Genomic DNA, 72,089 nt, shown 5'->3' on the forward strand with positions numbered 1-72,089 from the left:
TGTACTTTCCTTGTCCCTTTCGGGAACTTGCCAGGCCATGTGGTTTGTAAGCAAGGACTGATGGTGGATCCAGAAAAAATCACTGTCATGCTAAATTTGCAAGCACCGCCAAGTGTAAAGCAGCTACGCGCTACATTAGGACACACAGGCTACCACTAGAATTTTATAAAAAACTACGCCCAGATCACGGCTCTAATGGAATAGTTACTAAAGAAGGATGCTACGTATTGTTGGAACAAGGAATGTAACAAAAACCTGAAAACGCTTAAAGAAAAGATGGCATCTGCCCCTATCTTGGTCTTTCCAAAGTGGGACGTTGAATTTCATGTACATGTCAATGTGTCGTGTATCGCGTTGGGTGTGGTACTCACTCAAGAAGATGCAGAAGGAATTGATCACCCGATTGCGTTCGCAAGTCGCAGGTTGTCCAAAGCAGAAAAGAATTACTCTACTACTAAGCGAGAAGGATTGGCGATGGTATACACACTCCAAAAGTTTTGTCACTACCTGCTCGGCAAACATTTTGAGATGTATACTGATCACTCTGCACTCAAATACCTAGTGAATAAGCCTATGTTGGGGGGCGCATCTGTCAATGGTTGCTACTGTTTCAAGAATATGACTTTGAGGTTGTTGTAAAGCCGAGACGTCTGAATGCAGGTCTCGATCACCTGTCCCAAATTGAGACTGGCAAAGAACCAACAAATCTAGAGAAGGGACTCCCAGACACCTAGGTATATGCCATGCGCGTTGCAGATGGCCACTTTGAAGATATTATCCACTTTTTAAATATGGGCACTGCACCGCAGGGGTATTATGTCCAGCAAAAGAAGGAATTAGTGATACGCACAACAGATTTTATCATAGTTGCAAGCCACCTCTACAAGATGGGAAATGATGAAATATTGCATCGATATGTACTGGAATTCGAGAGTGGATAGATCCTGGCCGAAACACATGGAGGGGTTGCTGGCAAACATTATGCGGGCCACACCATAGCCTAGAAGATTCTTCGTGCCAGATTATGGTGGCCTACTCTACATCAAGATTAAAAAGCATACTGTCGGGCCTGTGATGTATGTCAATATGTGCAAACTGTCGCGAAGGGATGAAATGCCACTTCAGCAACAGATAACGCTACAGCCATTTGAGAAATGGGTGATCAACTTCGTCGGGCCTATTGAACCGCGAGGAAAGACGGGCATGCATTATATCATCATTGCAACTGAATATTTGACCCAATAGGCCGAGGCACAGCCAGTTAAGGATTGCATGGTTGCGACAGCAACAAAATTTTTGTTCGAGAACATCCTAAGCAATTTTGGCTGCCCCAAAATTCTCATGAGTGATAGGGGAATGCATTTTTTGAATGAAACGGTCAGCTCACTCACAGAGAAATTTTAGATATATCACCAACAAAGTACAACCTACCATCCGTAAGCAAATGGGGTCGTCAAGGTCTTCAAAAAAAATTTGGAGACCACATTAACTAAGGTCTGTAATGCATGACGTGATGACTGGGACTTGCGCATCCCTGCTATGCTATGGGCATACCAAACGATGTGCAAGAAGCTGATAGGCCAGACACCGTTTCACTTAGTCTATGGAAAGGAGGCTGTTATGCCTATGGAATATATTGTGCCTAGTCTGCAAATCACGACGATCACAGGTATGGTAGACCGTGGGGCCCTGGATGAGAGGCTCGCACAACCAGAATAATTGGAGGAGGAATGATTTTTGGCTGGATTCCATCAGTAGGTACATAAACAATGCGAGAAAGTGTGGCACAATTGCCATATCAAGGTGTGCACCTTCAAGGAGAATGATCTAGTATTGCTTTATGACATTAAGTTCGAAAAATTCCTAGGAAAACTCTGCATGCATTGGTTGGGACCTTATGTCATCAAATAAGTCACCAATGGGGGCATGGTTCAGCTGGCTAAACTCAATGGAGACCCCTTCACGAGAGAGTGAATGTCAATCGACTCAATCTCTACATGGGCAACCCGACTTCCTGACTAGCCGTTCAGAAGATAGTCTCACCACTCCACCTAGTTGCAAGAGAGGGGGGGACAATAAAGTAGCCTGGGGGACAGATGTGCGAGTACTACAGTGCGCATACATTTGACCACACACAAGGGTCGCGGTCACACGATAAGGCTCACGCAGACGCATTGATAAAAGGAATGATGGCCATTGATATCATTATTCATGAGATGTCTGCCTCACGGAAAAAGGGAGCAGGCGGTAGGCAATTAAGAGAAACAGTACGAACTAGATATGGAACGAGCTGCCAGAGGTTTTACACAAAAAGTTTACACGAACTGGAACAGACGGCAATCAGTGCATTCAAAATTTTCATGACTTATAAATCACCGAGGGGAATCCACTGGGTGGCCTACACTTTGGAAACACAGATGGAGCTGTTCATTATCACTGCATAAGGCATGTGCCCACAGGTAGTAATCTGGCCAATAGAGCAGCAGGACTTTCTAAGGAGTATGGGGGTGATAGCTGTGGGCATCTTGCAAGCTGCAGCATCACCAGTAAGGGATGTACTGAAAAAGACGGAATACAAAGTTCAATTGGTCCGGATGTCATCGCCTCGCCCAGGGGCAGGATGGTGCACTACAACAGAACAATGAAAGGATAGATAGACGGTGACCATGGGTAGATATGTAGTTAATAAATCGTCTCTGATGTCCCTCAAAGATTTGGATCTTATGAACAGCAGCTAGGATCTTGCAAAATTGCAACACAAGCTGCGGCATACAGTGCGAAGAAAAGATACAAAGGTTGGAAGTGGCTGCTGTGGTACCAGGAGGTCCCATATGCGGCTCCCCCGCTCATGTTAAAATACTATGAGGGGATGTTCTGTGTTAACCGAGCAGAGTAGAATGAACATCATCGGTTGTGAGACGTGATAGAAACACCGAAGTAGGAGCTAGACGAAGCATTGCAGGAAAAATGAAGGAGCAGTAGGACAATGAGCACCACTCACAGGGAGGCGAACTGCGAAGCCAAGGTAGAGCGTCTAGCTACGCCAGCAAGTGACTCAGGACGAGTCACGATGATTGTGTTTGGGGACTATTGGGTAGCGGAGGTCCCGCGAAATGGGTTTTGGGGCAGAAAGCCCAAAAAGTAGGATTAAATTATTGTAAAAACTCTGAAGTATGCGGAGCGCGAATTATAGTAGGATTGAGTCAAAGGGTAGTACGCAAAAAATAATGTAAAGAAATATAAATAGATTCGGCCCCATAAGGATCGCAGGCCAAGGAAGGGCATAAATAGAGTGCAACTCTATGAGGGAAAGGCAGTTCTTTTGGGGAATATGAAATGTAATGGGTTCTTGAAAAATATATTTGGAAAGCGTTTGTAAGTCCGAGTCGAGGGATTGGGGTAATAGGTAGAGGCTCTGCAACTGTGTGGGTAGAGGCTTGGAAAGTCTGCAGCTATGTGCACAGACCCCTGCAGCTGAGTTCGCAGGGCGGATCTGGATGTATTAAGGACAAAGTGGAAATAAAGATAAGTTTCTTCTGGAATTCTGTGTCTCTTCTGAACTATCATACTATCTGTTTAATCTTATCTATTTATGGTTGGAATGAGTATAAATATGGGTTTATTTTAATATGTGAATCAGTTTTGTTGGTTAAATGTTTGCTTAAAGACCTTGGTAATTGATAACCGCATCATCTAATAGAATAGTGCACTAATAAGAAAGATATACTCAAGTTGGATCTGTGCGAATACCGAATAGTGCAAAGCTGTAAACCAGTGTGCAAAACCTCCAGACCACACCAAGACATCCCTAGGTGCGGAAACCTGGTTCTAGCACCCTCCCCTACTACCTTGGGTGAGACCTCAGTCCGCACTCCGTGGGCTATTGCTGAAAGGGCCGGTAGCTACGGGATTTGCTTAGTTGAATAACTCTTCCAAACCTAGGTCAGGCCCATATCAGCCAACAGCAGGTGAATTTACCAATGGTACCTCATTGGCGCATTGGTGGCGTGGTTGAATAGGAAGGGGGAAGACTGGGTTCAAAACTCGCCTAACCCAAATTTGGTGTGAATTTTTTTTAATAGGTGGTATGGTTATGTTTTATTGTTTAATATAATACATGCACAATTTATATAGTTTCGACGTTTTTTTATAATTGGGGTCGCCTGTTGGGGGTCAACCCACCTGGGTCGAGGTGGTCAAACCCCATCGGCCTCTTTCCATGAATCGCCATTACATTGAAGGGTCAGATGGGCCCGCCGTATATGGCCCACCCACCACATTTATAATTAAACATATATATGTTTATGTCGTTGGGACTGTTGGGGGGTGGCAGCCAACTACCCCAAAATTATATTTTTTTTTTATATTTTAAATATAACGTTTAAAATTTCGAATCCGGTTTTTAAGGTCCATTAGGAAAATTAAAGAGGTGACAAATTCTCCCTTTCCAACCATGCTTTCCATGTGCCTCCCTTCACCAAATTGTTGCCTCATTAGTGACTACCACTTGGCCTAGTTTGACCAAAACTTTGACCGACTATGTCTTGAGCATATGAACTCAGATTTGAGTGTCATTTGCACCATTGGAATCAGGCTGACAAGCACTATGATCTGGTTCTAGTTTTAATTCCATATGATTACTTTGATTTTTGAGCTTTTTCAAGGCCACTTCTATTTCTGGAGCCACCTAAATCACTCTCCATAGTAGGTGGTAAGTTGACCACCACTTTCACTACGAAGCACCAGATATGAGTCATCCATGTGTGATAGAATGCATTCAATTACCTAAGCATAAGGTATAACTATAAAATTACATGCAATCTTGTGTATCCTTGACCGTTTGATATTACGATATACTTCCTTGTCTTCCAAATCTTCTGGGAACTTATTTTGCATGAATTTGTCTTTAATATATTTCCATGTGACCTTGATATATTTGTCTATGAAGCATTGTGTGTCTGTAATAATAGGAATGGTAGGATTTGCAATCTCCACTACTTCTTTATTGCTTGCTTCTAAAGCTTCTTTTGAGGCCACTCCAGATGTAGCAAGAGGCATCGTTCCAATAGATAAAGAAAGAGTAATGAGACTAGTAGTTGGAGCACCTGTAAGTGGAAGCACACTCATGGTGACAAATATTAGCTTTATGAAATCCCCTATCCATCACAAGCAATAACTTAGCATATCATATTCAAAAAGCCATCAAATGTAGCTGAGACTATAATCCTATCAATGACGGGACATGGTTACTTATACAGGCTTGAAATCTCCATCAAAATAAGAAAGGTGCATTGTCGGAGCACGAAGGGAAGTTCAAGGATCATTCAAAGCTTCAAGGTGTGCTCATGCGCTCAAGCAAGAGAGTGAGATCACCAAGAGCGTGGGGTACACTGTCAAAGCATGAAGGAAGTTTATTCGTGGTTTTGGGGTGCACTCATGCACTCAAGGAGGCTAAGAGGGCACAAGGGCGCACACTGAAGGGGTGAAGGGGTCAGGCTTCAAGCCTTCCTAGTGTACTCATATGCTTAAGAGGAACATGGAGGGTGCAGGGCGCACTGTCGAAGCACAAAGGAGAAAACATTTGTGGATTCAGGGTGTGAACATGTGCTCAAGGAGGGCATAGTTCTTCGTGCCAAAGGAGTGTGCTAAAAGGGGAAACTTGTCTTTTTGGGCACAGGTTTTTGACACAATCAGTCCCTCACTTCCAGAAGCGTTCTCTATCTTGGAATTACTCAAGAACAAGTTTAACATCAAGATAAAATGATTGAAATGCTCAGAGGAAGGATCTACAAGATCTTATATATTATATCACAGTCGTGACTAGAACATGAAGAGTTGAAGAATTTGAAGAATCACAACCTGCGAGAGAAAATTGATACTTGTAGTGTAAAGAATGAACTAAAATGCCAGAAAATAAACTGAAAAGAAGTGAAACTCCAGCAACGAAAGAAAGATCGACAACAAAAATATTAAAGGCAAGAAATAGAATCGACATGCATAACTTACCTAGAATGAAGATCAAGAAAGAGATCCTAGATCCAAAGAAGTGCACTCAACCTAGATGAGAGTGATTATGTGCAAGAATGATTCACAAGAATGATTATAAAGATATTAAATACAAATCCATTCCATGCATTCTCGCCACTTTTCGACGTGTGGATGAGTTAGTTAAGTAAAGTGAAGTGGGATCCTATTTTCTAGGAGCATGCCCACATGCAACAAGAAAAGTGCATGCATGAGTTGAAGAGGGTGCAATTCTTCGCGTCGAAGGAGTGGCGGACTCATTGAGCCTAATGAAGTGCACTCCACTTGGGTACATTTTTTCAGCTTGAAGGAGTGCACTAAAATAGAGTGCAAGCCTTTGCCATCTTGGAATGTGCTTTTGTCCAAGGAAAGCACTGTTCTCTCACTTTTGTGTATGTGTTGCATGGCAAACAAAGCTAGATAGTAATTCAATAAAGGCTATGTCTTCACCTATCTTTGGATAAGCCTAACTTGAGCTCTCTTAAGAAAAAGGTGACGGCACTTAGAAAAAATTGACTCAGGAGGATGCAACACTTAGATAAAACACAAGGATAGTCAAAAAACAACCTAACGACACTAGATAGCTTGGAACGATAGTTCACGTAGGCTCCAAAATTGAGTTAGGTAAAAATTTTGGAGGGTCATTGTCACAAAAATAATGAAACTTCATAATTATATTTGAATAATTAGACATGTGTCATGTTATAAAATAGTGGTCATGGGAAGAAGTCAAAAATCGACAAGTTTTGGGAAACTTACCATAGCTTTCAGTTGGTACATCAAATTTTGATCACACTTGTATAATTTTTTAAAAGGCGTATTAGAGTATTACAAACCAATTTTTATATCCAAAAGGACTCAAATCCCATATATATATTAAGAAAATCTTCACCCATTCATATATTCTCCAAGTTAATGTATTAAAGGTACATAACATGTGAATGACCTAGCTATTTCTTAGAAGATGTTTTCTTTGTGACTAAAAGTTGTGATAAAGAAGAGTACTATTATTATTTTCAAAAATGATTCCAAAGAAAGCTACTACACCAATTAAACCTACTAAAGGCCCATCCTTGACTCATAAAGAAAGTGAAGACTTATAATTTAGGTTATCTCAATTAGAGAAGAAATTTAATATGGATTATAGTATGTTGAAAAATGTGGATATATCCGACTGTCAAGAAAAACTTAAAATATATATATGGAAAAGAACAGCAAATGAAAATATTAAAGGAATAGAAAAAAGATAAATGAAAATAAGGAAGAAATAGAAAACAAGGTGAATGAAAATAAGGAAGAAATGAAAAATGTCAAGAAATATATACAAAAATCCATTAGGGAAGAAATAAAAGAATTGCAAAACATTATATTAAAATATCTCTCTAAAGGGATATGGAGACCCAATGAAATTAGTAACATAAGGAGAAGCATGGTGTTGAGAATGATATCACAATTGGATAGAACAAATACAATTTATACAAATAGCATAGAGATACAGTAAAACTTGACTTCTGTTAATAAATGGAAAGTGTTGAAACTATAAAAATGAATAATGGAATAGACTAGCTCAAATGGTGGTAGATTATATGAAAGAATAGGTGACGGTTATATGCATTCAATAAAGCATATTACAATGAGTTTGAAAGGCCCCTTTTAACATAAGAAATAATGAGGAAACCATAAATAGTCAAAAACCTAACCCTAGGAGATGAAAGGCCAAAAGGCTTGTGTGCCCCATGTTTGGAAATACATTGAGAAATTAACCTACAGTTCATAAATCTCTTCTAGGAATTTTCATCAAACACTTTGTCAACACTCAAGTAACTATTCCAATAAAAATTACTTAGAAAATTGCATTTAACTCAACAAACAGAGCTCTCATTTTTATGAACAACAACACAGAAGACAAATTTGAATTTGACATCAACAATTTACAAAAAATTAACAAACTCATCAACGGAACTCAGAAATTTTTGGAAAATTTGTCAATATAAAAACCTCAGAGGGAAAACCAGTGAGAGAGAGAGATCATTTTTATCATTGCTTCAGAGAAATTTATAGCAATAAACTTCAACAATAATAAATAAGTAATGGGGTTTCATTGATGGGAAAAATTTCCCCTTCTCAAAGAGAAATGTCTTCTATTCAATGGAAATTTGGTCTCTTTGAATGGGGTGTAAGGGGGGAATGAACTTTCTTCAATATGGTAAATACTCTCATCATTCTAATCCTAACGATTTCCAAAATCTTCCTTAAACTGAAAGTAATGTTTGCTATGGAATTGGTTCTTTTGACTTCAAATAAAGAATTTGAAAGAGATATTTCTTATAATAAATCGAAGGATCAAAAGAATTCCCTTTTATCAATTTATCTGAATACCTAACATTTTGTCCTCTTTCTAAATTTGGAAATGGCCAACGACAACCCTAGGAGGCATTAGATAACACTAAAAAGTCAAAACTAGGGTTTAATAAAAAACCTAATAAAAAAGTCTCCAAGGGGTTCAAGAACTAATGAATGCACCATTAATAGTAATAGCTTCCCTTCACTCTATTCTAATACCACCATCGGTGTCTTTAAGCTCATAAGAAGGCAGCTAGTTAGTTATTTCAACTTTAGCTTCTTAGTTTGTTAGTTACACATTATATGCATGCCATTAGTTTTTGGTAAAGGCTTACCAAGATGAGTAATGAGAATAATGTTATTCTTGAGACAAGATGAAATATGCATACATATACACTCATTAATCCTGAAATATCAAGCTTGAGGGAAAAAGAATCGCAAATAAACCTAGGTACAAAATTGTTCCCTTTTATCAATTTATCTAAATATTACTCTTTCCTCTCTCACAAAAAAACCATGTGCACACTCACTCATCGCTCACTAGAGAAATGGAATGAATAGTTGCTTGCATCCAAAAAGTGAACGTTTTGTTATAACCGATAGTAATTGCATATATAATGAATGAATGCATAATTACATATATAATATATGCATATGGATCAATAGCGATTATGGATACAACATATTCATAGTCACCTTTTTCACAAGCATTATTCACATTGTCAGCCCAATTTCACGCATGTATGCTTATCTGTTGGAAATTATGCCCATATTTACTTGAAATTTGTGTCATACTTCCCCCTTGAATTTTGTGCCTTTGTTGTCTTGATTTTTGTGCCCACTTTTCCCATAAATTTGTGTCAATTGTTATAGAAACATGTGACATTAAATGTTGTATAATTCCCTCAAATTTTGTTCCCCAACATGCCTTGAATTTCATGCCTCCAAATGCCTTGAAAACTACGCTAATATTGTTTTACAAATAAAGCAATAAATTTTGGAATCTACCCTCAAAAATCGTGTTGTAGCTTGTTGCTGACTGTTGGAGAAATCTCCTCAAAATCCATGCCTTCTTGGCCTAGAAGTTTCTACCCCTTTTATTATAATTTGAGTTGTTCTTCCTCTTTATAAATTTGTTCCCTTCTTGGGATTCAATCCCTCCTCCTTCTAAACTTCTTTTGTGTATCTAACACAAATGAGTGAATGAGATCTCCTTTAGATTTGTGTCATTTAAAAGTCCAAATGGGTATGTCTCTTGTCTTTCCAACTAGCCTCCAAGGTCAACATATGAAATTTGATCTTAGCTCCCCATGATCCAATGGTTATGTTTTAATCTTTCATTAACTTCACTTGAAGTGCACTTTATCTCATAAATTTGTATCTCATAAAGTTAATTTATTTCCCAAGCCACTTTAGGATATTCTCCCACATGCTAGCCCCAAGCCAATGTGGAGGATACTTATCCTAGATAATTTTAACACTCCTTAGCGAGGAAATTTTTCTTCACAACCCCCATCTTGTCCCTAAAACTACAAATTATCCCCTCATAAGAGAATTTGTAAGAATGTTTGCAACTTTCTCATCAATAGAAATGTATCTCAACTTCATTGCGCCTCTCTGGACATGATCTTGAATAAAATGGTATCTAATATCAATATGTTTGGATTGATTATGAAATACTATATTATCCAAGAGTTCGATGCAACTCTAATTATCACAGTAAATCTTGGTGGCCTCTAACCGCTGACCAAATAGACCCACCAATAGCTTGTGAAACCAAATGGCCTGGCAACTTTCCTGACTAGTTGCCATGTATTCTACCTCTGCAAAACTCAATGCCACTCACCTCTATGTTTTAATGAGCCAAGACACAATTTTCAAGCCCAAACTAAAATGGCATCCAAAAGTGCTATTTTTTTATGTTGCGTTACTTTCCTAATCAGAATTTGTATAGCCAATTAGGTGGACTCCATCCCCTCACAAATAATCTAGTCCATAGTCCATTGTCCCCTACAAATCTCTTAGTGCATACTTTTATTTAGTCCAATGCACTCTCCTAGGCTCCACCATATACTGATTAAGAGTGTTATCAACAAAAAACAAGTATGGCCTAGTGTTTACCAGATACATCAACAATTTAATGAGATGATGATATAAAGTGGGGTCCAACAACTCTCCCTTAGAAGTGCTAATCTTCTGGAAGTTGGTGATTATTGGTGTAGCCACAGGCTTGCAACCCTCTATCCACAATCTCCTTAGAACATTAGTTTCATACTTTCCCAATCCCAAAAAGATATGCCCATCCTCCTGCCACACCTCCATCCCAAGAAAAATAGTGCATCAATACAAGGTCCTTCATCTCGTATTCTAAAGCAAGAGCCTACTTGTAAGTAGATATTAGTCTCTCCTCTCTTGTCATCAGCAATTCATCAATGTACAATACAATAATGAAGGGTTCACCTCCAATACAAATGTAATACATGTTTTGATCTACCTCACTCTTCTCAAAACTAATCTGTTTCAAATTAGTATCTATCTATGAATACCAAGCTCGTATAACTTGCCTCAATCCATACAGTTCCTTCTTTAAACAGCACACATGAGACTCTCTCCCATGAATCTAAAACCCTTGTGGTTGGTTAAGATACACCTCCTCCTGAAGAATTCCATTCAAAAATGTGGCCTTCACATCCATCTAGTGGATCTTCCACCCCATCTCTGTTGAAATGGAGATCATTGCTCTAATAAAAGTGTATCAAACAATAGGTGTGAATGTCTCATCATAATAAAATCCCTCCACTTGTTAAAAAACTCTTGCCACAAATCATGCTTTGTACTTATTTATGTTTCCATTCAAAGCATACTTGATCTTATACAACCACTTGAAAGCCACGATTGACTTCCCCTCCAATCTTAGTACCACCTCCCAAACATCGTACTTCATGGTCAAAGCATACTCTTCTACCATGGCATCTCTCTAGACCTATTGATATACTACCTCCTCATATCAAGAAGGCTCTACCTCTCAGATGTTTCTCACTATAGCCAAATAACTGCAAAACCTCTTTGGTCGTTTAGTCTCCCTGATAGTGTTGAAAAATGCATCAAGAAATTCTTAATTTGATTTTTCCTTGATTAAATTGAGAAAAATCAAATTTCCACATCAGCAGACAAGTTGAATGTAGTTAACTTGTGTGACATGGCTTGTGTCACCTAGTTTACTCAGTAAATTCAAGTTGGAGGAGTTATAATTCAACTAAGTATGTGTGATTGCTAATTAGTAGCAATCAAAGTCAATTATCTCAAGTTGTTCTAAGTTAGACTATTTCCAATTGTTAGACGAACTAGTGGAAGGTCATTTGTGCAGTGGGACTTTAGTCAAACTCAGTGATCATCCAATTAACTGAGATATCAACCCAAAATAGCTACTGCATATAGAGAATTCAAGTTCCCCAACTATGGTGGATATTACAAGGCAATGTAACATCAGTTGTAGACTAGTCTTAAGTGTACAGGTGTTTCATGCAATCATATGATCAACCTTGGGAATTGCGCATTCCATTTTGGAGAAATTCCTAAATAATGGGGGCCTAATTTATCAAGGAATTGTGCAAGGAAATAGGGGCTCAATAAAAGGCAGAAACATGATAGAAATTGACTAAGTCTAGGTCAGATCTTCTCAGTGAGCAGAGAGATAGGTTATTCACTTGTAGGTTGTGCTCAGTTGAGTAAAGCAATTGTAATACATCTCTATTCGTCTAATTAATGCAAGTGAGCATTGGGGTTTTTAGCATATTTATTTCCCCGGGAAAAATATTGTGTGGATGTGTGTTGTTTCTTATTGCGTGTCTAAGATTTTGTTCTAAATTGTGAATTAACTTCCGCATAGTAGTAGAGTAGGTTTATGTCTTGTGATTCTGATTAAAAATTCATGAGTAGTTCCAAATATACACCATAATTTCTAAATGGTATCAGAGAAGCATTCACAGTAGAAAAAGAATTTCGAAGTTGTTTATGAGGAGGATTGAATTTTCAGTTCAATGTAGCAAAATCTCTTTAGAGCTGAGAAGATGATCTTCAACGGGTTGAGGCTAGAATGTGCCTTGGAAGGCACCTCTAATTTCATCACATGGAAGGATCTATTAGGTCCCTATAATACTAATGATTCCCCCATTACTATTGTCATTGTAGCCCCTTATTGTTATTTTTGTGCCCCAGTTGTCCCCACATTGTTATTATTGTGCCCCATAGAAGCCCACTATGGTTATTGTTGTGCCCTTATATTATTATTGTTATGTCAGATTTGATTATATTGTGACCCCTTAGACTCCAATATATAGAAAGGAGGTTTTCTCATCTGAATCATCGAAGAATTGTTCATTTGTGTAATGTAAAGGAGGTTTCCCCCTTGAAGAGGCTAATTTTGAGGTCGTTTACCTCTCTTTTCTTCTATTTTTTGAACTAGTTGCGTAACATTTGGTATCAGAGGTTTGGATTCTAGGATTTCACTGCTCCAAACAAATCAACATAGCATTTTGGCTATAACTTATTTTCTAGGAAGTTTCAGAAGCTAAAAAAAAAATCATTTGAGCTGAAATCATTCTAAACCTTAGGTCCAAATTTCAGATCTTATCTGGCTATATTTTCAGAGATATGATCTGAGGAATTTCGGGTTTTTGCATGGTCCCAAATTACATCCCAAATAGGTGAGGTTGTGAAAATAGTCATAACTTTCTCTCTAATCATCAGATTGAAATTTAGTAAGAAGCTATAGAAAGAGGACGAACTATAATTTTTTGTGTATCAGTTTCAGGTCCGAAGGTGGAAACAGTGACACGTGGTACTTCGTACAAGTTCACTCTACTAAAAAAGTGTATAATAGGGTCATCTTGGGAGATTGGACATAACTCTTTCTTGGAGAATCCAATTTCAATGAGATTGGTGGCATTGGAAAGAGGACGCAGAGGGATACCATAGTTCGCAATTTTAATCCTTTGAGATCTAAAATTTCAGAGATGCATCATATTTAATATCAAGCTCCTACAAAAATAAAAAACAAGGTGCGTAGTATTTTTAAAAATTTGCATAATATCAAGGGAATAGTGAAGAAAATTATCATTAGTTGATGCCCCGAAGAAATAAAATGACAACTCCTAGTAAGCAACCCGAAAGCTCTACTATGACACATGAAGAAGAGAAAGAAATGAAACATGATATATCAAAATTACGAGACCAAGTGCAACAAATTTCTCTCTTGAAGAAAGTAACAGAAGCTAAGCTTGATTGTTTGAAAGACAACATTGAAGATTGGAATAAAGACATGGTTGGAAGGAAGGTTTGACAAAGTTACTACAAGAAGGGCTTCCTAATGATGAAAAGGTAGTAGAGAAAACTCATAATGAGAACAAAAGAAATGTTAATCATGATTGGAAGAGGGACAACATTGAATATTTGAAGAAAGACGTGGAAGGTTTGAAAGAAAGCTTGACAAATTTGCTACAAGAAAGGCTTCCTAATGGCGAAAAGGTAGTAGAGGAAACTCATGATGAGAAAAAAAGAAATGTTAATAATGATTTCATAGACTCTAACTCTGGAATAAAGACCCATCATGTTCCAAAGATCGATATTAGGAAGTTTGATGGCAAGTATCTCGTAACATGGATACTACAGATGGAAAAATATTTCGATCTCCATAATGTGCAAACGCACACAAAAGGTACGCATTGCAACTTCATAGCACATTATGAGGTTACAAAGAGAAACACCTCTTTAGCCAATTGATAAACCTCAAACAAAAGGGTTCAATTGTGGAGCACATTGAGGACTTCCAAAAATTGAATATAAGGTTAAATGATATTCCAGAGGAGCATAGGATTGATGTGTTCATAGGGACTTTAAAGGATAACATACAACATGAGATTTTCCTTTGGGAACCTAATTCATTGAGAATGCATTCAGGTTTGCAAGAAAAATTGAAAGCAAAATTATGTCAACAAGGAAGCCTACCACTCACAACTATAAATATGGAAGCGTTGCTACCCCTAGCCTTCCACAACCTACAAGGTTGACACCACAAAAATTGGAAGAAAAAAGAGAAAAGGGGCTTTGTTACAGTTGTGATATCAAATACACTAAAGGCCATAAGTGTGCTAAGAATAAATTATCTTACATAGACTGTGAAGAGGAGGAGTAAAAGGAACAATAAACGTCAAAAGAAGAGGATATACATCGATAATAAACCCTAGAGAAAGAATAAATGAATCCAACCATATCTTATAATCCATTGGCAGGAATTACTACTCCTAAAACTCTCAAGATAGAAGGACATATCAAGAAGAAAAAGGTAATAGTGTTGATTGATTCTGGTAGTACCCATAATTTTATTCATTGTAAGATAGCCAAGGAATTGAATTGCTTCCTATATCCAGCAACAGAGTGTCAAGTGATGGTTGCAAATGGAGGAATCGTAAATTTGTCTGGAAAGTGCCATAATATCAAGCTATCCATGGGAGAATATGTATTGAATAGTCCTATGCTTTCTATTCCAATGGGTGGTGTTGATGTTGTACTAGGATTCCAATGGCTACAATCTTTGGGTATGATAGTTTTTAATTTTCAAGAACTTTTCATGAAATTTTGTTGGGAAGGAAAGTAAGTTGAATTAAGGGGTATCGCATGGAACCAAGAAAGATAACCGGCTCTAATGGCATGAAAAATCTTCTAAAGAAATATCAACGGGGTGTAATTGCACAATTATGTTCACTAGAAGTTCCCACATTGAAATCATCTATTTCTCCAGATCTTCAAAAAGTATTGGATGATCATTCCAAGGTGTTTGAGACTCCCAAAGGCCTCCCACCTATTCATGATCATGATCATGCTATTCATTTGATTCTAGGAAGTGTTCCTCCAAACATCAGACCTTATAGATATCCTAAAAGAGTGAAATTGAACATATGGTTGTAGAAATGCTAGAGGCTAGTATAATCCAACCTAGTCAAAGTTCCTTCTCTACTCCAGTAGTATTGGTGCACAAGAAGGATGGATCATGGCGCATGTGTCCAGATTATAGGGAGCTCAACAAACTCACTATTAAATATAAATTTCCCATTCCTATCATTGATGAATTATTGGATGAATTATATGAAGCAATTTACTTCACCAAGTTGGATCTTCGTTTAGGATATCATCAAATCAGAATGAAGACTGAAGACATTTTGAAAACAGCATTTACAACTCATAAGGTTCATTATGAATTTTTGGTCATGCCTTTTGGCCTTACCAATGTACCTTCTACATTTCAAGGTTTGATGAATTCCATTTTCAAACCCTTCCTTAGAAATTTTGTGTTAGTATTTTTTGATGGTATAATAATCTATAGCAAGTCTTGGGAGGATCATGGTCAACATGTTGACAATGTGCTCAAACTATTGAGGAGAAACAATTATATGCAAAAACCTCCAAATGTTTCTTTGGAGTATAGGAGGTGGAATATCTAGGTCATATTGTATCTCTTGAAGGTGTTAAGGTAGACCCTAGCAAAATTAAAACCATTAAGGAATGGAAAATCCCCGCAACCATAAAGCATCTATGAGGATTTCTCAAGTTGACAAGGTATTATCACAAGTTTGTTAAGAATTATGGGAAAATAGTAGCACCTCTAACAACATTACTAAAGAAAGATGCATTTTCTTGGACTCCAAAAGCAATGAAGGCCTTTCAATATCTTAAAGAGGCAATGTGCCAAGCACCAGTATAAGCTATGTCAGACTTCACAAAAAACTTTATTGGGGAATGTGATGCCTCAAGAAATGGAATTGGCATTGTTTTAATGCAAAAAGGAAGACACATTGCTTTTGAAAGTCGTCCAATCAAAGGAAAGTATTTACACAAAGCTATTTATGAGAAGGAAATCCTAGCAATACTACATGCACTTAATAAATGGCAACCTTACCTAATGGGAAGACAATTCAAGGTAAAAACATATCATGATAGTCTTAAATACTTTTTAGAAAAAATATTATCTTCAAAAGAACATAAAAATGGGTCACAAAGACGTTGGGTTATGACTTTGAAATCATCTACAAAAAAGGGAAGCAAAATGTTGTTGCATATGCACCTTAAAGAAAGGATGAGGATGTGAAAGCGTTTCTTTGTGCCATCTCTATCATCCAACCAGATTGGATAAACAAAGCAAGGGATGAATGGAAGCATGATGAAGAAGTGTGGGCACTCATTCAAAAGTTGCAGCAAGATCCCAATACATCTTATACATTTCGCTGGAAATATGATTCGTTATGGTACAAAGATCGCTTATACCTCTATAAGAATTCCCAAGTCAAACAAAAGATTCTTCTAGAATTGCACACCTCTCCCTTAGGAGGGCACTCAGGATTTTTAAAAACTTACCATAGGGTTAAGAAGGAATTTTTTTGGGATGGCCTTAAATCTGATATTCAAAGGTTTGTGGCGGAATGTTTGGTTTTCCAACAAAATAAATTTGAGACAATTAAGACCTTGGGTCTGTTACAACCTTTATCCATTCCAAGTCAATGTTGGGAGGAGGTTTCAATGGATTTTATCACAGGTTTACCCAAGTCCGAAGGAAAGAGTGTCATCATGGTGGTAGTTGATAGACTTACCAAGTATGCACACTTTTGTGCATTATCTCATCCATTTAAATCTAGTACATTTGCTACTTCATTTATGGAAACAACTCAAAAGCTACATAAAAAACCAAAGATTATTGTAAGTGATAGAGATCCCATTTTCACTGGAAATTTTTGGACATAATTATTTTCTTGTCTCAGTACTTAGTTACATCATAGTTCACCTTATCATCCTCAATCTAATGGCCAAACTGAGATAGTGAACAAATGTTCAGAAGGATATCTTCGTTGCTTAGTATCTGATAGACAAACACAATGGGTCAAGTGGTTGCCTCTGGCTGAATGGTGGTATAACATTTTCTTCCATACTGTAGAAAAAATGACCACATTTATGGCACTTTATGGATATCATCCACCGTCCATCACAACATCTTTAAGAGAAAATTCTAATTTTCAATCAGTGGAAGATCATATCGAGCTTCAACAACAGGTTCTCCAACTCTTAAAGGATAACCTCACTTTGGCGCAGAATAGAATGAAACAATAGGCATATCAACATCACAGCAAAAGAAGTTTTGATGTAGGTGACTAGGTATTTTTACGACTACAACCATACAAACAAATGTCCCTCAAGCAAGCTAAGAAGGATATTTAAAGAAAGTTATAGGTGACAAGCTCCTAGTTCAAACAATATTGCCAAAACTTGACGAGGAAGGAAAAATCATATTGGAACCTGAAGCAGTCACAGAAACAAGAACTCGGTAGCTATGAAATTGATCAATTTCAAAGTATCTCATAAAGTGGAAGAACTTACCCGTTGAAGATTCCACATGGGAGGATGATAATTTTATACAAAAAGATCAAGAACTATTCAAGCATTGAAGACAACACTTTTTTGAAGGAGAGGGGCATGTTAGATCCCTATAATACTAATGATTCCCCCATTACTATTTTCATTGTAGCCCCATATTGTTATTTTTGTGACCCAGTTGTCCCCACATTGTTATTATTGTGCCCCATAGAAGCCCACTATGGTTATTTTTGTGCCCTTATATTATTATTGTTATGTCGACTTTTCTTATATTGTGACCCCTTAGACTCCTATATATAGAAAGGAAGTTTTGTCATTTGAATCATCAAAGAATTGTTCATTTGTGTAATGTAGAGGAGGTTGACCCCTCGAAGAGGCAGATTGTGAAGTCGTTTACCTATATTTTTTTCTATTTCGTGAACTGGTTGTATAACAGGATCGCATGAGCCAGTAATGGATGACAATGGATTTGGTAGAATACATCAAGAAAAATGTTGAAAAATGACAAGCATTTGATGCCCAAAACCTTTCTCAGTGGAAGAAATATGTAGCCAATGTGAGGAGAATAATCTTGGAGGGATTATGGGATCACATTGTCTCAAATCTCCACTGGAAAGAAACTTCATTCGCAATGTGGAAAGCACTGAGAGATTTTTTCGATAATAGTAGTGACCACAGGAAGCTGGTGCTCAAGGATAAACTTTAAAATACCAAGATGTAGAAGAACGACATTATTTCGTAGTATTTGAGCAAGTTCACACAGTTTTGTGATGAACTTATTAGGGTTGATGTTAATGTTGTAGAAGATGACTTGGTAAACCTAGCCCTCTTAGGCCTTCCCAAGAGCTGGCATAGCTATCAAGATTCAGTGAACAAGAGGGAGAAACTACTGAACTGGGAATGTTTATGGTCTAATTTGGTACATGAGGAAATAAGGCGGAACACCAAAGATGGGACTTCATCCAAGGGCAAGGATGAAGAAAAGTTTACATTGGTTTGAAAGGGAAAGAATGGAAAAGGGAATAAATATCAAACCAAACAAGAATCCAACCAAGGGGGCAAGAAGAAATATTTGTCTAAAATTAAATAGTTCAATTGTCATGAATTCAGGTACTATTCCATAAAGTGTCCAAACAAAAAGGCAAGCAAGAAGGCCTCAGGAGGAGGAGAAGGTGAAGCCTTGGCTTCACAGTTTGAGCTTGACTTTACCCTTATCACATGCATGTGGAGCATAGTGATGGGCAAGGTATGGTACTTGGACTCAAGTGCATCATTCCACATGATAGGGTGTAGAGAGTTTTTTAGTGACCTAGAGGAGAAATATTTGTTGATGCACATTGAGCTGGGGGATGACGGAAGATACAACATGACCAGGATTGGTACAATCACCTTTCAAATGGATTCAGGCTCCCCTCTTAGGCTCAAGGATGTCATGTTCGTTGTGGGCCTAAATAAAAATCTCATCTCTGTTGTAGTTTTGGAAGACCGTGGTTATGATGCGATCTTCAGCAAAGGAAAGGCATTCCTGAGACACATAGCCACGGGACAAGTGAAGCAGATCAGGGTTCATGTGAAGAACCTATATAAGCTAGATGTGGAATAATGTGTTGATTAAGCACAAAGTCAAAGAAGGTGCAGAGCCCCAATGTTGGTGAACTTTAGCACAGAAGACTTGGCCATTGTCATTATGGAACCTTGAATATTATTCAGCAAATAACCACATGCCTCCCCAAAAGAGAGTAGCAAGGTGTATGCAAAGAATGTTCTTTGGGGAAGTTATTGGCTTGATGGGCCTTGACCCAGGTTCAGCATTAAGCATCCAAGCAAATCCCTACACTACTGGCCCTTTTGGCATTAATCTGCAGAACGCGGACTAAAGTCTCACCCGAAGCAGTATGGGGGGATATAGGAACCAAGTTTCTACACCCTGAGAAGGTTGTGATGTCAGTTTTTTAGACCTTCACTCTGCCTTCACACAGATCGATAAGCCCTATAGGGCTTATAAATGTACTTCTCTTATTCGTCCTTGGAGCCTCTGTGAAAGTCTTTGGTTGTCCTTCGCGGACCCTAAATAAATATATCAGGTGTTTACGCGCTTCTATAATTATTTTTACTTTTGTGTCTACTCAGATTAGCTTAAGTATTAGTTAACTTTAACATGCATTATGATTATCTTCGCGTAAACATATATTCTTACTTGTGTTCATATGACAAAGTGAAATACATAGATTCACGCATCAATATAGCATTAATTCACAACCCTAGTATTCAACATAGCATAATCACAACATCCATAACAGAAGTAAAATAACGCACACATAGATGGAAAGTACACAGTAATTTCATAATACTTCTCTTTACTGATTATTCAAATTCCCAATACAGACTCTATCTGCCCTATGCAAACAGCTACAGGGGTTCACGCACTCAGCTGCGGACTTCTACCCTAGACCTATGCGCACTCATCTGCAGAGCCTCTTCCTACACTAAGATTCTCGCTCTTAGTTCTTTATCGACTCATCCATTACTTCTACTTCACGTCATTTTTTGTTCTATTACTAACCTAGACTCCTCTTAAGACCTCCTTTTTATACAATCCCATGATTCGCAGACTAAGGGAGGATCTCCAAAACCAACACAACCCATCTAAACTAAGGGTGGAAATCCCTTTTTGACTTTAGATATCTTCACGCTCCGTGACCACAAAATGCGGAGACTTTACATCTCTTTATAAAAACTTCATCCTTCTGCCCCAAAACTTGGGTTTTTAACCCCAAAATTGACCCTGAGGGGACCCGTTCCCAACAAGCCCCCAACACAAACATGGTGAATCACCCTCGAGTCACTCAGCTGGCACAAACATCTTGTCACGAAGACCTCCCAGCTCGACTTGGACAACTTCTACCTTGGCGGTGCACTGTGTTTCCACCTGCTTCATCTCCTCGACCAATTGCTCTGTTGTTGAACCTACGCTCTCTAACTTAATCTTTTGTTGAGTATCCTATAGACTAGCCAGCTTTCCTTCAATAGTGGTCGTGATCAGGTAGGCCTCGTCCAACTAAGGCTTCGAGCGAGCCTTCAGCACAGCTTCCTTGTGCTGAGTTGCATCTACCTACTCTTTCAATTCCTTGGTCTCTTAGGTGATGCACGCACTGGCGGCGACATTTCTGCTTGTCCTTCTTTGGTTTCAGCCCCTCTTGGGTAGGCGTAGGCCTTGACCGGGGTATCCTGGGGGATTTAGACACTTTCGTAGGGGCAAATTCCGAGGCAGCTCCCTCTGTTGCCATAGCCACCTCTGGAACAGCTCCCTCGGTTTTCACTGCTTCAGTGCTCATAGCTTCTGTGGCTGTCGATAGGATGCTATGCAACAACTCCTGTGTCGCCTATGGCAATGTCTCAAATATGGAACTTGCTAGCAAAACTTCAAAGGTTTCACGGTTCATGTGCACCTAACAGCTCAACAACTCAATTCTCAAAATGCCAAGTGTTTTTCACTAGCAAGCTGCCTATAATTTATAGGCACTTTTAAATTCAAATCCGACCATTCCCCCAAAAATTGGTTCATTAATGCTATATTGGCAGTATATTTTCAAAGATCTAGTCCATAAATTTTGACTTAAATGTGCCCCCCCTCCCTTTGGCCATTTCATTATCAAATCATGAACAGTGACTTTAACGGTCAATTTTCAGCTATCCTACGTGGTTTTTCCTTTGGCAAGGTAGCTCCCTGCGCACTTCTGCAGATTCTGTGACATATCTTTATTCTTCACAATTCCCTGATCGTGCAGCTCTCCGACCCGGGCAGTATAGTTTATAGTCCAATGCTTCCTTTCAACTACCTAAAGCACTAAGATTATTCTTCCCTCATATAGTCACCTAGCTGGATCACCGGTGTATGTCTTCAACCAGCTACCATTCACCTTCCCTGGGAAGGGTTCTCCATTCAATTTAACCAGTTGAACTGCTCCACCATTGGTAATCTCCTTGATGACATATGGCCCTAGCTAGTGCATCTGAAATTTCCCTGGAAACTTTTCAAATTAACTATCATGTAACAAGACCAGATCATTTACCTTGAAGATGCGTAGTTTGATGTGCCAATCGTGTCATGCCTTTTCATGTTCCTTTTGAACTTGTTGATGAAATCCAACTAGAAATCAGTGCTCCTCAAGCTCCGCTAGCTATGCAAGCCTCTTTTCCAGTGCTCCATGGTCCACAATTCCTGTGAGTGCCACTATGTGTAGACTAGGTACAATGTATTCCATTAGCATCATAGATTCTACACCATACACAAGTCTGAAAGGCATTTTCCCAGTCAACTTCTTGCAAGTCATTCTGTAGGCCCATAGCACTATGGGTACATGCACATCCCAGTCATTTCTCTAAGAATTGCAAACCTTCATCAGTGCGCTCTCTAGTATCTTATTGAATTCTTCCACCGCCCCATTAGCCTGCAGATGATAAGGCATACTTTTCTGATGATACAACCTGAAATTCTTCTGTCAATGCGCTAATTGTTTCATTAATAAAGTGCATACCACAATCACTCATCAAGATCTTTGGACAGCCAAATCTTGTCAACACATATTCAAAAATAAACTTTGTTGTTGTCACACCTATACAGTCCTTCATAGGTTGGGCCTCCGCCCACCTAGTCAAGTACTCAATCATGGTGATGATGTATCGCTCACCCATATTCTTTCCTTGAGGCTCAATTGGACCCACAAAGTCAATCGCCCATTTCTCGAATGGTTTTAACATCACCTGCGGCATCAAAGGCAGTTCATCCCTCTGTGTCGGCCTACCAGTCCTTTGACATGTGTCACATTCCGTACAATATTCTTTTGAATCCTTATGTAGGGTTGACCACCACAACCCAGCACGTGGAACCTTATGCATTGTTTTTTTCCCTGCATAATGTCCTCTTGCATCTCCTCCATGAGCCTCAATGAGGATACTGCTTCGTTCAAAGTCAAGCACATAACGTCACAATATTTTCTCTAACCCCATTTTGTACAAGTGCACTGCAATGATAGAAAAGTTTGTCGCGCGCACTACCAATTCCTTCTTCTGTTGACTTGTATAATGTTTCGGAGTTGATCCTGTCATCAAGAAGTGGATAATATATTCAAAGTGGATGTCCACAACATGCATTTCAAAGAGCTACGCGTCCGTTAGCCCTTCCTCCAAATTAGTAGGTTCCTCTCCCGTTTCAATGCGCGACAGATGATTAGGTCCCACGTTCAGTCATTCTAGCTTCACAATAACTTCAAAGTCGTACTCCTGGAACAACAGTAGGTGGTGAGCACTAGTATTTCAGCAATAATGCTACAACTCCTGGGCTTCCTACTTTACTTTTATCAACCTGGTAATTCGTAACAAACTTGGAAGCGACGGTGTTGTATGCACAAGTACTGGTTCTTACTGCAGGCTATCACTTGGTCAGTTGGCGCAAGATCACTAGGAGCTCAAGCCAACTTCTATGGATTCCAGAAGAAGCTCTATATGTGATAAAAGATGGGAAAGCTTACTCTACAAAGGCTACTCTACTTGCAGAAAGGAAAATAAGACTGAAATGTAAAGTAAACCAAGCAAACCCTGATTAACCAACTAATCCTATTTTTGCAGAAAAAGAGATGAAAAACCATGAAATGAATGTTATTACTTAATCTAGGAAGCAAACAACATCTACTCAAGCTATTTCCAGAAGGAAATGAGAAAAAAAAACATCTTTTTGGATTTTTATGTATTTTTAGGTGAAATTGTCATGCATGTAATTTATTTGTTTGCAACTGTGGCAGTGATTAGGTGGTGATGGAGGATGAATTTGGAGTTTGCAGAGGTGTAGGAAGGTTTGGATCGGTCCTAGGAGGTCCCAGGTGGCCTTCTAGAGGCTTTTCCTGCAATCGGACTTCAAAAAGACACCTACAGGAAAATCTACAGGAGGTTGCACGGGATCTACATGAGGTCTACAGGAGGATGTCGAGAGTTGTTTTAGAGGGTTTTGAAGGTAGGGAAATGGGTGGAAAGAGTATTTGATGGCTAGGAGGATGTGTTAAGGTGTCTATGGTTCATCAATAAGGATTAGGGAAGAGAAATATGGTTGGATTTTTTCAAGGAAAGAGAGGAAAGTTTATGAGAAAATTGCAGAAAATTAAGGCAAATTTGTGAGGAACTTTGGATGACCTGTGGAACATAGATCAAAGAGAGATGGTGATGGCTGATTGGATGAATTATTGTGAGCAGAGATGTGCTTCCAGAGAATTGAAAATCAAACACTGAGATTAAGCAAGCAAAGAAACTAGCTACACCAAAAAATAGAACTTTGCATCAAGCTAAGCTAAATTCTGACCTAGGAAAGTAAATGCTGAACAATGATATATGGAAAGGAAGCATGGAAGGAAATTTATTTCAAAGACAGAAATGAGGATGGGGAAATAGATCTACAGAAAACATGAACCTTCTAACAAACTGCAACACTATAAATCCTATGGAAAAGACAAATCTGTGTCTTTTGTGGCAGCAAAAGGGTCTTGGCCTCAGTTCATGGTCCTAGAGGGAGGAAAGGAGGCCAAGGCTCTATTGATGGCCTTTTTGTATCTTTTTCCTATCACTGTTCAACCTACTACAGCAAACTAAAATGGAAACAACCTTTTAAATCACCAAAAACAACCTATCCTTAACTAAGAAATAAATCTATCTAACAGCAACTAATTCATAAACTGAAACAAAGCATATAAATACAAAACAAGAGGTGCTTGGTTGCTTAGATTGGGCCCTAACCCAAGAGCTTCAGCCCTCTGAGGTAACTCAGTGCTATCTCAAAAACAATCTCATCTTCATTATCAAAATAACAGTAAGATTACATGAAACTGTCCACAAAAGTAAGCTCGAAGTTGAGCAGAGAAAAACTGCAACAAAAGTTTGAAAATTTGACTAACATTCAACAACCTAATGAGGCCCTAGGCCTCTCTACTTATACAACTAAAGCTCCCAATAACTTCCTTAAAATTAGGAAGGCTTGGCTCCCAAAACTTGAGATAGACAGAAGTTATCATCCACTTTCTCGGCTACCTCTTTGGTGCATTGATGTGGCTGCTTGTGCTCCGAGCTTCCTGAAGGAGAATTCGAAGTAGGGAGTCATAAATGAGGGGGACCCCCTCCTATAAATCCTCTCCCTTGTTTTCTTCGAATATTTGCTGCCAAATGTCCATTATATCTTTGACTTTGTCTCCAAAATTGACCAAAAATCTGCATTAAGCACACATTAGACTCCATGGCATAATGACCAACCCAACTCACTCCATTAGCATAAATATAATCAAAAACATGCAATAAATTAATGAGAATGGTGGATTAAGCTAAGTTAGGAGGGAAAATGAGCACATATAAATACCCATTTATGGGGCTCATCATCACCCCCCTACTGAATGTGTTGCTCATCCTCTGAGCAACTAGTCCACCTACTCATATTTGATGGCCCTGATGGCCTCCCTGACATCCCATGCTTTTGATGTGAGATCCTATACTTTATCATGAAATCCGGCCTTTTTATCCTCTTCTTCCCACTTTTGTTCTTCTTCTTCCTCTTTTCTACCCTCTAGCAGTCCTAGCAGCAGTGGGGGACTTAGTTTGAGGCCAATCCAATTGACCTTCAAACTCTGCATAGAGTGCTTGTACAGTGGCACTCTCCTTAATTCTTCTTTCATCCTTGTTGGGGAGTGATACTCCCTTATCTGCAAGCTATGTGGCAGTGTATTCCACCTCCTCATACAAGCATGAATACAGTCATCTCCAAGTAATCTTTCCATGTCCTCAAAATGTGCAATGGCCTGAGCCTGATCATTGATATACTTAGGGGCACTTTGAGGATTATTTGCAAGCAGCTGGTGTGTACTGATGAGAGCCATGGGGTCTAATGGCTTAGCTCTAATCATTAGGGGTTCATTTTTCTCTTTTTCCATCAACTTTTTTATTTATGTTGCCCTTTTCTCCTCATGATTCATCCATGAGGCCATGGCCATTAGCTGCAGGTCCCCTAGCCTAGCATTGGGATCCCATAGGTTCATATCAGTGAGGGCCATGTTATGCAAATAGAACTCTGCTATCTTTGCCTTGTCTTCTGCTAAACTTTGGTCACATAGGTCCGTGAACTATCTGTAATCCTGAAAAGGCATTGTGCCTCTTTGTGCCAAAGTTTTGATTTGAAACTATAGCCACTCATCTTTGAGGTATACTCCATATGATTTTATTGGTGTTCTGTACTGTAGTGCCTCCATAGACCAGCTGGCCATGCATGCCAATTGTGTTTCCTTTTCTTGCAGCTATCTTCTTAGCAGCTCATTTTCTGTTTCCAAGTGAGTTCTTATGATTTCCTCTCTATTTCTTACAACACTTAGCTCCCTTCCCATCTCTTTAAGTTGGTTCTCCATGTGGCCAATATCCTCTACCCCCTTGGATTTGGTGATTTGCATCCATCTATGGCTCCTTATCCTTTCTTTCTCCAACTCAAAGAAAAGTGGGACTGAAAATTTCTGTGGAATGATTTCCCCCCTCAAGAAGATTATAGAAAGAGCCCAAACTAGGCTGGGGGTTAGGTTCTTGAGTCTTTGTTGTTTCTTCCTTCCCTTTTGGCTGTTCTTCCACCCTTTTCTCCAGTTTTTCAGTCTCATGTAGCTTAGTTAGGGTCTCCTGTAGAACAATCTGTACCTCTTGTAGAGCTATTTGTGAGTCATGTAGTTACACTCTTTCCTTCTAGGTGGAAGATTTGGGACTTCCTCTTTCATATGTGATGGGGGTTTTAGAGGAAGATTCTTCCCCTTTGACAGTGGGTGAATATTCAATGATAATAGGCACTGTTGAAGATGGCTGTGGTTTCCCTATTTTTATCCTTGTGCTTTTCTGAGCCCTAAAATACATTGATTTTTACCTCTTCCTCTTTTTCTTGGGTTTAACTAGGGTGCTTAGGGTAGCAAGAATAGTTGTTGCCTCCATTTCTTCCTCCTCTAGTTTAGTTTCCTCCTTCTCTATTTTGGTGTCTTCCTCCTCTGTTTGTTCCTTAGTTTCCTCCCCTTCTTCCCATTGTTGCTCTTCCCCCTCACTTTTAGAAGGACTATGGTCATACGTGAGGGCCTTTATATCATCTTCTCCTGTCATATTTCTGAAGATTTCCCATGCTATGGCGATTGTGAAGGTGTGGAGGGCTTCTTCCACTAATAGTTTAATTAACCCATGGTGAGCCAACTGATCTGGACCTCCTACCTTCAACTTAATGCTAGAGTCTATGAGGGACTGTAGGAGAAAATAGGGAATGCTGAGTTTCTGGGGTGTTGGAGTGTCCATGCCATATCTCGGCTCATGAAGGAGTCTGAAATGGTAGCCATAAACTATGTTATTCCTTCCTTCACAGGAAATATACTTGATAATTTGATAACTGACCTCATCCCAAGGGTAAGGTATGCTTGTTATTCTAATGCCATTTTTGTCTTCTACGGGATGTTCAATTGGTTGGAAGAAGGTTTTCTTGGCAACTTGTCCCATTGGCTTTTCGTCTTTGCTCCAAGGTAATCCAAGGGGAAGGTTGGTAACCCTACTGATAAATTTTGGGGTGATTTCCATGGAGATACCCCTCAAAATAAAAATGGCATGGGTCCTTGAGTGAGGGACTAAAGAAAGGGCAAACTCCTGAGCCACTTCTTCATCAAACCCTCGAAATTTTTTGAAAAATGGCATCCAATTTGCTTTGGTGAAAATGGCTACCACCTCAGATGTTCATGGAGCCTAACTGAATTTGTGGGTTCCTTCCTCATGAACCCCCCTGTCATTTTGATTATACCCCTTTGGAACACCCTAGGTAGAGATGGAGACAAAAAATTTGAAGAAACAGGAAACAGAGAAAAACTGTGTTTTTTTAAGAAAATAGGCAGAAATATTTTTATGGAATTCCTCTCCTTCTACAGGCTCAATTCCCCCTTAAAATTGTATAATTCATTGCACATATTAATAATCAAGGTGGGTCTATCCAGAACCTACCTCTTCAAGCTAGAATTTGAGCAAAAACCCCGTGTTTCCTCCTTAAAAACTACTTACTACCCCTCCTATAGAACTGGCTATAAGTGCTCCTGTAGAACCTGTTCCTGCTCCTATAGAATGCCGATAGCAGAAGGATGGTTGAAAACGATAGAGAATGATGGTTTCAAGGTTATGGAGGTGGTATAGAGCTTGCTGCAGCTAAGTGGATGAGGATGAAATGGAAGAAAAGGTGGTGAAGGAGTTTCGAGGAGTACTTATGTCTTCTTTGAGATATTTCCGGTAATGGGGTGAGCTGGCAAAAAGGTACATTGCCATATTTGGACCATTGGTCCCCACTGCCTTGTCATCATGACTCCTCATGACTCCTTCCCACAATCACTTCCCATCATTGCATCAGAGTTTGTATACCCTCCACTACTTGTCCTTTGGATTTTCTATGAGTTGACTAGTCATGCGTGTGGTGGCATCTCCGGATGAGCGCAGTCAACTGGACGAGGGTGGTCTCATTCAACCCTAACCATCTCATTCGCTTATGCATATTTTTGAATTACATAGATGCAACAGAGGAGAGAGTTGGACACTTACCTGCAAGTCGAATGTTCGTGTTGTGGTGCATCTTGGTTCCTTTGTTGCTGCATGCCCATATTTCAGTTGTTGCATGCCTATATCTCCTATACTGTATGCTTTCTACTCCCTGATGTGTGGCTTGTTTGCTTTGTGTAGGTACCCTCTGTCTGGACCTAGCTTCAGACATCCTCTTCAATCCTATGACTGCACCTATTTTGCTATTGTGGCTTGATTTTGAGGGGATTAGCTACCACAGGAAATCCTACAGGAGCTCCTATAGCTACTTCTCCCTTTAAAATTTTTAGTTGATTCTTGTGCTGGAAGCTATGAGGATGCTACCCGAGATGCTGATGGTGATGGAGAGGTATTTGGTAAGCTGCAGGTGAGATTTGGAGGTGTTGTTCCTTTTGTTTTTTTGTTTTTTTGGTTCTATAAACTGGTTTCTGTGTTTTTTAGCAGGAAGGAAAGAAATCAATGATGATGAGGTGGTGTAGGTGTGGGAAGGATAGCCAAGAGGGTGGATAGCTGTAAGAGGGCATACATGCTCTTCATGAAGCTTCCCAGTTCCTCAAACTGTTTTTAAAATCCATTTCGAGCTCTCTGTGATTTCTACAAGAGCCTCCTGTAGAACACACAAGGCCTCCTATAGGATACACGATGTTTGGAAAAAACACACAGTGAGGTGGAAGAAAGGTCAGAAATGATGGAGAAGAGTGTGGAGGAGGTGAAATAGGCTTTGTGGCATCTTCTCTTGCTTCATGTGGTCCACCTGTAACCTGCAATGCATTTTAAAGGTCAAATGTCTCTTCCTTTTTTTTCTTTTTTTTTTGAAAGACAATTAGGGCACCTCAAGGAGGTTTCCCCCTAATTGCCTGCCCTAGGCACCTCCAAAGGAGGTTTTCACCCAGGGATATTAGTCTCTTTTTTATCTTTCTTTTTTTTTGTTTTTGTCATCACTAGGCCGCCTCAAAGGAGGTTTTCAACCCAATGATGGGACTCAAGCACCTCATGGAGGTTTTCACTTGAGTCCTTATTATTTTTATTTTTTCTGCTTCTTTAGTGAGTGGGTGGAGTGGAGGTTAATACCTACTCCACTACCAACACTGTCTTATTCAGATCTTCAATGAACTGTCACTTGGAGAGGGGCTTCTTGTAAATTTTCAACCTATGTCCATTAACAAGCATGGGGATGGCTTCCTCATCAATGGTTCTGATCAAGACTGAACCATTGTCATTACATTTTTCCATAGAGTAGGGTCCTAGCCATCTTGTCCTCATCTTGCCTTTGAAGTCTTTATATCTTGAGTCATAGAGCAGTGCCCAATCTCCCTCTTGGAATTGCTTCTCCTTGATATTTTTATCATGCCATATTTTCCTTTGAAGTTGGACTACCTCTGTGTGGAGAAGGGCCTGCAATCTTTATTCATCAAATCCATTGAGATGGAGTAGCCTTTCCCTCTGTGCATGGCTGAGGTCTAGGTCCAACTGAGCTACCATCCTTAGTGTATTGTATTCAAATTCTATCGACAGCAAAGCTTTATTCCCATAGACTAGTTCATAGGGTGTGAACCTTGTGGTGGTATTCTATGTTGTGTTGTAGGCCCAGGTGGCATCAACTAGTCTATCCACCAAATCTTTTCTGTTGCTGCTCACTACCTTGGTCAAAATTCCTTCCAAAGCTTTGTTATTGACTTCCACCTGTCCATTGGCTTGTGGATGGTAAGGGGTGGAAGTCCTGTGCTTGATTTTATGATGTGTGAGCAGGTCTTCAATCAAATTGGAATTGCACTGACTACCTTGATCTATAACAATTCTCTTGGATACCTGAACTTATAGAATATGTTTTCTCTTAAAAACTTAGCTACTTTTTCTTTTGTTGTTGCCTTGATTTCTTTTTTCTCTGCCATTTTGTCAGATAATGGGTGCACACAATGATGTATTGCCTTTGTTTTGAAGGAGGGTTGATAGGACCCACAAAGTCCTTGCCCCACTTCTCAAATGGCTCAAAGGTCACTTGAGGTTGCATGGGCATCTCATCCTTTGGAGTAGGTTTCCCCATCCTTTGGCACCGATCACATTGGTTGGTATATCTCTTCACATCTTGATGAAGAGTGAGCCAATAGTAGCCTGCTTGCAAGATTTTGAAGGCAGTCCTCTTTGCTACAAAATGGCCTCCATAGGGCCCATCGTGACAGGTTAGGAGAATGTCAAAAAGCTCCTCCTCCCTGACACATCTTCTCAAGATCTAATATAGTCCAAGTTTGAAGATATTTCCCCCAATCCATGTGAAAGGGGCACTTTTCCTCACGATCTTGCTCTTCTCTTTTGAGGACAGGTGTGGTGGGAACTGTGATGAAACCAAGTAATTTGCTATATCAGCAAACCATGGAGAGAGTACTGAGATAGAAAATAGGTGCTCATCTGGCATTTGATTATCCACCATTCCTTCCTCACCTGCAAGTAAATTTACTCTAGACAAAAGGTCAGTAATAACATTTTCGTTACCAGGCTTATCGACAATGGTTAAATAAAATTGTTGCAGTAAAAGAAACCATCTAATAATGTGAGCATTTACATCTAGTTTATTCATTAAATACCTAATTGCAACATGATCAGTGTGTACAAAGGTTTGATTGCCTGTGATGTAATGTCTAAATTTATTTAAGGAATGCACTACAGCTAGGAGTTCCTTCTCAGTTACTGTGCAGTTTAACTCTGCCTTTGACAAGTTTTTACTTATAAAATATATGGAATAAGGTAACTTTTCATCAATTTGTCCCAAGGTTGATCCTATTGCTTTGTTCGAGGCATCTATGTGAATGTGGAAAGGTAGGACCCAATTTGGGCCTCTCAAAATTTGGACAGTCACAAGTTTTCTTTTCAAGGTATCTATGGCTTCTTGACAGTGTTCAGTCCATATGAACTCGACATATTTTCCCAAAAGACCAAACAACAGAGAGGCTAACTTACTGAAATCTTTAATGAATCTTTTGTATTATCTTGCTAAACCTAGGAAACTTTAGACATGTCTCACCTTTTGAGGAGGTGGGACCCTTTGGATGATGGAAAATTTGTTGGGGTCCACCTGTAATCCTTGTTGAGAGATTGCATGACCTAGCACGGTCCCTTAAGTCATCAAAAATTCACACTTTTCCGGACTGAGGGACAAGTTCATTTCAATACGCTTGTCCAAAACTTTTCCTAGGTTAGATAAAGCTTCCTGAAAGTTAGAACCATAAGGAGTAAAATCATCCATATATATTTCCACTGCATCGTGAACCAGTTTAGAAAATATACTCAATACTGCTCTCTGGAAAGTGGTTGGAGTGTTGCACAAACCAAAAGGAAGGACCCGGTATGCAAAGGTACCCCAAGGACAAGTGAAAGTGGTCTTATCTTGGTCTTCCAGGCTGATTTGAATCTGGTTGTACCTGCTAAACCCATCTAGGAAGGAGAAAAACATTTTCCCTGCCAGACCATCTAACACTTGATCTATGAAGGGCAAAGGAAAATGGTCCTTTTTAGTGGCTTTGTTTAGTTCCCGATAATCGACACAGATTCTCCACTTACCATTTTTCTTTGGCACTAGCACCAAAGGAGAGACCCATTCACTATCAGAGATGGGGTAGATGAATCTTGCATCCAGTAATTTCTACAATTCTTCCTTAACAATGTATTTAAGGGCTAGATTCATCCTCCTTTGAGGTTGCCTAACTGGTTTGCAATCTTCCTTAATGTATATTTGATGAGTACAAACTAAAGGGTGCACTCTCTTCATCTCCTTATAACTCCAAGCAAAGGCATCTAAATGTTTTCTCAATAAGTTGCACAATTCCTTCTCCTAGGAAGTGGATAGGGATGAGTTGATTTTCAAGGTTCTTTCTGGGCTGAACTCTATATTCTTAACACAGAGAGAGGTTGGGTTTCTTTCACTAGCTCTTCTAATGGCAAAATACTAGAGGGTGGATTCTAAATTAAATTTTCAATGATATCATCCTCATTTTGTGGTTTCCCCCCCATGACAGTTTCTACTACACACAGTGGTGCAGAATAGACTTCATCCTCATCCTCCTCCTCCAACTAGATAGGTAGATCATGTTCTAGCAAGGGTTGGGCAAGAGGGTATAGGATTAGTTTCTTGGACATATGCCCGTTCTTGATGGTCATGTTCCCAACCCGACAACTGATGTAAGCATCGGCAGTGGCCAACCAAGGTCTTCCTAAGATGAGAGGATACCCATTGAGCTTTTCCTTCATCTGGAGAACTAAGAAATCAGCAAGGTACTCCCAAGAATCAATGAAGACCATCACATCCTCCGCAATCCCTTTAGGGGTCACGGTGGAGCGGTCTACTAGCTGCAGTACTATCGTGGTCTTTCTCAAGGAGTCCTGGAGGTTGAGTTTGAGCATGGTGTCCTTTGTCATCACATTATGGTAGCTCCTAGATCAATCAAGGTGTGTGGGATCATAGTGCCATTGATGTGGACATCAACTACTGGGCTTCCAGGGTCTAGATATTTCAGACAGATTACCTACCCCAACATCAGGTCAGATAGTTGTCCTATGACATTGATGGTTGGGGCATCTCTCTTGCGCCTGCCTGGATGCCTGAAGCACTTCTCTTTGATCATCTTATTGTATATAGGCACATCCTTTATGGCTTGGAGAAGTGGTATCTTTACACATAACTGTTTCAATTCTCCTAGAAGTTCAATTTCTTCTGGGATGGGCTGTGTTGCCCCGAATAATCTCTCAAGAAAGGGTGGAATTGCTTTCGGTTCACTTTCCCCTTTATCTTCCTCAACCTCCTAAGGGGGAGGCTAGCTATCTAGGAGAACCTTCCCAGATCGTAGGTTAATCTCCTAAATCTCCACAGCATAAGTTAGGCATGATGATTCCCCACTATATACTTGCTAGGCCTATTTGTTGTTCGGGTTTGGGTTCAGTTGAGCAGGCATTTGGGGTTGCCTTGGTGGAGCAAGAGGAAATGGTTGTGGTTGAGCAGATGATGGAGGCAAAAGAACGGGAGGAGAGTTGTACTAGGGCCTCCACCCCTGATGAGATGCATTCCACTGAGGTTGTGGCTGAGCATAGGATTGAAATGCATGAGCATCTGGTTGGGCATGATATTGAGATGGGTAGGACCAAGGACAAGGTGTGGACCAAGAAGGATGAGCAAGAGGGCCCTAAGAAGGTATGGAAGTGGATTGGTTGGGGTTGTAGTATGCCTAAGATGTCCCTTGCATCCCCTGCTGGTATGGTCTAGGTCCATGCGGTCTCCTTTGGTTCATGAAATAGAGTGGTTCAGTGGCTCCTTCAGCCCCTTGGTATACATCTTTAAGTCCAGGCAAGGAAGGGAACTTATCTGAAGAATGATATTCTTCACAGACTGAACAAACCTCTATAGAGTTCAATTGAAATTCGTTCCTAGGATGCCTTCTGGTGCACCTAGGAAAAAAAATGGCCAAAGCCCTCTCTGCTTCCTCTTATTTCCTTTTGATATGCAAGGTATCCATTTGCATGGCAAGATTTTGCAGCATCTCACTCTTGAAGTCTTTCAGCATGTTTCCAAGTTCACCTTTTTTGGGATGAACTGGATGAGGAGGTACTGGCTATGGGTTGACTCCCCCTACCTCTCTTCCTGGCTGCCCTAGAATGCTTTCTAAAAACAGTCTTTATGTCTTCATAAGGTAGTTGGTAGATGTCTCCTCCAGCCAGTAGATGGAGGGTGTCTAGAAGGTCTTCCGGAATTCCCCTGAGCAGGACCAACTTCAGAGATTCAGGGTCAAGTGTGCACCTGGCCCTTTTATAACTGAGCTGGAACCTCTCTTCATAATCTTCCAATGATTCATCACTTCCCATGGTCATTTGAAAGATTTCTTCCTTGGTGTATTTTGACCTACAATAGTCTCGATATTTGTTATTAAAGGCCTGCTGCATCTAGGCCTAAGTTGTGATTCTATTGCCAGGTAACCCCATGAACCAGCGCAATGCTACATCCTTGAGGGTAGAAGGAAATAGTTTCAACTTTTGCTCATCTTCTACATATTCATAGGTTCGAAAGATAACAGAAAACTCAAACAAAAAGGTGTTAGGATCTTCTGTAGTCAATCCATGAAAGTCAGGTAGGGCTGAAGGGCTTATGTCTTCATTTTAGTGTCCTCATTGGTCTCTCAAATGGGAAAGGTACCCTTAACTTTTTCTCCATTCCCCCTAGCATTTCTGTTTTCAGCCATTGTCTGAGGAGGGATGTTTTCTTCTTCTTCTTCCCCTATAGGTTCTTCAAATATCTCTGGTTGTTCACCTAAAGGTTCTTCTTGATCACTACCACCGAAGAAGAGAGAATGGTGGCTATGTGATGTGGTGGGGGTGTTGGGCAAGAATTTTCCTGAATTATCTCTATTCCTATGAGGCATGAAAGGAAATCTCTTTTTGGGTGGTTTTTGTTTTTTTTCTGCTTGTACCTGCAAAACTGAAATTGATTGAACAAACAAATTGCAACTAACTGAAATGAACTTGTGGAAATGGAAATTACATAAATGAAAGTAAGGAAATGACTAATCTACTTTTGTTGAAATGGAAATTGTAGAATTGAAATGAAAGCAAGGAAATGACTAATATACTTTTGCTGAAATGGAAATTGCAGAGTTGAAATGAAAGCAAGGAAATGGCTAATCTACTTTTGCTGGCATGGAAATTGCAGAATTGAAATGAAAGTAAGGAAATGCGGAAATTGAAAGAGACAACTACTCTACTTTTGCTTAAATAAACTACTTAGCAGAATGTTGCAGTAGAAAATAGAAGAGAAGCAGTAATCACAAAATACTCTGATGCTTCCCTAGCAACAATGCCAAAAAGTGGTGAGCACTAGTATTGCAGCAATAATGCTGCAACTCCTGGGCTTCCTACTTTACTTTTATCAACCCGGTAGTTCGTAACATACATGGAAGTGACGTTGATGTATGCACAAGTACTAGTTCTTACTGCAGGCTGTCACTTGGTCAGCTAGCGTAAGATCACTAGGAGCTCAAGCCAACTTTTATGGATTCCAGAAGAAGCTCTATATGTGATGAAAGATAGGAAAGCTTACTCTATAGAGGCTACTCTACTTGCAAAAAGGAAAAGAAGACTGAAATGTGAAGTAAACCTAGCAAACCCTGATTAACCAACTAATCCTATTTTTGCAGAAAGAAAGATGAAAAACCATGAAATGAATGCTATTACTTAATCTAAGAAGAAAACAACATATACTCAAGCTATTTCTATAAGGAAATGAGAAAAAAACATATTTTTGGATTTTTATGTATTTTTAGGTGAAAATGTCATGCATGTAATTTATTTGTTTATGATTGTGGCAGTGATTAGGTGGCAATGGAGGGCGACTTTGGAGTTTGCAGAGGTGTAGGAAGGTGTGGATGGGTCCTAGGAGGTCCCAGGTGGCCTTCTGGATGCTTTTCCTGCAATCGGACTTCAAAAAGACACCTAGAGGAAAATCTACAGGAGGCTACACAGGATCTACAGGAGGTCTACAGGAGGATGTCGAGAACTGTTTTAGAGGGTTTTGAAGGTAGGAAAATGGGTGGAAAGGGTAGATGATGGCTAGGAGGATGTGTTAAGGTGTCTAGGGTTCATTAAGAAGGAATAGGGAAGAAAAATATGGTTGGACTTGTTCAAGGAAAGAGAGGAAAGTTTATGAGAAAAGTATAGAAAATTAAGGTAGATTTGTGAGGGACTTTGGATGACCTATGGAACATAGATCAAAGAGAGATGGTGATGGTTGATTGGCTAAATTATTGTGAGTGGAGATGTATTTCCAGAGAACTAAAAATCAAACACTGAGATTAAGCAAGCAAAGAAACTAGCTACACCAAAAAACAGAACTTTGCATCAAGCTAAGCTAAGTTTTGATCTAGGAAAGTAAATGATGAACAATGCTATATGGAAAGGAAGCATGGAAGGAAATTTATTGCAAAGATAGAAATGAGCATGGGGAAATAGATCTACAGCAAAACATGAACCTTCTAACAAGCTGCAACACTAGAAATCCTATGGAAAAGACAAATCTGTGTTTTTTGTGGCAGCAAGAGGGTCTTGGCCTCAGTGCATGGTCCCAAACAGAGGAAAGGAGGCCAAGGCTCCATTGATGGCCTTTTTGTATATTTTTCCTATCATTGCTCAACCTGTTACAGCAAACTGAAATGGAAACAACCTTTTAAATCACCAAAAGAAACATATCCTTAACTAATCCCTAACCTATCCCTAACCCAAAAGCTTCAACCCTCTGAGGTGACTTGGTGCTAGCTCAAAAACAATCTCATCTTTATTGTCAAAATAACAATAAGATTACATGAAACTGTCCACAAAAGTAAGCTTGAAGTTGAGCAGAGAAAAACTGCAACAAAAGTTCGAAAATTTGACTAACATTCAACAACCTAATGAGGCCCTAGGCCTCTCTACTTATACAACTAAAGCTCCCAACAGCTTCCTTAAAATCAGGGAGGCTTGGCTCCCAAAACTTGAGATAGACAAAAGTTATCCTCCACTTTCTCGGCTACCTCTTTGGTGCATTGATGTGGCTGCTTGTGCTCTGAGCTTCCTGAAGGAGAATTTGAAGTAGGGAGTCATAAATGAGGGGGACACCCTCCTATAAATCCTCTCCCTTGTTTTCTTCAAATATTTGCTGCCAAATGTCCATTAAATCTTTGACTTTGTCTCCAAAATTGACCAAAAATCTGCATTAAGCACACATTAGACTCCATGGCATAATGACCAACCCAACTCACTCTATTAGCATAAATATAATCAAAAACATGCAATAAACTAATGAGAATGGTGGATTAAGCTAAGTTAGGAGGCAAAATGAGCCCATATAATTACCCATTTATGGGGCTCATCAGCAGCCACCTACATATTTTCCCCCCAACACAGGCTTGTTGACCAAGTACTTCAACGTGGAATGATCCGTATACATCTTAAAATGTTCACCCAAAAAATTGTGCCTGAACTTCTAGATCGCATACACCATAGCTAATCCTTCACACTCTGTCGTCGAATAATTTTTCTCTGCTTTAGACAGCTTCCTACTTGCAAATGTTATAGGGTGATCCAATTCTCCATCACCAACCTATGTCAGCATAGTCCCTAGCGTAATACATGATGCATCCACACGCACATGAAATTCCTTCTTCCAGTCCGGGAAGACTAGGATCGGCGCGGTGACCATTTTCTCTTTTAGCACATCCAAGATCTTCTAACATTCATCATTCCAATAGAATGTAGCATCCTTTTTCAATAATTTCTCCATAGGCGTGGTGATTTGGGCATAGCTCTTGATGAACTTCCTATAGTATCTAGTATGCCCTAGATTTACGCGTAGTTGTTTCACATTCCTCGGCACCTCCAAGTTGATTACCACCACGATCTTTGCAACCTCTACCATCAATCCTTGTCGGCATACCACATGACCCAGCGAGATCCCAAAAGGGACACAAAACAGACACTTCTCCAGATCGAGTGTGATTTGGTATCGCCCACATGTATTTAGAATCAAGCATAGACTTGCCACATGGCGCTTGACCAATCCAAGCATTGTCCAATCGTCAAAGTATACCTCCAGAAACTTATGAATGAATTCTTTGAATGTCATAATGACTACACACAAAAATATTTTTGGTGCATTCTTCAGCCCAAAAGGCATCACAGTTTACTAAAAACATCCCCATTCAGTCACTAAGGTCGTCTTGCTTCTATCCTCAGGCGCGATTTTGATCTGATGGTACCTAGAGAACCCATAAGTGAAAGAGTATGCTTCTTGGCTGCCTACATTATCCAAGACCTTGTTAGTGAACAGGGTCAGGAAAGGATCATGCACACAAGCGTCATTCAATTTCTGGAGATCTACGCATATCCTTATTTCTTCTTTCTATTTCTTTTCTTGAACCACTATTAGGCTTACTCAATCAGATTCTTCCACTCATTCAATAATTCCTATTGTGAGCATCTCATATAACTCAGCGCGAACCCTTTCCTTATACTTCATATTAAGGCAGTAAGGTCTTTGTTTCACAAGTTTTGCATGTGGTTTCAAAGTGATCTTCATGACACCCAGGTCTCCTATTATTCCCTTTAGATCAGAAAACTTCGTGGGGAACAAATCCTGATATTCACGGAGGAGCTTAGTGACCTTGTCTACTGTCGCATCGTCCCAACAGTCCCTAATATTTACAAATTTTGGCTCCGCCTCTATGCCAATGTTGACCTGCCTAGTTTTCAGCAGCGTGGTTATTCCTGGATCCACTATCTGTGAACCTTCAACCTCACAGTGATCCTTAGTTTCTGGAATATTAATCTTTTTGAGATCCTTGTCTTCTTCTTCAGTGGTCACGTTATAGTATTCTAGTGCATGGCTCAGCTAGGTAGTCCAATCAGGTTGAATCAAGTCCAAAGGATCCTATGTTATCCTAAATATCATTGCTTTAACCTCTTGTAACACCCCGTAAATACTAGTTAAACCCATCCTCAAAGTTGAACTTCATTATAAACCCCTGGTGCAAGATGTCCCATTCTTTAGTACCATGGTAGAGCTCTGTTTCCAAGTACCAATTCATTGGTATGACACCCAGGGTATGACAAAATAGATGCACCCATTCAGGCTGGGGCTCCACTCCATAAGCCTTAGTCCATTTGGCCAGGTGATCGCGCGGATCATCCATACCATCATACTTGTCTGTCATCCGTACTTTCAGCTGTCCAAAATGTATTCTCATCATCCTCCTATAGTCGCGCCAATCACCGAAATTATCCTCGTATGAACCCCACCATCTTGCGGGCATAGCGTGCAATGCCTAATCCAAGGCCTGGAAGTGATGCTTCTCCAGAACTTCTCTCTCAAATGCATCCAAAAAACGATCAACATTAGTTAGCCCATCATAGTGAGGCAGATTCCTCGCCTCCGATGATAGGCAACGGGGTGACTTGGTCATCATATTACAACACAACGTAGATACTTCATGCTACTGATTCTGCCAGTGCTCTAATTCTTCGTCTGAATCTAATGTACAAGAGCTCTCAGAGTCCCATGCAATACATCTATCTTCTATCGAATCTACCCAATCCTGGTCTCGCGTTTTTATCTTGTAAATTTGGTCCAAATCGTCATCACTTTCATAATCACGGACTGGTTTTGTATAGCACGGTCCTTCAGCAGGATCCAATGGCACCACTACGAGGAGCGATTTCTTTTCAAATGCCATCTTTTGCTTCTTCAGGTTGATTACCCCATTCATGTCAGTGGCCTAATCGATTCCAAGGAGCACAGGGTAGGGATTTCTATCATCCACAATCTCTATTACCTCAAAATATGCCAGTGCACTCGCGCCTTCGATGTCAATTGCTACCCCCTGCAACCTCCCCATTGGGATAATTTTTTTTTTATTCGCTATCCTCAACTAGATAGGAGACCACTAGAGCGCAAGACTCCCCATTCTTTCGCATGTTTGTTTTGGCAAAACATTTGCATCGAACCCCAGATCCAAGATAACTTGGTCCATTTCGTATTCCCCTATCCGCACGGTGAGTCTCATCTCACACCCAGTCCTTGCCTTATGCTTGCCAATATTTCTTACTACGGTTGGTTCACCAATAGTGTCTTCCTTTCCAGTGTGCCGATTGATCAGTTCCTGCAAGCCTTTCGCAACCTTACTATCGTGGAGTAGTTTCATGTAGGTCTTTAAGAACGTGGTAATCATGGATGCATCCATTTCTTCCATTGGTTTCTCCTGACTTCCTGAGCTTGAGGCCTTAGTGAAGATTTTCTTTGCTTCCATGAATGTTTCTTTTTCATGCTCCAAATCAAACCCAGTCTCCTTTTCTGGTGCTTTGCAGACCCATTCACCTTCTACAGGTTAATTCCCTTTATCCTCCCCAGTCATCGTTCTGCATTGCAACATAATGTTTACCTTAGGGTCTTCCTCGCAAGGCTTAGCCCTCATCATCTGGAGGTTCTGCATCAGCTTCGGAATCTGTGCCCCCTTTTCATGAATCTTAGCCAGCAATATAGGGCAATCCTCAGTCACATGGTCAAACTAAGTATAGTAGCAGCATGATAGTTGCATCAGATTCGGACAGTCTCTCACATAGTGTCCTGGGCCTCCACAATTGTAACAAATCAGATGTCCTTGGCCTCTACCAGGCCCCCCTCCACCTCAGCCTCGGTCATGCCCCTAATACTCGCCTCGCGTTCCCCCAACACCTTGGTCTAGAGGCCGCATTTCTGCCTGCACCCTATATGCAGGTGTCCTGTCCATCATTAATTCGTAACTACGGAAATTGTGCTCATCATGACCTACTGATTGACAAAAATTGCAGAAGAGTTGTTGTGGTGTCTGTATGAATTTCTGCAGCAAATGGCAATTTTCAGTCGCATGTTTCCCAACCCCCTAGCATATAGCGCACCATAGCACGGGCCCTGCACTTGGCCCTACCGCAGCCTTTGGTTATAGAGGCATTGGTCCCCCTATTGCAACATAGTTAGCAAAGACTAGACAGTGATCCTTGTTATGCCCCTGACCTTTGCATTTTAGGCACCAAACTTCTTCACGCACCTCTAGCCAAGTTGTTTTGTCCTTCTTCAGACTTTTCATTTTGAGGCAAAGGTTCTCCAACTGTGCGTGAACCTGCTAAACCCCCAGATTAGCATCCTGCATTGGTGTCTCATGTAGTCTCATCGCGATTTCCAAAGCTTCTGCCTAGGTCCCAATCTTCTGTTGTAATCACACAACCCTTAGGTGGGGCAGGATCAAGGCCAAGAACCATTCACGGTGCTGCCCATCAATTAGGTTCATGTTGGCTTCACAGATTGTACACTTCAATCTTTGATCCAAATCCCAGGGTGTCTCCCCAGGCTTCATCATGATCTCCTTGAATCCCACAATTGATTATGCTTAATACTTAGATCTACTTAATTATCTATTCAGTGCAGCCTAGATATCTGCCAATGCGGACGTCAGGTTATCAGTACTATACTTAATGTACCACGTTAGTGCGTGGTCCTGCAAAGCACTAACCAACATGGCTTTCTTCATTTGGTCATCCATGATATCCTGAGCTTCCCATACAGCCTTTATGATGAACCAAAACTGGTCCAGATCTTCATTTCCTACGCCCTTGAATACAGGTAGTTTTACATACTTCACCATGTTGAACAGTGGTGGAGGTGGGGGTGGTGTGGGCAATGGGGTGAGTGGTGGAGGTGAGGATGGAGGTGGTGTGGATGGATGGGACGAGGATGGAGGTGGTGTAGGTATTCACAAGAACCCTTGTCTTATCAGTTGAACAGCACTCAATGGAGAACACTGCACTGCTCCTTCGTCGTCATTCAAAGGAGGCTAGATCAGCGGGCTATACTCAGGACCTTTTCTTCCTCTGTCCCTAAAAGACCTTCCACTTCTCATAGCTCCAAACATCAAGGTAACCACATGACCTACTTTTCACATAAGAGCATCTTAATCCAAGTTTTTAGTGACTTCAAATACTTATCTCGCAGTCCTTTAATGAAGCGGCACTCTGCTTCGTTGTAACTGACAGAAGTATCGACCATGATATCTATCACAAATCCTCCTATGATGTGGTCAAGCCAATGGTCAATAGTGCGCACGATCTTATCTTTAGAGGCTTCCAATCTCTGCATTAACTCTGGTGTCCAAACAATTGGATTGTCAAGCCTCCACCTTCCTTGGTCGTCTGCCATCTTCGCGATCCACTCGTATAACTCAACTGGGAAGGAGAAAAAGAAGATTTTGTGTATTTCTGTGTATAGATATCTATCCAACCACTGTTCTTTTGTCAATCATGGATTCCTATTCTCTTGCACCGCGAATTCATGGATCTTTCTATCCAACTAGCCTTCGATCTCCTTCTTAGTTGGATTCCAATGATACGACATCGCACATCTCATTATACAGATGCTGGTCTCGGCAACTATTATAAGGAAATCTAGTGTCCACTCAGAGATGCTAGTCCCACTAAGACTGGTAGCTATCTTAGAAACAAACAAACTAAAACTACTTTTGTTTTCCTTTATGAGAAGTAGATAAGAGTAGAATGAAGGACACCAACCTCAGTCTTGCGCTTGGTTCCTTGCTCGATTCCTCTCCCTTATGACATATCCTTGCCGCTTCTCCTTCGTCTACACAGCTTCAAAGAGCACCTGTGGAATCAAAGCAGCATAATACCATCGAAGAATAGAGATCTACAATCATAAACAATATAGGACCAGATGTATATTGACCACACAAATTCATATATCATCAAACATACAGGAATGTGGAGGAAAACTTTAATAGCTTTATTAATATCAAGAATAAGCAAAGAGGATTACAACCAATTTTTCTGACCTAGCGTCACCCTCCAGCATGAAAGCCCTTCTTTCACCTCATGAAAAGCTTAGATCACCCAACACTATTATATTCCAACAAGAAACCAACAACACTTCCTTACAAGATACACAATTCCACCCTCTAGATCTCTGGGATGAGGGATCCATATATAGATGATTGCAGGGGGGTGAGTCAGCTTCTGGGATTCTTATTAGTGTCCTCTCTCTGATAGTTCTTGATTCCACTTGGAGATTTATGATCTCTTACTCATCCCTAGGCGAATTCAGAGAGGCAAGTGTCACAGGAGAAGTTTCTGGAAGATTCCATGATCATCCACCTCGCAAACTGACTCTGCCATTTGTCCACTCTCACCCATCGCACCCCATAGAAGGGCTTTTCAGTATGCATCGCACCTCCCATGTGCATTAGGTGGGATGCATTGCACTTTGACCATGGAGCAGGTGAGATGGTCCAATTTTGACCAGTTTTGAGCAGTTTTTCATGGAGAACTTCTGGGAGATGATGTAATCAGCTAACCTTGTTCTTTTAGGGTATGGAACAACACTTTTAGGGACTTAGGAGCCCTTGGTTTATGGACATGTTTGATTGGGGTTGCAGTGCCCAAAAATGTCTATAACAACAATGTAACCATTTGTTGGCTTGATGGGCCCTGATCCAGGTTCAGTGTTAAGTAGCCAAGCAAATCCCTACACTACCGACCCTTTCGACATCAATCTGCAGAGTACAGATTGAAGTCTCACCCGAAGCAGTATGGGGGGATGTAGGAACCAAGTTTCTGCACCCTGAGATGGTTGTGATGTTGGTTTTTATACCTTCACTCTGCCTTCGCACAAATCAATAAGCCATTTAGGATTATCAATGTACTTCTCTTATTTGTCCTTGTAGCCTCCACAAAAATTTTTGATCGTCCTTCACGGACCCTAAACAGATAAATCAGGTGCTTATACGCTTCTGTAATTAGTCTTACTTCTAAGCCTACCCAAATTAGCTTAAGTATTGGTTAACTTTAACATGCATTACGGTTATCTTCGCATAAACATATATTCTTACTTGCATTCATATGACAAAGTGAAATACATAGATTCATGCATCAATATAGCATTAATTCACAACCCGAATATTCAACATAGCATAATCACAACATCCATAATAGTAGTAAAATAATGCACACACAGATGGAAAGTACACAGTAATTTCAGAATACTTCTCTTTACTGATGATTCAGATTCCCAATACAGACTTTATCTACCCTACGCACACAGCTGCAGGGTCTGCGCACCCAACTGCAGACTTCTACCCTAGGCCTCTGCGAACTCAGCTGCAGAGCCTCTTCCTACACTAAGACTCTCGCTCTTAACTCTTTACAGATTCATCCAATACTTTTACTTCACGTCCTTTTTTCTTCTACTATTGACCTAGAATCCTCTTAAGACCTCCTTTTTACACAATCCCATGGTCTGTAGACCAAGGGCGGATCTCCAAAATCAACACAACCTATCTAGAATAAGGTCAGAAAACCCTTTTTGACTTTAGATATCTTCGCGCTCCGTGACCAAAAATGTGGAGACTTTACATTTCTTTATACAAACTTCAGCCTTCTACCTCAAAACTTGGGTTTTTAACCCCAAAATTGACCCCCAGGGAACCCGTTCCCAACAGAAGTACACAAAATCCACATTCCATGATCGAGATAGCAAAGCATATGCAGTCCTAGAAAGGATCCACTCTGATGTTTGTGGACCTTTCATAATCATCTCCACTTCCAGACACAAATATTTTTCATTTTTTATTGATGACTTCACATAGTAGTGTTGGATCTTCCTCATGCAGAAGAAATAGGAGACATTATCTAATTTCGTAGAATTAAAGACACTGGTTGAGAAAGAAACCAGCAAGAAGGTGAAGGCTCTCAGGAGTGATAATGGAGGTGATTGTGTGTCGAATGAATTCAAAAAAATTGTGCGAAAGAAGGCATTTGACAAGAGTTGACAACACCCCACAACCCGTAGTAGAATGGGGTGGCTGAGAGAAATAACCATAGCTTTGTGGGAGCAGCGAGGGCGATTAAATTGAGAAAAATTGAATTTCCAAATCAATAGACAACTTGAATGCAGTTAACTTGTGTGACATGGCTTGTGTCACCCAATTTTCTCAGTAAATTCAAGTTGGAGGAGTTAGAGTTCCAGTGAAGCATGTGTGATTGCTAATTTTTAGTAATCAAAGTCAGTTATCTCGAGTTGTTTTTAATAAAATTAGTTCTAACGGTTGGAGGAACTAGTGGAAGGTCATTTGTGCAGTGGGACCTCAATCAAACTCAATGATCATCTAGATAACTAATCAATCAACCCAAAATGGCTAGTTCACGGAGAGAATTCAAGTTCCCCAACTGTGGTGGAGATTCCAAGGAAGTGTAACATCAGTTGTAGACTAGTCTTGATTGTACAGCTATTGCATGAAGTCAAATTGATCTGAATTTGAAACTACTTGTAAATTGTTTGCAAGGTATTCAATTTAGAAATATACATGTTTAAAAGATGTCCATGTCTTGCAGAAAGAAAACAAATGAAATTTTCAGTTGTTCATGACCCATTTAAGCATAGCAGATTTATTTCCTTTTACTGTTTAACACACTAAAATGAATTTGTTCTGCAAAATAAATCAACCACAGATGCAAAAGAAGTTGATAAAGCAGTTCACCCCTCCTGGGCTACGTCTGCTGGGTCCAAAGCTCCCAAATGGGCCTGTCCTTGTTTTAATTAAATGCTCAAATTGAATATACAGCTGAATAGAAGCATCTACAGGTGGAACAGATGGTAAAAACGGATTCAGAACACTTGAATCCTTCAGGATTGACTACTGGTTCACCTCCAATGGATACCTGCAACCCTATACAGTCTTCACAATATTGGGCCCTGATAGCTCCTAGAACTTTCACGGCTCCAAAACCTCTGCAAATGACCTCAAATGGCTGTAAGACCTGCACCAATGGCTTCAGAAGGTCGAAAATACCCAAAATCAAAAAAAAAATTCGTCCAAAACCACCTTTCCTAGCCAAAGTTATGGCCCATTAAAGTTTCTCCAGTCTGCCCCTAGAAAAACTCCAGTTAACTATAGTTGGGGCTAGTTAGGCCCGCCAAATATGGCGGGACCACCCAAATTTGGTGCTCCACCATTATTCCTGCCAACTTGACTACAGTTACAATAAATGCGCATGTGACCAAAAATTTCGGCTGGCAGTTTGCATCGGATTGCGCGCCGGCAGTTTAGGGGGTTGAGCCCACGGTTATGGGCCGAGGGTCACATGAAATGGGGGCTGGCCCTTAGGGGCTGGCCCCCTTTGGGCCCCGCCCAACACTAAAACAAACTTTAAAACAGGTTTATGCGGCTCATATAACAACAACTGCTTGTTTGGCCCAACGGTAAGGCGTATGGCTAATATCCCGGAGGTCGCGGGATCAAACCTCACCGCCACCAAAAGTTTTAACATGCGCCCATTGTTGCTGACGTCACCCCAGCCACGTGGCGGCCTCCAGGCTTGCCACGTGGCAGCCGTTGATTCGCTGTCCAAAAGGAATATTCCAAGGAATATTTCGTGGAATATTCTTTTTTAAATTTTTTTTTTTAAATTCAAAAATTAAGGGTTATTGGGCGATTTTGTTTTTGGCATAACCTTCTCATACGGCGACCGTTTTTCGAACCGTTTGTGGCGTTGGAATTAGGAGGATGAGCACTTTCTAGTCATTCAACTTTGAGCCAATTATGAGCATTTTAAATTTTGAGCATTTTACGACACTTAGGACATGAGCACTTGATCACGCCTCCCCATTGGGAAGCTTTTGGACCCCAAAAGCCTTCAACTACCTATTAATGAGGTGAGGGTACAACTCCCTCACTCTGTCCACCTCCATCCATTTTGCCTTGTTCGGTTTGCTGCCTTTGAAACCAACCCGAACATAATCTACACTGCCCCTCCTTGAGGTGCGTGTCCTTTTGTCAAGGATTGTATCTTCTTTCAGCTCATCTAAGAATTGCGGCGAGAAATCTTCTATAGATGGCAGCTAAACAACACTTTCATGATCAGCAATCAAAGGAGGTTCATACAAACGTAAGTTCTCCACATTGACAACAGAATACATTTGCATGTAGGAAGGCAAATCTAATTGAAAAGCATTATTTCCAACCTTCTTGAGGATTTTGAATGGACCATAATGAATAGGCTTCAGCTTTTTACCTTCTCCTTGCATCCTTTCCTTACTAATGTACAGCCATACCTCATCCCCTTCTTGAAACTTGTGATCGACTCTATGCTTGTCGTGTCTTTCCTTGTACTTGCCTTGACTCTTCTCAAGCTGTTCTTGAATTTGCTGATATATTTGTTGAATTCTTTCAATGAAAGAATGAGCTTTGTCAATATCACTATGTCCCTCAATGGCAACATCTTTCTCAAGAATGAAATCAAGAGGTGATTTTGGCAAGTAACCAAAACAAGCTTCAAACGGTGAGGTGTTTGTGGAAGAGTGCTTGGCACGATTGTAAGCATGTTGTATGTAGTGAAAATGTTCATCCCACAGCTTGGGATGCTTGCTGCAATATCCTCTCAAGAGGTGCACAATGGTTCTGTTCACAACTTTTGTTTTTCCATCTGTTTGCAGATGGAAAGCAGTACTTTTCTTCAACTTTGTGTCCATCATCTCCCATAGGTTGGACCAAAAATTCCCCACAAATCTGGAATCCCTGTCACTAATAATGGAAGTAGGCAAACCAAGGTGAATCCATACATGATGAAAAAACAATTCAGCAGTTTGTTTAGCAGTTATAGTTTTCTTACAAGGCATAAGTATACACATTTTGCTGAAACGATCAACTACTACATATAAATAATCATGCTGCTTTCTAGATTTTGGCAAACCTCCTACAAAATCCATAGAGATGCTCTCCCATGGTCTAGAAGGTACCGGAAAAGGAGTATACAAGCCAAGCTTCCTATTACTAGGCTTGCTTGTAGCACATAATGAACAACCTCTTATGAACCTTGAAACAGAATCTACCATGCGAGGCCAATAACAATACCTCTGTAGATGTGCAACTGTTTTGCTCACACCAAAATGGCCAGCAATAAGAGAAGAATGAGCTTCTCTTATGACATTTATTCTCTCCCCCTGTGGTATACACAACTTGCCCAAATGAAACAGCAAATTGTTATGCATGTGATAGTCATTTTCCTCTACATGATTCCCTCTACTCAAGTTAGCATACACATCTTTAAAGTCATCATCAGATGCATATTGTTCTATGTAACTATCATGTACAATGGAATCATTCTTAAGTAAAGTAATAGCACCAATAATAGGCCTTGAAAGAATATCAGCAACTTTATTCAGAGTACCTTTCTTGTACCTTATTACCAAATGGAACTGTTGCAAGAAGCCCATCCATCTGAAGTGTCGTGACTGTTGTAACTTGCTTTGTGATTGCAAGTACTGTAAGGGCTGATGGTCGGTATGTATAACAGTTTCTTTGGTCATCAAATAGTGTTTCCACTTTTTGACACTTTGTACCAATGCATACAACTCCTTATCATATGTAGGATAATTTACAACATCACCATTAAAAGTTTCAGAATGAAAAGCAATAGGCTTACCATGTTGTAGAAGAACTGTACCCATGGCTTAGTCACTAGCATCGGTTTGTATCTCAAATGGATGTCTCAAATCCAGTAATGCAAGGACCAGAGCTGAACTAATCTTCTCTTTCAAAGATTCGAAAGCTTTTTGCTGCTTGCCTCCCCATTGGAAAGCATGCTTCACACTTGTCACTGCATGCATAGGAGCTGCTATAGAAGAGAAGTTAGAGATAAACTTCCTCCAATATTGAGCTACACCCAAAAAACTTCTTACCTCTGTTATGGATTTGGGAGTAGGCCAATTCACAATAGCCTCTATTTTAGCAGGATCTATTCTCAAAGCACCTCCTCCTACTATGTGTCCCAAATAAACCAAAGAAGTCTTTACAAATTCACACTTTGACATTTTAAGAAATAACTGATTCTTCTTCAAAACATCAAGTACTTTCTTAACATGCATGACATGATCTTCTCTAGACTTGCTGAAAATTAAGATGTCATCTAAGTAGACAATAACAAAATCATCAAGAAAAGGACGCAAGACATCATCCATTACCTGCATGAAAGTTGTAGGTGCATTGCACAAACCAAATAGCATCACAAGCCACTCAAAGACTCCTTGTTTGGTTTTAAAGGCTGTCTTCCAAATGTCACTTTCTTCAATTCTTACTTGATGATATCCACTGCGCAAGTCTAACTTAGTGAAATATCGAGTATCTTTCAGCTGGTCTAGCAAATCATCTATCCTTGGGAGTGGGTAACGATTCTTTACCGTTATCTTGTTCAAGGCCCTGAAATCAACACACATATGCCAAGTGCCATCTTTCTTTGGAATCAATACAATCAGTGACCGACATGGCGAAGTACTTGGCCTTATGAAACCCTTGTCCAACAAGTCCTTGATTTGCTTCTTTATTTCAGCATTCTCCATAATAGACATGCGGTACATGCCTATGTTTGGAAGAGGACAATTTGGATGCAAATGGATTTCATGCTGAATCTCCCTCTTAGGAGGCAAACCTGTTGGCTCCTGAAACATCTCATGATATGCATCAACTACATCATACAGTTCTGACTTAAGTTTTGGATCACAATTGTCAAATGACTCATGATTCACATCAACCTTGGGCTTAATCATAAGAAGAACAAAATTCTTACTTGAATTGACCAACCTTTTTACCTGTCCTGCATTCACCATCGCTATATTTGTCTTCTTGCGATGAGCTCTAACAATGAACTCCTTGCCATCTTTGAAAAGATGATATTTGTTTTCATGGCGATGAAAGATAGCTTTCCTGTCAAACAAGTAAGGACTTCCCAAAAAAATTCCTGCTATATCAAAAGGTACCACATCAAGTTCAACTATGTCAATAAAATGTGCAGTAATTGCAAAGCGCAATGTGCACTTTCTTGAAACTTGCAAATTTGCATCCTTGCAAATCCATCCAAGTGGATATGGCTTCGGATGTGGAACGGTCTCAAGTTTAAGCTGCTTGACCAAGTCCTTTGATATAAGGTTTGCTTGTGACCCACTATCAAAAAGTGTGTCAATTTTAGTATGTTTTGAAATCACCCTCTCATGAATCAGTTCAATTCTTTCTTCCTCATTAGGAGCTTGTACATGGCAGTTTGAGGTACTAGTGCTGGCTTGAGTTTCAATTTCTTTTCCCTTCAAGTTTTTCAAACCCATGGCTGCAATTTTGGTTTCATCACCTGAATCATCCCCTAAATCCTGTGGTGTAGATGTAGTGGCAGCAGTTTTCTGTTTCCCTTTGGATTTGTTAGATTGAGGTCTTTTTTCAGGATGTAATTTCCAACAGTTTTTCTCCTCATGGCCTGGTTTAGAACAGTGTTTACAGATCACTTTCTCACTCTCCTGTTTGACAGATGCATTCTTTTTGCCCTTTCCTTTGGAGGTTTTCTCTTTGTTTTTCCCCTTGGGGGGCTTGTTTCTACCCTCTTCAAATGTGTTTTTTCCCCTTGCCTCTAAATGGGTAGCTTGGACACAAACCTCGTCCAGGCTAGTAGGGTTAAACATCAAGATGGTGTGTCTAAGGTAGCTATGCAAGCCACCAATGTATTTCAGAAAAGTTTCCTGGGTCTGTAAATCTACCCCTAACAAGAGAGCTCTTCTCCTGAATTCTTGGGTGTAGTCTTGGACACTTTGACCCTTAAGTTGTCTAAAATTTTGCCAATTCATAATGGCTTTCTGCATGTGAGCAAGAGGATAAAACTATTTTTTAATGGCTAACAGAAATTCAGGCCATGTTAAGGTAACCTTACCAAATTTCTTGATCTCCTCTTTAGTCTTGGCCTCCCACTAGACCAATGCTGCTCCATCCATTCTCAAAGAAGCCAACTGAATCTTGGTGGCATCATCATGCATATTCTGGATCCTCAAGTAAACTTCCAACTGCCTAATCCAGTTGTCAAGATTTTCTGCATTCACTTCACCATTAAACATAGGTAATTCTAATTTTACATCAAGCTTCAAAAAAGGACTTTTTCCAATGGATCTATGCTTATGCATAGAAGAAGAAGACGAGGATGAAGAGGAAGAAGGTGACGATGGGGGTGGTGGATCACCATTACCTCCATGTCCTTTCTTAGAATGATCATCATCCTTCTTACCTCCTGAAGAGCCCTCTCCTTCCTGTGGATGTTTGGACCCTTCTCCAGCCAATTTCTCATTTCTTTCTTGGTACAATATCCTCACCATTTTAGTGAGGTCCAAGAAAGCCTTTCTGAAGACTCTTTCTTCTTCTTTTGGATCCATGTCTGCAGGAATTTCTCCTTCATGTGCAGACATTCTTGAAGCTTCTGCTGTGATTCTTGAGGGTGAAATTGAAGGTGGAGGTGATGGCTCTCTGGCCTTCCTTGACTGAGGATTCTCTCGTTCTCTAGTCAACTGTCCTTCCCCTCTTTTAAGTTTCAACCTGGTAAGCATCAATACTTGCAAGACAATTAGAAGATCTTTGCACAAAAACAATCAAAAGACAACTACACCAGAGATTGACTGAAAGAGCATTTATCTACTTTGCAATTGTATAACAAGAGCATTTCGAAGGCTTCCTGGCTCGTTTCAGGCTCTATCTATAGTTTATTTGATTGCTTTTGATACAAAGAAACAACAACATAGCTCTGATACCAACTTGATCTGAATTTGAAACTACTTGTAAATTGTTTGCAAGGTATTCAATTCAGAAATATACATGTTTAAAACATGTCCATGTCTTGCAGAAAGAAAACAAATGAAATTTTCAACTATTCATGACCCATTTAAGCATGCAGATTTATTTCCTTTTACTGTTTAACACACTAAAATGAATTTGTTCTGCAAAATAAATCAACCACAGATGCAAAAGAAGTTGATAAAGCAGTTCACCCCTCCTGGGCTACGTCTACTGGGTCCAAAGCTCCCAAATGGGCCTGTCCTTGTTTTAATTAAATGCTCAAATTGAATATACAGATGAATAGAAGCATCTACATGTGGAATAGATGGTAAAAATGGATTCAGAACACTTGAATCCTTCAGGATTGACTACTGGTTCACCTCCAATGGATACCTGCAACCCTATACAGTCTTCACAATACTGGGCCCTGGTGGCTCCTAGAACTTTCACGGCTCCAAAACCTCTGAAAATGACCTCAGATGGCTGTAAGACCTACACCAATGGCTTCAGAAGGTCGAAAATACCCAAAATCAAAAACAAATTCATCCAAAACCACCTTTCCTAGCCAAAGTTATGGCCAATTAAAGTTTCTCCAGTCTGCCCCTAGAAAAACTCCAGCTAACTATAGTTGGGGCCAGTTAGGCCCGCCAAATATGGCGGGACCGCCCAAATTTGGCGCTCCGCCATTATTCCCGCCAACTTGACTGCAGTTACAATAAATGCACATGTGACGAAAAATTTTGGCTAGCAGTTTGCATCGGATTACGCGTCAGCGGTTTAGGGGGTTGAGCCCACGGTTATGGGCCGAGGGTCACATGAAATGGGGGCTAGCCCTTAGGCTTGGCCCCCTTCGGGCCCTGCCCAACACTAAAAGAAACTTTAAAATAGGTTTATGTAGCTCATATAACAACAACCACTTGTTTGGCCCAACGGTAAGGCGTATGGCTAATATCTCGGAGGTCGCGGGATCAGACCTCACCGCCACCAAAAGTTTTAACATGCGCCCATTGTTGCAGATGTCACCCCAGCCACTTGGCAGCCTCCGGGCTTGCCACGTGGCAGCCGTTGATTCGCTATCCAAAAGGAATATTCCCCAGAATATTCCAAGGAATATTCCGTGGAATATTCTTTTTTAATTTTTTTTTTTAATTCAAAAATTAAGGGTTATTGGGCGATTTTGTTTTTTGCATAACTTTCTCATACAGCGACCGTTTTTCGAACCGTTTGCAGCGCCAGAATTAGGAGGACGAGAACTTTCTAGTCATTCAACTTTAAGCTTGTTCTGATCATTTTAAATTTTGAGCATTTTACGACACTTAGGACATGAGCACCTGATCACAAATGATCAACCTTGGGAATTGCAATCCATTTTGGAGAAATTCTTAAATAATAGGGGCCTAATTTCTCAAGGAATTGCACAAGGAAATATGGGCTCAAGCAAAGGAAGAAATTGACTAAGTTTTTGTCGGAGCTTCTTAATGAGTAGAGAAATAATTTATTCACTCGCAGGTTCTGCTCAGTTGAGAAAAGCAATTGTAATACATCTCTATTCATCAAATTAATGCAAGCAAACATTGGGGTTTTTAGCATTTTTCTTTCCCTAGGAAAAATGTTGTGTGCACGTGTGTTGTTTCCAATTGCAAGTCTAAGATTTTGTTCTAAATTGTGAATTAACTTTCGTAGAGCAGTAGAGTAGATTTGTGTCTTGTGATTTTAATTAAAACTTCATGAGAAACTGCAAATCTACACCATAATTTTTATAGATAACACTCCTTGGACTCCCCACTGACTCCTTAGCTTATTTCAAGAGCTCCTACAACCTCTTGACTTTCCTCTTTAGTGGAGTGGCATAATCTTTCTCATCCTCCTCATCTATCAAAGGTGTAGAAGAAGACTATAAACTTGAAGACTGTCCACCAGTGTTATAAGACACTGAACTAGGCATGCTACTACCCTGTGAACTGACAATCTAGGATCTAGTGACAATAACAACTAGTGAAGAAATAGTGCCAAATGAACTCCTACTTCATGAAATCTATGGCCCTATGGTTTGAGGAACCTTTGCTTGAGGTCCCTGTTGATCTCTTGTTGGGTAGTGAAGGCCCCACATAACAGGTTTTGGAGCTCAAAGCCCATAATTTTGGGTAAAGTTATGGTAAAGGCTTTGCGAAGTGCACAGAGCGTGAATTGTAAGAAGTCAAGTCAAAGGGTTTTCTGCCCGAAAATAATGCAAAATAATAAGAAGTAGGTTGGCCTGCCCATGGTCTGCAGACCATGGGAATGTATAAATAGAGAAAGGCTCTATGGTTGGAAGTTAGTTTTTGGTACATAATTTGGATCTCGACTATAATGGGTTTATGAAGAAAGAAGTCTTGAAGCGTTGGTAAGTCTGAATCAAGGGTGTGAGTAGATAGATAGAGGTTCTGCAGCTGTGTGCACAGAGGCCTGGTAGAGACAACAACTGTGTGCGCAGACCCCTGCAGCTGAGTGTGCAGGGTAGATCTGGTTGTATTGGCGAAAGAGTTGAATAAAGATAAGTTGATTCTGAAATACTGTGTTGATTCTGAAATATTGTGGATTTGGTTAATTTCTAGTTTATATTTGTGCCCTTATGTTTATGTTCTGAGTTTATGCAAATCTATAACCTTTATGGGTGTGCACCTTGATTATCTCTATTAAATGTTTGCTTAAAATCTATAAGAAGTAGATCTGATCTGTAAAAAACTCAGTATTAATAAGTAGTAAGGATTTTCCTTGTTCTGAACCTACGCAGAAGCAGAGTGGTGCGAGGCCACAGAACGGTGAGTGACATCTCCAGACCGCATCAAGACATCCCAAGGGTACAGAAACATGGTTCTAGCACCCTCCCTTGCTACCTCGGGTGAGAGCTCAATCCGCACTCCGCGGACTGTTGCCGAAAGGGCCAGTAGCTCTGGGATTTGTTTGGCTAATAACTCTTCCGAACCTGGGTCAGGCCCCAATAAGCCAACAAATGGTTCCATTGTCGGGACTGGGATCTGCCTAAGGAATGTCTAATGTTGGAACACTAGAACCCTACAAAGAAAGAGCTTGAAGATTGGTTGGATCAGAAGCTTCACGAGTTTGTCGTTCGGGAAAACATGAATCTGCGGATATTAGAAGAAAGGTGGCTGGATCGTTACATATACACAGAGATCCACGAGATCTTCTTCATGTCATTCTCGACAGAGTTGTACGAGTGGATCGCAAGGTTAGCTGACAGCATGGGAAGGTGTAGACTAGACCAACCCATTGTGTGGACTCCAAAATTGGTGTGCAGGCTAGAAGCATCTGAAGATAAAATCGCACGCGCAGTGGATCACTGGTTGGATTGAATAATAGGAGGGTTTATCACTGAGTTCACAATAGACACAATTGTGAGTTATAGTGAAGCAGAAAGGCGCTTTCTCCAAGGACTGTGGGGTAAGTATATCAAATCGTTGAATACTTGGATTAAAATGTTGTTGTGTGAAAAACAGATTATGTGCATTCATTAATGTTCGGCGTAACGTGGAGCGGAAGAGGCTACCAAGGAACCGAAGGACTAGAGAACAGTCCTCTGATTTCTATTTCACGAGAAAACAAGGAAGAACTCGCAAGGTTCTCTGCAATAAGCACAGTCCGACTGATAAATCAATGCTTTCCACTGATACCACCACCGTCCACGCCACCACCTGCTTCACCTGCATCAAACTCAGCTTCACTTACCCCACCGCCGCCACCACCAAGGGTTGGGATGGCAGGTGTGATCAAGTTGCCAGTACTTAGGGGTGTAGGAAATGAGGAACCAGATTAGTTCTGGTTCGTGGTAAAGGCTGTGTGGGAAGCCCAAGGAGTAGCAGATGAGAACATCAAAAAGGATTCTCTGGTTAGCGCATTGCAGGACCGTGCTTTGACATGGTATATAAATTACTTGAGCGATCACCCAAATGTGGGGATAACGGCAATCCAAGATGCATTGAATAAGGAATTTAGTCAGCCTAAATCAAAAACGCAGTCAGTGATTGGGTTCAAGGAAATTGCGATGTTACCTAGTGAAACCCCGTGGGATCTGGATCAAAGATTGAAAAGCGCAATCCATGAGGCTAACATGACATTGACAAATGCACAGCACTATCCATGGTTTGTGGCATCTTTGACACCACATCTAAGGACGGCGCTATCACATCAAAAGATCTCAACCCAAGCTGAAGCATTAGAGACCATAATGAGGTTGCACGAAACCCCAATACAGGATTCGGGGTTGGGAGTTCAGCAAATCCACACACAAATACAAAACCTATGTTTAGAGATGCAAAGTTTGAAACAAGGATAGGTGCCTTGGTCAAAAAAGTGCGTGAAGAGGTGTGGTGTATCAAATGTAAGGGTCGGGGCCACGATAAGGATCATTGTCCGGTCTTTGTGAACTATGTGGCAACAAGGGGACCAATACCATTGCGACCAGAGGTACCAGCAGGGCCAAGCATGGTGGCCACACTCTGGTGCTTGATCAGTCAGGTGGGAGGAAAGAATGCTACGGACAACTGTCATCTATTACAGAACCTGAGACAACCCCCCGCACCCCAACAATTATTTCGCAACTTTTGTAGGACGGTGGGCCATGATGAGAAAATTGCTGAAGTTATGAGTTGTTGATGGATCAAACACCTGCTTACAGGATGCAAATGGAGGCACGCGAGCAGGATCCTGTCGCAGAAATAGCGCGGGGAGGATTCTAATGACGCGAACGGGGCCGAGGGGGGATGGGACCCGGACGCGGGCGGGGATATTTAATCTACTATAATTGTGGAGGACCGGGGCACTATGCATGTGATTGCACGAACTTGACCAGAGCTTGTTGCCCATACTGCTACCAATTTGACCACGAGGCAGTTGATTGCCCCAAGCTAATTGCTTAGATGTGGGTGAAAGGGGTGCTTCTGACTACTCCCACTCAAAACATCCAAATTATGAAGGTTGAACCACGCGAAGAAGACCCTAATGTGAATATGATGCTCAGAAGTGGTGTGACTACAGGAGAATATAAGGGGAAGCAACTAGAGGAGGATGCATGGGTTTGTAAGGCCCCTACAAAACAACCAGAGTTTGATTTGGAGCACGTGAAGGAAGCATTTATGGAAGCTAAGAAGAGCTTCGCGGAAGTGACTACTTCGGGAAGCAAGGATCAATCGGAGTCGGAGAGGGATACTTCTATTTTAACTACCTTCTTAGAGACATGCATGAAGCTACTATGGGATACTAAAGTGGTGAAGGGATTGCAAGAGTTGATAACTAGGTGCGTAGGATCAGATGAACCTTGAATGGTATAGAAGCCAGCAAGCATACATTATTCACTTGGCGGGAAATGCGGTTGATTGCCCAGATTGGGGACTATGAGATGGATCGGGTCGTTCTAGACTTGGGGTCAGATGCAAATGTCCTACCTAAACAAACCTGAGAGTGCATGGGCAGGCTCGCACTACAATAGTCTCCTATCCAATTACAGATGGCGAACCAATAGAAGATCTTACCTATGGGAAGACTACAGGGAGTTACAGTAGACATCGACAATGCAAGCACACAAACCAATTTTGAGGTTATAGAAATCGTGGACAAAAGTAACCCATATCCTGCATTGTTAGGGATAGACTGGGAAATGGATATGAATGGAGTCATCAACCTAAAGAAACGAAAAATGATATTAGAAAAAAAATCTCCCGCGTAGTGGTTCCACTAGACCCAGCCAAAGGAGTGTGCTATACGGAGATAGCGCGTGATGAGGACAGTGACGATGAACTAGACTGTATCTACTAGATCACAGTGCAAGATCAGGACCAAGTGAATCTGACAGCAGATAGAAGAATCTCATGGGACCGTGACAATTCCTGCACGTCAGACTCTGATGAAGAGATTGAATGATGGTGTTTCAAGGAAAACTAGTGTCAATTCGAACTGCTAGTCCCACTAAGACGGGTAGCTATCTTAGAAACAAGCAATGAAAGCTTTTTAACAGTTCCTTTAAGTGTGATAGATGGAAGAGAAGAAAAGAGGACCAACCTAGCTCTTCTGCTTTGATCCTAACTTGATTTCTCCTTTCCTTGATAGAACTTGCCACTCTTCTCCTACTTGTCCCACTTCAAAGAGTACCTGTAGAGTCAAAGTAATAGAAAACTATCAAAGCATCTCTATATAAAACATCATAAACAATGTAGAATCGGAAACACATTGACCATACAATTGCATTCATAAACAAGATTCACAAATACATAATTATATGGAGGAAAACTCAAAGAACTTTATTAATAGTAATGTAAGATAGGATGACAACCCAGCTGTCTGATCCAGCATCATCCTCCCAGTTATAGAAGCCCTCTTCACCTCATGAACAAGAAAATCACCCAACAATGCAATGTCTCTTGTCACCAACAATCCAACAGCACTTCCTTACAAAATACAAAATTCCAGCCTCTAGATCTCTCAGATGAGGGATCCATTTATAGATGTCTTGCAAGGGTGTCAGTCAGCTATGGGTTTTTTATTAGTGTCATTCCACTGATATTTCTTGTTTCCACTTGGATATTTCATTGATCTCTTACTCATCCTGGCTGAAATCAGAGAGGCAAGTGTCACAGGAGAAGTTTCTGGAAGATTCCATGATCATCCACCTTGCAAACCGTCTTTTCCATTTATCTATTCTCGCTCATCGCACCCCACAGAAGGCCATTTTAGTATGCATCGCACCTGGCCAGTTTGGCAGTCAGTATGCATCGCACCTTGCCCATGGAGTTGTCTGTATGGTCCAGTTTTGGCCAGTTTTGAGTAGTTTTTCAGGTGGAACTTCTGGGAAATGATGTAATCAGTTGACCATGATCCTTTAGGGTATGAAACAACACTTTTAGGGACTTAAGGATCCCTTTGTTTATGGACATATGAGTTTGGGGTTGCAGTGCCCAAATATGTCTATAACAGCTGCCCCCTAAAGCATGAGATCGTAAATCTTCTAATGTCGGGTGAAATGCTTTATCATGAGGATCTGAGGTATTCGTACTAGAAGGTGACCTGTATAAGATACAATACAATACATCATCATCATATTATTTTCATGATCTAGCTGAGGCAGGCATTCCCATGCTCAACTTTATAAATTCATTTTCATGTACATAGGATAGACAATCGTCTGTTGTTATAGACTGGTGATCCTTCGTATGAAGAGTCATCTTCCCTGGCTTAGATGACTATCTGTGCAACTTCTGTGTATAATTGATTTCTTTATTTTCCTGAATATATCGCAGCCCGAATGGATGAAACTAGATCTAGGGTCTTCAAAAATCGTCCAATCTTCACCCTATGTACAAGTCGATCCATGTGAAAAGATGTTCTAAAGTCGAACATGGAAAGACATCGCATGATTACCAGCGAATAATGTAAGCTGTTAACAGACGCGAGAGGAGTCACTGATAATGATGATGACCCTCAAGGTACTACAGCACAATTCACGTTGTGTGAATATACGTGCCGATGTCGAACACCACGCAAATTCTTTCGGTCGAAGATCATTGATGTAAACCTGTCGCCGGAAGTGAGAAACTTGTCATTGAGGCATGCAAGCTTCAAAGTACTGAAAGGGTTGTTTCTAAGTCAACTTCTTGGATAATGAGCTAATGTCGACAAGAAGTGACCTGTCGTAGGAGGGCCTTGATTTATCCCACATCTACGACGTGAAACGGAGAAAATTATTTTTGTGGAGGTGAAATTGATCTGATGATATAAGGTTCAAGAATGGCGACCATGAAAAATGAAGAGTGGATGTAATGCAGTGGATGAGGCATTTGCTGGATGGTAAATTCTCTAAATGACTTCTCTTGAACATATTGGTGACATTGATATGGACTTGGTAGCATTAACCCCATGGATGGTACGAAGGACCAATGGTGACGGTGAACAGAAAAACCCAACCCAACTCAATCACAGTGATGGAGTGAAAGTGTCATGTTTAAGAGCGACCTGCTACCAATAGAGTTCTTCAAGTTTTCTTCCCATTTTTCCCCAGTCATTTCTGACCAGTACCTCTTTATTTTTGACAAGCTTGAGGAGGATAACATATGCTTGGTCTATAATTTTCCCTTCGGGCAAACTTGTCACTTTGTGTTTAGCGAGCCTAGCGTCAGTGAGACTCGTTCTTGTCTGGGTGGACAAGTTTGTCGCTATTGTTTTAACGAGTTTAATGACAAAGATAACTCGTTCCTTTTCATGTTTAGAGAGTTTGAAAAGGGACGAAAAGGAGACTCCAATAGTCCTTTTTCATGGCATAATCCCTTAAGTCTGAAAAAAGTATAAAATAATACGAAAGGGATGACTTTTCGATAACTTTAATAAGCCGACAAAGACAAGTGCTCGATCTTTTCTTTAATAATCCCTCAAGTCCAAAAAGATTAAAATATATGAGAGGGATGGAATTCCATTTACTTTAACGAGCTGGAAAGGCCAATAGCTTGACAATATTTTTATATTTAACGAGTCTAAAAAGAGTTTAAAAGAGACTCATTTTTTAGGAATGAGTGGTATTTCTGGGTAGTAGTTGGTTCCAGGTAAGTTTGGAACTTCTCAAAACATGGCAGTGTGAAGAGGGTGGCAATCAGAATCACTCGTTCCAAATGTTCCTCAAAAGGGTAAACAATCAAGTGGAAGTGTATGGTTGGCCAAATGAAATGGAGGTGACGGAAGGAACACAACCAAGGTTCAAAAGGGTTGATAGAAAAGCGATCACAAAGGTTATTTACCAAAGGCGGGTTTATTTTTTAATGAGCTTGAACCTTATGCCAACATGTGCTCAGTGCAAGTTGATTTTTTAACGAGCTTGAATCTTGCGAGAACATTGCTCTTACCAGTCTTTTGATAATGTCTCTTGGTATATTTATTTTTTAATGAGCTTGAACACTACTATAACATGTGATCATGACCTTTTTATGCAAGCTAGAAACGACCGAGCTACGAGGTTAAAGGGTTGAGAACCTACAAACTAAGAAAATCAAAGGTTGTTTTTCACTTGCATGCAAAGGTTTGCATGCCCCCAGGTCTTTCAGTAAAAGGAGAGTTTCTATGTTACCAAATGGAAGTCCCTACGATTAGGCAAGATTGTTTTTGTCAACAGACAAAAACTCTTCCTTTGCTTTGTCCATCGAAATAGACGAAGGTTATTGTTGTGAGCTTCCAATCACATAACGTATGAAGGTGAATGTTGTGAGATTCCATTCACAGTTGTACAAAGGAAATAAGTGTGTCATACTGATTACATAACCTATACGAGAATGTTATTCGGTCCAAGTATTACAACCTTCCAAGAAAATCTCTCTTTTCCTCTGGGTTCGCTTGCTGAAGTAGACTAGCGTGCATGCCCCCTAACCTTCATCACACTAACCGAACTACTCGCGGTAATTAGGTGGATGGAATGAAGGTTGAAGAGACATTGTTGATGTGAAGAGACCATTTAGGGATGATGGTTGATTCATAGTTGTGTTTGAACCAGGAAATGAAAGCTGGTCGACAAGTTGCACCAATCTACCTTCATGTGGAAAACACATCACTCGAAAGAATGTGGAAACAATGGCTTCCATGCTATATATATAGTCACGTCCAAGGAGTAGATTGTAATTTAGTGGACGTTGGACTACCATCACGTTCAAATGAATAGTTTTCTTTCTCAAAGTTATCGGCAACTTTGGAAGGATCCCTAATGGTTGACTGGTTCCTTTGTTGAAGCCCAACAAATTTTGTTTTTCAGGAAAAAGTGATGGTGAACCAAGTGCTTTCCAAGAAGTTGAGGAAAGGATACTCACTGAAGCCCCTTCATCTATGATAGTTCCAGACACGATCATTTTGTAAACTTGTACTATGATTCAGAATGGTACATTAGATGGAAGGCGAGGTTTCGCTAGTTGATTCCAATCAAAGAAAATGACTAGACTGCTCGAAGGAGGTACCGGATAAATGTCTAGATAAGTTTCATGAACTGGGGGGGTCTCTTCCTGTTGTAAAGGAATGGGTGGATTGCCCCCAAGTTCATTAGACTCTGTATCAACAAAAAGAATTTGAACGGTGTCATTCTCATTCTCTTCAAGAACTATATCATCTAAAGGTGGGCCTTCTGAAGGCAAGACTGGGTCAACTACCATCTTGACCAGTTGACTTTGGTCCGGTGTGGACTCAGGAGGTTCACTTTCAATGATAGGCGATTCGATCGACAATTGAGTTATGTCAATTAGGTTTTCAACTAGCGAAGGACTTGGCAAGAGTTTCTTGTATCCAAGTGGAAGTTGTTACGATAAAGCAGGATGGTTATCCAAAATGCTTTTGGCTTCATCCAGAAAATGACAACGATGAAGAGTATGATCACCTTCACATAACCTACATGGAACTCTAACTTTTCCTTTTTGTCTATTGACTTCATTTTCACTAGTTGATGGTGAGCTGTCAACCTAACTATCAGGGGTTGATGACACAAAATGGTGCAATTGGGGAGACCATTCTCTCAAGATCCATGGGATGCAAGGGCAATCTCAATGGTAATGTCTCTCCTTGAAAATTACGCATGGAGTTTTTGGTTTGGAAACTTTAGTGTGCGTATTTTCGCCAGATGATGCATTTTTGTTCCCTTGTTTATCTGGCTTCTTCTTCTTCTCCTTCCCTTTCTTTTTCTTCTCAGTTACTTGGTTTTTAGTGTCACTAGTTTCACCAAGCGAAGAGGAAGAAGGGGAAGGAAAGATAAACAAAGTAGAAGGCAAAGTGGTAACTTCAGAATCATTTGGTTTCTGATTATATTGTTGAGGAATTACGGTGTTTTGAATGACAGAGGTCGAGAAAAGCCATACCGGCAGGCTGATTGTGATTCTTGGAAGGGACAATGTAGCCATATATGGAGAACCAATATCTCCCCAAGAGGAGAAAGGACTAGGATTCCCTCCAAGAGGGATTCCTTGATTGGTAGACTCCATTATCTCAACCTCAGATCAACGAAGGAACAAGGATGTTATTCCGATTAAAATAAATTTTAAGACACTTTGATGCAACTTGCTTTTTCAATTTTTAAGAGTCGAGAAAAAGCTAAAGGTGACTCTAGTTACCTTCAATTTTTAATGAGCCTGAAGTGACAAGTGCTCAGATGGACCTTTTCGTTTAAGGAGTCAAAAAGGAATGAAAGTGAATGCTCTAGAAGTCTAGACAGAGGGATTACCAAACTGGTCGCAAAACTGCAAAATACACCTTGGTGATAAATGAGAAAGAAATTAGCAAGGACTTATGTACAGCAGTCAATCTTCCCGAATGATGTGTTCAGTGCATTGTGATTGATGGGGCGGCAGACATGGCTTCTTAAGGATAAAGGATATCAACCTATTGTGGTCTCCCAATATATATTTTATGGTACGGGAAGCACAAGTCCATACTGGCACTTGTCATATCAAAGAGGAGGAATCACCCAACCTTCGATGAAAATGATAGTTACCAAGTTTTACGATGCCAGAACACGTCTCTAGCCTAGACTTCTAGATGTGTTGCATTAGGTTCCAAAGCATTTTTATGTTCATTGAGGTTTATTTTAGAGTTGATCTTGCTTAGAAGTTTGTCTTTCAAGGTTCACCGTGTGATGTAGATGTGAAATTCCTAAATATGAAATCTAAAATGATAAACAGTGGTTTATATTCTTTTAGCAATGAAAATCCTAGCTACAAAGGAAAGAAGATTATGATTTTATTTCAGCAGAGAGCATAGAGCACACACTAAATGCACTTTCCTAAATCAAATTTCGCATGCAGTCAAAATGCAGATGCACATGCATGTATTTGTTTTCTGCTTCCTTAATGTGTGAATGCCAAAAAAGGAAAGCTAAGTACAGATCTGAACTATTTTCTTTCAAAGCGACATTTCTAACAATTTCTTTTCAAAATGAAAGGAAGACTAAGACGACACTTTTCAATTTCGAAATAAAAATTATTTTTCGACACTTCAAATACTAATAACTCAAATCAAGTACAATGACAAAAGTACAATCAACTATCTAGAAGAGGAAGACTTTACGACACTCTTCTTTTGATTTAAAATGACAATTACGACACTTGCATCAAAACGACAGTTCGATTAGGCTACTTTCGACAAAGGAAGACTGTAAATGATTGACAAATACACAAAAAATTTACAATTCCTAATTGATGGAGGCTGAAATATGTGAAGGAAGAAGGTTTCAGCAAGAAGGTACTGATCATGTACAGCAAAACTACTGAATAAAGCTGAAAACAAGGAGGAAAAAACCAACTTTCAGAGAAGAAAGCAGTATCACTCAATCATCGCACCTGCAACACAGGGAAACATGGATGCATATCACCTATAACACACGGGAGGTGCGATGCATCTAGGTTGCATAGTTACAGACAGTGCGATGGACCAAGGAGCGAAACTGAGCTTGGTTTTTGCTCAAATTTGCAGCTAAGTTCAGTGATTTAGGTCGAGTAATGATGGACAATAAAAACAAAGCATAAGGGTAAGATCTGATGAGGTTTTGAGCTACCACAAGGGCACTTAGAATGCTTTGTAAGTCAGATGTTCAGTTCATAAATCAACCCAGAGATTGACTGAAGCATCATTCATCTACTTCACAATTGCATAACAGATGGCAGAACCAATTGCATGAGGTAATGACACTAAATTGTAATAGGATGGTTAGATCACTATGACATGTAATGATAGAGGCCAAGGAGCGGCCAACTAATGAGGATGCCACGTAGGCAGAGGAGCTATTCGACCAATACGAAACGATGAATCTGAGAAAAAATCCAAAGGATGCCCCAGCGGAGGCACCACACGCGACAATTGCTCACAAAGGGTGTACATGCTCGAAGATTCAACGAAACTAGCGCAGATGTCAAAGGCAAGTGGAGGTACGGGTTAGAGGGCCAAATGGGGTAAGCATCCATTGCCAACATAGGTTGTAGGTGTATGTTGTGCAGATACCCAACCTACAATCCGGTTCACCAGCGGTTCGCAACAAAGTCAGGAGGGGAATAGGGGGAAGCATGCACAACGTCTGCCATTAAAACGACCCACTGGGAAGTTGCAGATACCACGGGTTCAATGGGCCTATACTGGAAAGGAGGCGAAGATGAGATTGTTAACAATAAGATAGGAGGGAGCTCAGAATAAGTAGGGTAGCAATAGGTCTTGCGAAATCAATGAACCATGGGCACGGCTAAGAAAGAAAGGCGTGCTACAGGAAATCAGCATGATACAAAGTAGCGACACCTATGATGGTCACACGAGTCTATAGAACCAGAATGAGCCACAACCCTACTATCATGGCTACGCCCACACCTACAAGAGGATACACCCCACACAGCAGTGCACAAAGAGATAGTGGCTACAGAGGCACTTGAAAGGTGCTCATAGCCCGGGCTAGCAGGAAAGTTGAGACATCGCACCTAGGGTGCGACCACATGACTAGCTGTGGAAAGCACAGTCTCAGTGCCCCCCGCAGTTGCAAGAGGGTGCGAGACTATAAACAAGTCTACAGAAGATCGGCACAGAAAGAAGGTTCCATGTAGGGTCAGTCAGATAGCATGACCGTGGCTACACCAAAAGGGCTGCACTGCCACATGGAGAGGTTGGTAGGTGACTGTTAATGCCACTAGTCTTGACAAGAAGTTCCAGCTATGGCAGAGAGGAGCGGGTGGCGGGTCATTAAGGCAGAAGTTCCGAGATAGATACAAAAATATTTGCCGCCTAGAAGACCAGGAAGTGGAGGGAAGGAATATATTCAAGTTTGCGCACTTCTATAACACCCTCTCGACAACAATAGGAAAGGTGAGATCTGAACCAGTGATGACCAGCAAACACCCTGCCACTAGACGCTCCATGAGTTCCATGGCAAGAACCTGAGCACGGTTTGCGGAAGAACTGCATCCAACCCAGGAAGAGACAGATGAAGTGACTACGGCGCCCGAGGTTCCAAACTCCCCACACACACCGCAACCCCGGAAAAACAAGCAGACGATGGGGCCAGTCAAGGTATCACTGAGATTCAGCAAAAGGTCACCAACTGAAAAAGGAAAGGCCATCACCACCGAACCCACCGAGCATGACGAAGATTTGCAATCCCTGATCACCCAGATTGAAGCACAGGATGAGGACAAAGAAGATGTGTTCCAAATACCTCCATTACCCCCATATGTCTCCCCATGGAACGACACAACAAAGATACCGAAGGACCTGGACGCTGCAAAGAGTATGCTACAGACCCCGCTTCTTCCAGATGAGATAAGGTTTGACGGTTTGCCACTAGGTCAAGTACCGAGTATCAAGTTTGAAGATTGGGATCTAGTGGATAGCGACAAGTTCCCCCAATTGGCCACAAACAAATTGCTACCATGGAAATGGCTACTGGGCATGGAAAAGGCGGGCTTACCTCAGCTGAGATGACTACCCCACTATCACTATGTGGCCATCACCATTTTTCTGATCCGACAGCTACTATGTTTGGTACACGATCGGTATCTTTGGTTGGAAGAGCCGGTTTCGATCACAACCGATTTAATACACTAAATTACTCACCTGTTGATTAAAGGGAACGACCCCACAGACTCACCAGAACCAGCGGTGAAATGGGTCTAGTAGAGACAATGAAGGACAAATATAAGCTAGAAAAAGGGAAGCGTGGGTATGTAATAGAAAGCATCAATGACCGAGGGGTGCAAGTCACCACCCAGCTAATAGCTAGTAAACTCATGAGAAAATGTCATGTAGATGAGGTGCCAGCCCCAGTTATTGTGCTTGCAGGGCAGTTTGCGGAAGGAGTCTAGTTCAACTGGGCACAGTTCTTATGCGAGGAATTTCTGACCAATTGCAAGGAAGCACAGGAGAAAGGTAAGAATTTCCATTATTCATGGTTGCTACTATCAATCCTTCTGGTTGTAGGAGAATTGCTGCAGCGTAGCCAATTTCCCAGCATTGAGCACACCCTACCTGAAGCAGTGCAACTTACTTTGCTCTGGGCTACGAAGGATGCCACGAGGGTCCGGGAGATCAAGGTATTTTGGATATTCATGGAAGCGAGTATTTGGACATGGATCATGTGCAAATCGCGGATGTCCCCAACAGTCTACGACAGGTTGCTCAGCATGGCCAAGTTCAAAGTAGACATGCACAACCTATATATGTGGACACGGAAGGACCCAAAGCGAATATGGGTCAAGCTCCTGTTTATTGCCACAGACAGTGCAATCTATGCGGTATTGGCAGCATGGCCTCCGGAGTGGTGTGCTCAAGACATGGCCACATTAGAAAGGATGGAAGCATGGTAGCAAAAGAAGGAAATCTAGCTATGACTCACTAAACTGGCAGAAAGGACACAGCAGGGACAACAGGCCGCTTCGCTGCAAGAGGCAACACAGGAAGGACTTGTCGACCAAATTACGAAGGATCAGGGAATGTCCTTGGAATAGGACATGCAGAAGGAATCCGAGACATAGGAATGGACGGACCTTACCACAACCTCGTCCCAAGGCAAAAGGCCGCGCAGCAAAGAATCACCACAGGCACACAAGAAGTCAAAAACTGCAAAGACCTTGGAAAAATAATTTCTTGACAGCATCGAACTAGCGTGCAATGTTGCTGCCGATGCATTAGAGGCATTGATGACAGAGCAGGCAACTATGTTGGGGGATCTCAGAGTGCAGCTGTAGGCACTGTAGGTGCAACCCTTGGAAGGGATGTTAGCAAACCTCATGGATGATATAACTTCAGTCGAACAAACTGTGCGTAGTCACACAATAAACACTTTAGTGTTGCCAGCAGGCACGGTCCGAGCTGAAGGAAGGGGGTACATCTGACATTGGGAGTTGAATTTGACCGCTCTGCCTCGTGAAACCATCTACCAATTGCAGGATGGGGTATCCACTGAGTTGCATGCCAGGGAAGGTCACGCCCTCCAAATATTAATAGAACATAAGGCAAATCTGGAGCAAGTCAGCTTATAGTGTGATGACTTGATTGCCCGCAACCAGGAAGTGGAACAAGCCATGGCAGAGGCTTGCAGCAAGGTACAAGAGTTGGCTGTCCCAGTGGAACTTCTAATAACCAATAAGATCCATCACATGGAGGCAAGATTATGTACGACCCGAGAAGACGCCGCGAGAGCTCAATGGGAATTAAATTTGTAGATTGCAAAGTTACAGCTGCAAGAGCAACCACCCACACCCCCGAAGGTTCATGAACAGCGATGTGGTGAAATTCAATCAAGGTTGGAAGTCATAAAGCGCGTGGTCCAAGATTGCTCAGGATTGTTGGATCAGTCCCTATTTATGCTCACATCTATACAAGACGACCCAACGCTACAGCGGGTGGAAATAGAAGTGCGGGAGTTACAGCAGGTGTATGACAACATCCGGGGAACTGTACAAATAGTCGCCATCACACAATGCCTGGCTAGAATGAGGGAGGCCCAAGCTCTCCAGGCACAAGTCGACGCAGCTTGGCAGAAGGAAGTTATGCTTAAAGAATGTCTCCAGCCATGGCTTGATGAGGCATTTGTGGTTTCCACCACCATCGAGCGCAAGGTGGCACACATGTAGGCAGAATATGCATTCGGCGAAGCAGCTGAAATAGAGACTGATGAGTCGGTGGCCCACATCGAACAGATACAGGGAATGGCAGAAGAGTTTGCTGCAAGTACAAGCGAAGCACAAAAGTTGTTGACTGACCTCGACCTGAAGATTGTCGCACCAGCCGAGTGACTCATGACGAGTCACAATGATTATGTTGGAGGACTATTAGGTAGCAAAGGCCCCGCGTAACAGGTTTTGGCGCTCAAAGCCCACAATTTTGGGTAAAGGTATGGTAAAGACTCCGCGAAGTGCGCGGAGCGCGAATTGAAAGAAGTCAAGTCAAAGGGTTGTCTGCCCGAAAATAATGTAAAATAATAAGTAAGTCGGCCTACCCATGGTCCACGGACCATGGGAATGTATAAATAGATCAAGGCTCTATGGTTAGAAGTTAGTTTTTGGTACATAATTTAGATCTCGATTGTAATGGGTTTATGAAGAAATAAGTCTTGAAGCGTCGGTAAGTCCGAGTCAAGCGTGTGGGTAGATAGATAGAGGCTCTACAGCTGTGTGCGCAGGGGCCTGGTAGAGTCCGCAGCTGTGTGCGCAGACCCCTGCAGCTGAGTGCGTAGGGTAGATCTGGTTGTATTGGCAAAAGAGTTGAATAAAGATAAGTTGATTCTGAAATATTATGGATCTGGTTAATTTCTGGTTTATATAATTGTTTGATCTATGCACTTATGTTTGTGTTCTAAGTTTGTGCAAATCTATAACCTTTATGGGTGCGCGCCTTGGTTATCTTTGTTAAATGTTTGCTTAAAGACTATAAGAAGTAGATCTGATCTGTAACAACTCAGTATTAATAAGTAGTAAGGATTTGCCTTGTTCCGAATCTACGTGGAAGCAGAGTGGCGCGAGGCCACAAAACAGTGTGCAACATCTCCAGACCACATCAAGACATCCCAAGGGTGCAGAAACCTGGTTCCAGCACCCTCCCCTGCTACCTCAAGTGAGACCTCAATCCACGCTCCATGGACTATTGCCGAAAGGGCCGTAGCTGCGGGATTTGTTTGGCTAATAACTCTTCTAAATAATAAATAAATAAATAATTTAAAACAATTAAATAAATAAATATTAGTAAATATTAAAATAAGCTAATCTTCTATCAATTAAGTCAAATAAAGTAGTTAAGAAATTGTTAATTTTTACATAAAAATAATAATTAAACAATTAAATTAAGTAATTAATATAATAATTAAATCAAGAAATAATAAAATTAAGTAATTAACTTATATCTCATCAATTAATTATTTATTTAATCAAATTAATAAATCAATTAGCATAATAAAAAATATAAATATTATTTAATCAACTATTTTAATAAAAAATATAACATAAAATCTATATATATATATATATATATATATATATATATATCTATATATATATATAATAAAATAAAATAAATAAATAAATAAATAATAACAATAATAAATAAATAAAGAATTTAAAACAATTAAATAAATAATTAATTAATTTAAAACACATTAATAAATTAAGTAAATCATTATTCAAAATAATTAATTTGATATAAAGAAATTAGTAAACATAATAATTAAACCTATAAAATATAAAATTAATTAATTAATCTATTTATCCCTTTAAGCTATTTATTAAGGATTTAATCCACCTACCTAACTTAATAATAGCAATTAAACACAATAATAAAATAAAAATAAAAATTAATTAATTAATTAATTAATAATAGTAATAGTAATATGAATAGAAATAATAATATAGGGTATTCAAGGAGAATAAAATAATAAATTAAAAAATAAATAAATAAATAAAATAATAATAATAAATAAATAAATAAAACAATAATAATAATAATAATAATAATAATACAATAAATAAAAATACAATAAATAAATAAATGCCCGACCTAATTAATAAATAACAATAATTAATAAATAAATAATAAATAAATAAATGGCCGACCTAATTCCACACATCAATCCTTAATAACCTATATATATACCCTAACATAGCTCTTGGATTCATCATTAATGTCGAAGAATATCTATTGTCGCATCCCCTGATGATGGACTCACCTGGCAGTCTGAAACGTTGGGTTCACAAAACTCTGTAACAGGGCATTCCTAATCTCTATCTAAAACCATCATCACCTGTATGGATTCATTATTTAACAACTCTTCTAAACCTGGGTCAGGCCCCAATAAGATTTTGTTCTAAATTGTGAATTAACTTTCGCAGAGCAGTAGAGTAGATTTGTGTCTTGTGATTTTAATTAAAACTTCATGAGAAACTGCAAATATACACCATAATTTTTATAGATAACACTCCTTGGACTCACCAATCACTCCTTAGCTTATTTCAAGAGCTCCTACAACCTCTTGACTTTCCTCTTTAGTGGAGTGGCATAATCTTTCTCATCCTCCTCATCTACCAAAGGTGTAGGAGAAGACTATAGACTTGAAGACTATCCACCAATGCTATAAGACACTGAACTGGGTGTGCTACTACCCTGTGAACTGACAATCTAAGATATAGTGACAACAACAACTGGTGAATAAATAGTGCCAAATGAACTCCTACCTCATGAAATCTATGACCCTATGGTTTGAGGAACCTTTGCTTGAGATCCCTGTTTCTCTCTCTCCACAAATCTTTGAAAGGCTCTATCCTCCTTAAATGTCACATCCCTCCTCAAAAAAAACTTCCTCAAGGAAATGATGTGTATGTAGTAAGCCTTCAGAGTCTTGTTATACCCAAAAAGGATACCCTTTTCTACATTGGGTTCTAGATTCTTCCTCTTTTCTAAAGGGACAGGTGACCATGTCAGGCACCCAAAGATCTGAAATTTCTCAAACATAGGATTCTTCCCAGAGAAAGCCTCCACGAGATTTTTCCTCCCCAATGCATGATGAGGAATCCTATTCTAAACATATACCACAGTGCTACAAGCATCAATCCAAAGAAATAATGATAAACTTTGATCATGAAATATAGCTCTAACTTCCCCCACAATGGCCATGTTCTTCCTTTCGACAATCCCATTATGTTGTGGGTTGTAAGGAATTTTTAACTCTCTCTTAACACCTTCTTGTGCACAAAATTTCTTGAATATGTTGGAGCTATACTCACCCCCATTATCTAACTTCAACACCTAGATCTTCCTCCATATTTGGCTCTCCATAATATATTTGAACTCTTGGAACCTCTTGAAGACCTCATCCTTGGTCTTCATGAAATAAATCTAGGTCTTCCTAGAGAAGTTATCTATGAATATAACATAATACTTATAACCATTAAGAGAGATTGAAGACATCAGACCACATACATCAGAATGTACCAAACCAAGTATACATGTTGTCCTGTTTTCGTTGCTTGGAAAAGCAGTCTTGGTGTACTTCTTGGGAGCACACCCCCTTCATACATACTCATGCTCTATGTTTAACTTAGGTAATCCTATAACAATCTCCCCTTGAATCCTAAGAGCTTCATGATGTAATAAGCCATCCTCCTATGACATAGTTGATGGACCTCCAAATTAGACAAAAGCTAAGGTCCATCTAACCTTTCTTAGGCACATAAAGGCTATATTAAACCTCTCCTTATACACTTAATAATGTTTTTTTATCTCTAATATGTTCATTAGCAAGGTTTAGAGATGATTTCATATTTGTGTCTAATATTATTTATTTTATGTAGAATATTGTGAGAATATTGGGCAAATTATGAAGATTTGGAGGAGGAGATAATTTAGGGACTTGGTCCCTACTACAGGAGGATCAATATTGGATAATAAATCAACAAGATATTTTGAAATTATTGCACAAATTTAGGAGCTCCAATGATTGAGAAAATCTAGGAATGTGTTCCGTGTCATTTAATGCAGATTCCTAGT

This window comes from Pinus tabuliformis, chromosome 8 (assembly GCF_031772625.1).
Source record: "Pinus tabuliformis cultivar Carrire ecotype Pingquan chromosome 8, CPIR1, whole genome shotgun sequence".
Classification (NCBI taxonomy): Eukaryota; Viridiplantae; Streptophyta; class Pinopsida; order Pinales; family Pinaceae; genus Pinus; species Pinus tabuliformis.